At 36.8% G+C, this 72,089-nt stretch overlaps 2 protein-coding genes and 2 long non-coding RNA genes across 5 annotated transcripts; 2 read left to right on the top strand and 2 right to left on the bottom strand.

The window, feature by feature from the left end:
• Window positions 1-19,444: 19,444 nt before the first annotated feature.
• LOC140138411 (uncharacterized) lies at window positions 19,445-46,463 on the bottom strand. The gene is made up of 4 exons (XM_072160307.1): window positions 46,337-46,463; window positions 43,644-43,829; window positions 22,932-23,085; window positions 19,445-19,718 (listed from the first exon to the last, which is right to left on the bottom strand). The coding sequence occupies exons 1-4, from the start codon at window positions 46,419-46,421 to the stop codon at window positions 19,643-19,645; spliced, it is 501 nt and encodes a 166-aa protein (XP_072016408.1). The 5' UTR covers window positions 46,422-46,463; the 3' UTR covers window positions 19,445-19,642.
• Window positions 29,165-34,238, top strand: LOC140137673 (uncharacterized). 2 transcript variants are annotated; one of them, XR_011856881.1, is made up of 3 exons: window positions 29,165-29,314; window positions 32,102-32,170; window positions 33,061-34,238. It is a non-coding gene; the product is annotated as an uncharacterized lncRNA (long non-coding RNA). The 2 variants fall into 2 exon arrangements; XR_011856882.1 differs by lacking the exon at window positions 29,165-29,314 and adding an exon at window positions 29,884-30,087.
• Window positions 37,641-41,574, bottom strand: LOC140138410 (uncharacterized). Its single transcript, XR_011856994.1, has 3 exons — window positions 41,272-41,574; window positions 39,538-39,716; window positions 37,641-38,034 (listed from the first exon to the last, which is right to left on the bottom strand). It is a non-coding gene; the product is annotated as an uncharacterized lncRNA (long non-coding RNA).
• Window positions 46,464-48,360: 1,897 nt separating the features above from the next.
• LOC140138409 (uncharacterized) lies at window positions 48,361-55,819 on the top strand. The gene is made up of 4 exons (XM_072160306.1): window positions 48,361-48,468; window positions 53,840-54,025; window positions 54,574-54,727; window positions 55,382-55,819. The coding sequence occupies exons 1-4, from the start codon at window positions 48,384-48,386 to the stop codon at window positions 55,455-55,457; spliced, it is 501 nt and encodes a 166-aa protein (XP_072016407.1). The 5' UTR covers window positions 48,361-48,383; the 3' UTR covers window positions 55,458-55,819.
• The last annotated feature ends 16,270 nt before the right edge of the window (window positions 55,820-72,089 follow it).

Below are 72,089 nucleotides of genomic sequence, written 5' to 3'. Positions count from 1 at the left end.
CCATACACTCTTTGGCGGAATATATTAGGAATAAAGAGAGGTCTACCTCTGGTGCACCCTGGTACTTGTACATGCTAAGGCAAGGAAAACCGCGAAACTATTAAGGTGCTCCAACAACCCAACTAATGCACACAATTACGGAAATAGCAAGAATCAACTCATTTATGCAAGATTCTCCTTAATGAATGATTGAAACTCTTAAGTGGGCACAACCACAAATGAAACAAGTGACAAAGATGCAGGTGTTTTTTTATGATCAGCTACCAGTATTGTAAATACAAGCATGACATACTTATAGGGATATCTGAATGCTATAGGCTGGAGATGATAATAAAAGCCCTTTAATCATCATTGCTGGATAGAAGTACGTCTGAATGATAATGGAGAGAGAGACTAGTCGATTCAGTACAGTCTCAATAAACTTGGGATTACTGGAACCGGTACTGGAACCAGTTTCCACATCGACAGATACACAATAAAATGTGGGTTTCTCTGGCGGAAGAGCTATGAACCAAATTGATCATGTTCTTGAAAGCAGGCAGCACACGATATCTGTTCGGGATAAGGGTCATGACGGGGGCTGATATAGTTAGCGACCATAAGATTACCAACCTTATTAAGATTAAATAAAAAGAAAGCAACAGCTGCTAAAATTGACAACTCCATCAGCCTACTATAGTCTTACCATCAGATCAAATTTCACACTTTAGCTTAACAATACATGTACTTCAAGACTATGAAAATATTGAAGCGAGTTTAGAGGTAAAGGGGACAACATGTTGAGGAATGAGGATGCTTACAGCAAACTGAAACAATGTGTTTAAAAAGAAAGGGCCAAAAACTGAAGACTGATATTCAGAAACAGAATCAGGCAGAATACAAAGGAAAGTCAAGAAAGGTATGAGACGGGACAACTGGAAATGGACAGATGAACATGTATTTCGATGCTATAAGGACAAAGATTGTGGAATAAAAACAAGATGGCGAAAGATGGTGAGTTAATAAATTCAAAGACGAACAAGCTGGAAAGTTTTAAAAGAGAAAACGGTGCAGTAAATATGATATTGTTTTTGCAGAATATACCCAAGAGATCTCAGATCATTGTATATTGCATGAAGTGAATTTGTCCCTACAAAGTCACATTCACAGAGCGACCAGGAGTGCTTATCTTAAAACTGATAAAAATAGGCTCCAAATGGTGACAGCGCTGGAGCTCTACCAATGAAATATACCTCGATGGCATTTTCCATAGCTTTACACTAGTCCAGCCTGTTGTCCTATCACCACGGGTCGACCGTTGCAACGACTGTGACACTCGCTAGTGTAGCTTAAGCCTTGGGATTCATAGGCTTAAGTATAAGCTCTAATTTTTGTAACTAAATAATGAAAGGTGTGAGGTCTTCATTCGGTTTTTCGATTGTGTAATGCCAACGAAATACTGTAGGAGGACCACCTTCAAAAACTAAATGGAGATTAACCCACCAAAGTCTAGTCCCAAGTCCAGAGACCTCAGAGCGAACTTATCTAGACAGAGATATACTGCATAAGGTATATTGTCCCTACTAAGTCACCTTCACTGAGTGATATACCAGAAGTGATTATCTTAAAACGAATATGAATAAGCTCCGAAGGTGACCATTGAACTATTTACATTTTCATTCCCTGGCCTGACCAATGGCAACTGCCAGCGACTGGTAAACCTGTGTGAACAAAGCAACGTGACACCGCCGCAGTTCAGATTTCCATCAATAATCTGGCAGGCAATGGACATGACACCATTCAAATGGAAGCCGAGTCCAGCTCGGTCACATCCTGATTTGTGGCAAAAGCTTAACTCAGTAAGACTTTGCCGAAGTTGATTCAGATCACAGAACTGCGACTGCCAAGTTCAAGCTGAGTCTAAGGACTTCTGGAGGCAAGAAATGTTGGTGTGCTAGATATGGAGCTTGCTAGAAGACCAAGCAATACAACCTCAATTCAACATCACCCTGAAAAACTTTAATGCACTGTCAGGCTGCGTCGAAGATGACACAATCCAGACAAAATATGACAACCTTCTTAATGCTGTTAATAAACCTGCCCAGCAAGCATTAAAAAAAGACGAAACCCTCTAGTTTTCCATTTTGGGTCAGTGAGAAAACTGAAAATCTGCGGTTAGGTACCAACTCTGTTGATACCAAACCTCAAAGCAAATGTGGTGTGACCTTGCTAACAAAGTGACAGCCTTTTATCAAGACGAGGTAGATAGTTGTAGAAACCAAAACGGTATGGAACATCATCAACACTATTGCTGGCAAGAAATCTACTGTAGTCAAACGGAGAGTTGGTGGACAGAGCAACAGAACAGATGAGGATTTATCAGAATGGAGAAACTACTTCTCGACCTGCTACTCGTATTAATGCTGGAGCAAGTTCGACTGCATCACCAACAGTACCAGCACTTAATTCAAATATATACCATTAATGAAATAATGTCAGCAAGTATTTGCCAAATATGACACCACTAGACCCAATCCTGAAACAAAAACCAGTCTGGTTTTCGAAAAGGAACAGGCTGTACGGATCAAATCCACATCTTGAGGCGAATAAGGAAGGAGCCAGGTACCAGCACCAGCATTTATCCCGATTTATAATATTCATCGACTTTCGAAAAACCTTCGACTCCATCGACAGGACATAACCAGGGAGGACATGATGTTCGCATGATTTTAAGACCATTGCAATGCAGATAAGATCGTGAATGAAATCAGTATTTCTTAGAAGGCCTTCTGACTGGGGAATTCAATATTACCACAGGAGTACCTCAAGGAAATGTGCTAAACCTCATTTCCCTTTGTTATCATCGATTGACCTTCTGCTGAAGCAAACTGAAGAAGGACACGCATTTATCACTCACTCAAGTTAAGTAGAGAGCCTACCAAAGTTATGAATGATCTCAACTTTACAGATAACATTGCTCTGTTATCTGGCGGCAAGGAAGAAGCCCAAATACAGGTCAAATTTCACAACGAAGCAGCACAGGAAGTCGACTTACTCATAAACATTGGAAAAACTGAGGATATTACAACTGCCTCCTGCAAAGTTTGTCTGAGTTTGGTCGGTGAAGAAATTAAACGAGTTATGAAGATTTCCGCTACCTTGGATCCATGATGGTTTCTAGCTCAAGCGATTTTTAGAAGACGCAGAGCTCTTGCATGGGCCACCTTCTGGGAACGTAACAGAATCTGGAAATCAAGCCACATCCCCAACTCAAGATCAGCATCTTTCGAACATCTTACCTCTAACCCGCATCCACTTTCATACTTGAATCAATAACGGCAGATGAAATGGCTCGGATGAGCTTATCAACATTATTTATGTTTTCTAAAAATTATGATCCTCGACGTGGCAATAGGAAGACAGAGAGTCCTGTACCACCAGTAAAAGCTACACCGCACACTTACACAAAACGACTACAACGTTTTTATCAGCTGAGATCACAAATGCAGCTCAGGACAGATCTCATTGGCGGTAGCTTGTGACCGACTACTTCACATCCGGTTGATGAGTTAACCTAATATATGGACTTTGAGAAAGCGTTTGATTCCGTACATGGAGAAAACATGCGGAAGCCATAGCTAGCTATGGATTCCACCAAGGATAATACAAAAACTGGTCTTGTATGAAGATAGCGACTATGCAGTGTTAAACGAAGGAGCAGAATCAGATTGCTTTAAGGTTAAAACTGGTGAAGAAACGTCATGTCTGGTTTTACCTTGTTGCTTGCGTTACGATTCGCTATCTCTAAGGACCGCTATCTCTTAAGGTTCGCTATCCCTAAGGTTCGTTATCACTAATTATGAAAACGGTCCACTATACCTAAGGTTCGATATCACTAATTTTGAAAAAGGTTCGGTATTCCTAGGGTTCGATATCACTAATTTTAAATAAGATTCGCTATCTCTAATTTTAAATAAGGTCCGCTATTACTAATTTATTGAAGGTTCACTATCTCTAAGGTTCGCTATCACTAATTTAAAATAAGGTCCGCTATCTTTAATTTTAACAATCCCGGTATCCCTAAGGTTCGCTATCTCTAATTTCAAATAAGGTCCGCTATCTCTAAGGTTCGCTATCTCTAAGGTTCGCCATCACTAATTTCAAATAAGGTTCGCTATCTCTAATTTCAAACAAGGTTCGCTATCTCTAATTTATAATAAGGTTCGCTATCTCTAATTTTAAATAAGGTTCGCTATCTCTAATTTTAAATAAGGTTCGCTATCTCTAATTTTAAATAAGGTTCGCTATCTCTAATTTTAAATAAGGCTCGCTATCTCTAATTTTAAATAAGGTATTGATAGCGGACCTTATTTGAAATTAGAGATATCGGACCTTATTTAAAATTAGAGATAGTGGACCTTATTTAAGATATAACGAACCTTAGGTATAGCGCACCTAATCAAAATTAGTGATAGCGAACCTTAGAGATAGCGAACCTTAATTAATTAGGGATAGCGAACCCTAAACAAAATTAAACGAACCTTAGAAGTAGCGGACCTTTTTTTAGGTATAGCGAACTCTTTTCTCTATTAGAGATAGCGGGATTCTGATCTTCATAGACTTTACACGTTAGTGATAGCGAACCTTAGAGATAGCGAACCTTAGAGATAGCGGTCCTTAGAGATAGCGGGATGTCACCCTTGATTGTGGTGGACTAGAAAATGAAGAATGTAACAGACGGAACAGAATCCGATGGACATCAACATTAGAACAATTGGACTCAAATATTTAGACAAATAAGTCTGACACAAAAGAGGAATGTAATGGGTTCTATAAAGGAGATATAATTGGTATAAGGCACACTCCGTTTTGGTCTTATAGCGCTATTGGTGCCCGAAGAGATGCCGATGGCACTTTTTATCATACCCTGAACATTTGTACAGTGCATTTGGGTTTTTTTAAATTTAAATGAAAAACAACAATACTATGCAACTGTTAATTATTATGCTTGTTAAAATGTATTACATCACCGTTGAGTGATGTTAAGAGTCAACGGTACCTAATCGGGCACCGATAGTTCTATAGGACCAAATTAAATGTGGTGCCTAAGGGGTGTCATTTACGCCCCATGTGCATAATTTCTCGGGAGGAGAAAACGCCAAAAACATTCGTTTTGGTATTAACTTTAGCTCAAGAACCGCAAGGTCTATGGAACTATAAGTGGGATTATTGCCTTCTTTTACCTATAAGTTCGATTTATGGTTATTAAGTATGCTCAAAATGGCGATATCACGGACAATGCAATTTATACACGATTTAGGCAAAATTTGATATGCTTGAAAATCCTTTTTTGCATATCCTATGCGCTAAATGGCTAAAACTGGTAACATTGGGTTATCATCCAACTCGCCTGAAACTTTACGATACCCCTCTTCAGTAACTAATAGGACTAAATACTCCATTAGTTTTCGAGATAGGGCGGACACAATAAGGATGTCGTTGCATAAAGTGGGTAAAGTCTTTTTACGCCATACTTCGAAAAGGCTAATGGAAAAAGTGGGATATCCCATTTTTGGATTGCGCAAAGTAAAGTACAAAGGATCTATTAATAATGTTAATGCATCTTTGTTTAGTTATTTTAATTCAATACACAAATTAAGGCTCATTTATTCCATTCAATGTCTTTCGGAATACACCACACGGCGTTTAAGGGTAGCTATAGACTCCATATGTTACGTATAGTATCAGACATTTAAAAAATATTATACGTAACATACGGAGTCGGTAGCTACCCTAACTTCCACCTTATGTACAACCTTGGTTATTGATTATTATACGGTTTCTCTTTAAGCTTTTGATATATGTGACTGGACACCGAATCAGCCGTAAAGTCGGCCCCGGTCATTGATTGGTTTAATCAGTGTTTGAATACGACCTTCACGTACATTTTACACTGTAACTCAGAATGCAATTTGCCGAATTTACGGCTCATTCGTATAGTGTCCACTCACATATTTGAGCTGACAACGCATTTTGTATCGCAATATGTGCAATATATGCAGTGTATACCCGAAAGGAGCTATTTTGACGTGGCTCCTGGCACGTTCGTGCAGTGAGAATAAAAAATCCGTGCAGTGAGAATAAAACATCCGTGCTTAAAATATTTCTATGCTATTCAAGTTTTAACCACACTAATGACCAGGAAATTAATGCAGTTCCCAGCAAACACAAAACGTTTTACAGAAAATGTTAAAATGTCGGGTTATATGTAGGATATAAAACGTATAAATGTTTTCAGGACCTTTATATATTCCGACATTTAAATGTTTTTAAAACATTTTGACAAAAACCAAAACGCGTTTATAACTTATAACGTTTTAAAAACGTTTGTGTTTTTGCTGGTTCCTCCTAAAAGCAAGACTGATCGAGTCAAAATTCTATGCAGTTAGGGCTACTTGTTCTAGAAAAGCCCAGTTCCAAAATGTAAGGCCTATGTCCATGCAGCTTGGACACTAGTAGAGAGATAATAGGTAAGATGTGTTTTAGGTCAATGGTCAAAGGTCATTTGTCAAAATTGCTCAAAATGTTGCTTCCATATAATGCAATGGATAGTGATGGCAATAGATTGCTGCCAAAATAGGGAGAACGAAAGCAGGAAAAAGAACTGGATGGGTAGGTAAATATTTCCTCTCTTTTTGAATTTTTTAAATCGTCGAAATTTGTGTGACGTTATGCAACTAAATGCATATTTAGGGTGGTTAGAAAAAGGGACGATTCGTCATATATTTTAATACGGCACGGTTTAGACGACGGCAAAATGTTAGTTTGCAAACTGTGCACATATTCATGAATCAAATAATTATTCTCATTTCAGATTCGGATTTAGGATTAGGATCGAGGATTAATTACCCATTTGTAATAAGTGTGTCTAGTGGTATATTATTCAGAGATCCTATAGAAAAATGAAAATGATTCCCGATTCGAATGCTCCAATGTCATTTTATTTGAGTAGGTGAATTTTGCCACCAAATTTCAGATGCCCAGTGTTCTCATGGTTCTGCCGAAGTCCAAAATCGGTCGTCGCCCAATTCAGCAGAACATAGACACTATCAGCATGCGAAGTTATTGAACTTTGTTCAAGCTCACGAAGCGTTGAGGATCCTTTGCACCCTTGTAATGAGTGTATCTGAAGACATTTCATCAGAGTTCTTAGAAAATGATATGAATTCCGAATCGAACATGTCTTCTGGTCTCTCGGCATTATCTATCGCTACCGCTATCACTTGAACCTGTCGCTGGCGCGCTACCTCCCTTTCATACGTCAATCTTCCTGTAGGATCTGACCTATAGTTTCTGCTACATACCACCAGAAATACTCGACATATGTCAATCTCCTTCATGTTTATCACGTGGTTGGGACGTGACGGTGTGTCGTAAAGATTTGTCCAAACTTGTAGATTGTGAGGAGGTGCAGTCAGATATCGCACAAGATTTTCTTGTAGCCAGCCTTCGTCACGAGGACTTGAAGAAATGTACACGTCAATCTCGCCCGAGTCGGGAATAATTTCATAGACGTTTCCTGATTAGTGAAAATGAAAAAATGGGACACAAAAGTTGAATCGTCATTAGGACTCGTATCTTGTAATTAATTTTGGTTTGGACAATCGTGCTGAAGTTTCGGTTTTGTATTTTTTACTCGGAAGGCGAGAGAGGAAAAAGGGCCAAAGCTTTTTATATCAAACGTTCCCTAATTCTTCCTCTTCCTTCCTCCGCACCTGATTCATTTTTGTCGTCATCTTCACTGTTCGGCCTACCTTCATTCTCTACTTCCTCCTCCTCTGCTAGTCCTATTTACCCAAGCTCTCCAACGTTTCGTAACTTTGCATCAAATTCTTCTAACATATCATGACATTACGTTTCACTACCTGGAGAGAATTGATCAAAAATTGAATTCCCACCTGAGCTTAGTACATGTCAATGAGTTGACCAGATCACAAGGATATCATATAGCTATTGGCAGTATATATGGTCAATGAGTTACATAAATATGACCTTGTGTGGTATTTAGTTCCCAGGAAGTGAGTTTTGCCTGAGACAATTTGTGGTTAAATGTTGATCCCTCACTACAAGAGTTATTACCGTCGATTTTGTTGAAAAAGGAGGTGAGACATGATCAAACCTCTCCAGGTAACAAAACGTAATGATCAGTATCTTACCTCCGTTGTGGTCGGAGCTTTCTTGATGTTGTTTATTCTTGTCATTTTCTCGATGGATCGAAACCCTGGCGTTCCTTCCTGCTATAACCACGTAATTGTTGTTTCCTTGTATATTGACGACCATTGGCTTTTCCTCTATATGTATCAGATTTGCTGGTATCTGTAAAATAATAGTCATTTGGATTTGTTATACTCGTCCTTTTATCCTACACCCTTGGTTCAATATTTCCTTAGCAGGGCGTAGTACAAATTTAGGAATAAAAAATATGAATAGTTAAACAATCGTATGCAGTGAGGTCAGACCTCGTCCTTGTCCTTAGCAGCGCCAAAATGTATTGTGAATTTCAATAACACGTGTGTTACCTTTGCACCCAAATATGTAAGTAGATACGTAAAAAGTTATGTATTTGTAAGGAGAGAAATGCTAAATAGGATCGATGCATTGAGCGAAACACCCATGCAGATGGTTATCACAAGTTTCATTAAGAGGTGCAAATGAATCCACTTAATGCATCTCTTAACTAAAGTACACAATTTAATAATTATTGCATGAAGAAAGGCCAGCACTACGGCGAGGTTGCACGAGGCTGCTGCGTTTTTCAAAACGGCAGCGTCGAACTGTTTATAAATCGGCTTGCCGACGTCCGATATGTAGGGTATGAGGGTGGGATAAATAGTGAGATTTATAAAGTGTCGTTCACTTACTGATATATCAATAGGGACATCTATCTGCCTTCCATGGCACAATCGATGCACCTGCGATACTTCAGGAAATGATGTGTCACCATTACCACAGAGATCGATGATATGCCGCATGTCTGGTGTTCTACAACTTTGATGAGGCTTTTTGTGTCGGCACTCGAACCCTACACGGTACTGAAGACGCGGAAAATCTCGACAACGTAATGTTTCCATGATGTTATGGAGATACCGTAGAACATCTATGGGGTTGCTTTCAGGGACTGCTTTCACGGAGACCTCTACTAATTCCTGAGTTGGACATGGCTTCTGTTTTCTCAACATGAAGAAAAACTGAGTCCCTAAGGTAAATAATCCTCCTTCCCTGAAAAGGACACATTGGTTTTCACTCTGACAGACTAATTCTGAATGCGATGAACATCTTGCCATAAGGCGAAATATGACGGCATCTGGTAATAATGTATCAAAGTCTAAGTAGTATTTGACATGCCATTCTATGGCTACTGAAGGAAAGGGCCGACCCTCGGGCAACATAGAAGGAACAACATACACTTCTTCTTTGCTGCCCTCTTCATTTCTCTTCAAAGTATTGCTGCCATCGTCTTGCCGACGAGTCACTTTGCAAATCAAATCCTTTGCTTCTAACATTGCTAAAATTATAGATAAATTAAATTCATCGTCGACTGACGGAACCCTTCGTGTTATCAGTAGCTTAGCCAATCTATAATCCAGTATCCCCGTTCTCTTCAGCAATGAAGCAGACCAAGATAATGTTCCAAGTGTACTTGGCTCCGGAAGTGCAACTATTGCCTCCATTATATCTACAAGAAATTGTGGCTGAAGAATGATGAACTGGCGTAAAATACTATCTACAGAATCATAAAGAATCTCACCAGAAGCGTTGAAAAATTGCAGCATGTCGTTGATTTCTTTAGCATCAGAAAACCCAAATTCATCGGTATTCTTCTTCAGATTAGATAGCGAAATAAATGGTTGCTCTCTAGTTGAAGATGACGATGTGTGTTTTGCTTTAACAAAGTCCAGAAAACGCCTCCATCGAATGGGATATTCCTGATTCATAGGCTTTGCATGTTCACTTTCTCTGCGAATAGCATCGCGTAAATTTTCCGTATCATCCGTTAACTGTGATAACCTGGCCAATGTGCCCGTATTATCGATACAAAAGAATGGTGACGCTTTGTTGACGACCAAGTTTTTTAAGAATGGATACCTCTGTGAAAATAGCTGGGTGTCGAGGTCGGTCCTTATCTGTTCTAGATCCTCACTGTCGATACAGTCTAGATGTGTACCAACCAAGAACAGTGGGGAATTAGCATGTTGATAGACAGACGTCATCCAGAACTTAATGCGATTTAACTCCGAAGTTCTTAAACTTGGTTGCTTGCATTTAAACAAATCAAATACAATGATGTACACAGCATCAGAGGCCATGAATGTATGGTGAGTGTTGTAATAAAACTCTTGCCCAGCAAAATCCCATAGACTAAGTTTGACTGGCAAATTGATGACGTTCGTTGCGAGTTTTTTGGACACCAATCTGACTGGAGCAGGGTTATTCCGTGTTACAAATCGCCGGTAGATTTCAGTTGATACAAGAGGCAACACTCTTAATATGGCCCCGAATATGCCAAGACCATCCGTATGTATTAGTGGTAACCTATAACCACGCATATATGTAGCTATAATACCCATGAAAACCCCTGGTACTATGCAATGCATCTCAAAACTACGAACATAGTTGTTTGCAAACCATCGTCCTATCGAAATTCCGTACATTAGACCAACACCAAGCAATGAGCCGTGTGCCACTAGTGGTATTTCGGTGGCGTATTTTGCACATACTGGTAATAAGACTAACAGAATAATAGGAATGTGTGCAAAGTTTGATACACCTTTTGGCACTTTCGTATGATTCGATATAAGTTTCTTTAAAATGGATGGAATTAGTGCAGAAGTACCGACACCAAAAGTCATACCACACCCTATACCAACCCATAGTTGAGTTGCATCAAGAAAAGATACGTGATCCTGCCAACGTGTGTCTACTCCGGTATCTGCCTTGTCCGAAGCTGTCGGAGTCAGCATCAATAACACACCTGCAGCTACTCCAGTTCTCAATCCAAATCCGCAAGCGAAACCGAACAATGTACCGGAGACAAGCCATAATGCTAATACCGAAATTGTTATACTCTCGTCGTTCTTTGTTCCATAGTCGAATAATGTTCCAAACAGAACATCTACCAGATGTACTAAAATGGCCATGCCGACACCAACCCTATACATGTCTGATTTTTTCGTTACGAACATGGAGCTTGCGGATAATAATACTAAGAGATAAGAGAAAGAAGAGGCTGACATGAATGATGAAACCACTACACTCAGTAGAACGATGCCAAGCATTCCATACAAAGATAGAGTTACCATTACAGCTGTCATTGTCCATCGAAAAAGCTGAGTAGCTGTTGATTTCGGTGCTTCATCCGTCTCGTACGATTTACGCCATTTTCTCAAATCATTGGCAAGAACCCAACTTAAAACCCGTTCATATTCGCTACCAGTTTCATCAACTCGTTCTCGCCAACTTTCATCAATCTCACTCACTTTACAAAACCGTGTATCAATACCAAAAGTAGGTGGTTCATTTGGATCAAATCGTTCCCCAATGAGTTTCTTCCGAAGACTAGTTTTGCCAGCTCTTTCATCTCCAAGGATCTGTATTTTGCAAGTCTTTCCAGGGGCTGTTCCATTGCTGGAAGCTTCTGCGAACAGTTCATGCGTCTTCTGTTCAGAAGCAACATTTTCGAAGTCACTAAACGAAATTAAATGAAGATTCTCTAATATTTTTCGAAACTCCATTCTGCTAGCAGCTGTAATCTGGTTAATAGAGGAATATCATCTATATAAATGTTGACCTGTGAAAAGAAAAGGAAACGATATACATTAGGTTTCACTGCCTGAAGAGAATTGATCATGTGTCACATCCTTTTTCATCCAAATCTACGGTAATAACTCTTATAGTGAGGGATCAACATTTAACCACAAATTACCTCAGGCAAAATTCACTCCATGTGAACTAAATATAAGGTCATTTTGATGTAACGCATTTGACCCATGTGTGTCATATACTCCCTATACCTATAAAATGCATAATGGCAGCCTGGTGATCTGGTCAAATCATTGACAGATACTAACCTCAGGTGGGAATTAAATTTTTGATCAATTCTCTTCAGGTAGTGAAACGTAATTAGGCGTTTGATTTCTACAAAGCTAATAATCATCATGTAGAGTCTAATGCGGCCCATACACGTTCAATTTTTGATCACTATCAAAGACCCTTGATACAAGAGTGGATTCAAAATCTGCCATTGTACACGCACAATGGTAGATTTTGTATCCACTCCTGCATTTAGGGTCCGCAATATTGATCAATAACCTTGATCGTGTATGGGCCGCATAATGCGGCCCATACAGGATCAATTTGATTGATCAATATCAAATACCCTAGATACAAGAGTGCATACAAAATCTACCATTGTGCACTGTTCACACGAACATAATAGTGATTTTATTATCTTATCTCCATAAAATCAAATTAGGTTAGATCTATTCAATAAAATTGAAGAGAAATATTATTTTGTATCCAGTCCAGCATCTAGGGTCCCCAATATTGATCAATCAAACTGATCGTGTATAGCCCGCATAACGAGGATGTCTTATGTAATTATAATAATTTTCTAACAAATACCTGTCCACGGCCACGTGGTCTTTAAAGACACATCCATTTCTTGTAAAGGACCTTAGGATGTCTTCTACAGACATGACAGAATAATATGATGGAGGTCTATTTGGCTATTCCAGTTGAAATACACCACCCTATGGAAAGCATGACTTTAATCTAGGGGGTGTAGATTTAAGACGGAGTCACCCATTCAGGCAGCCCTTTTAAATTCACACTCCCTGTGTGGAAGATTAAGGTCATGGCTTTTATAGGGGTATAAGGTTTTTACCTGGAATAGCCCATTATATTGTATGCCCTGGTGTGATAAATGTCTCTTTTATTTGTCTTCTTATCGCGTAATCTTTTTATCAACATATTTCGAGTCTTATCACTTGCATCTATTCCAAATGTAAATACGCTAGAGATAATTTTGTAGACCCAGGGCTTTGCCCATGTATAGCTTTGACTACTACTATACTATACTACTGACGCAATCACAACAATTATTATATTCAAAACTATAAAAGTCTTATAAAAATTAACACTCACCGCCTGTTATTAACCGAGACGTCTCTTTGCAGCCCCACTCAGCATGACACAAATTGTAATGAAAGTTGATACTTTGGAAGTTGTGACCATTTCAGAAGTCACAACTCACAGTTCAATACAGTCGGGTAATACCACAAAATCAAGGCCTTTAAGCATCGTTAAGCCTAAGTCGGCGGATTTTCACTTCACTTTCCAGTTTTCCTCACAGGATATATATTGGTGTAAGATGACAATAATGATAACTGCAAATAACAACTCATCATGTTCATCATCTGGTAGATTTTTAAGGTACAGAACTGGTACAAAACATTAATAAATAATATTGTCTTCGTAAGTGTCCACTTCTGCCAGAATGCAAACCAAATGTTCAGTTGATTGTGCGGAGATTACAAGTTGAGCTCAGTTGCCATGGTTACCATTGTGCGAAGAACTGGCAAGTAACATTGATGATCCGTCCCCTATATACATGTATCTCCGTTTTACATATGATATGTTCGAATAAAGATTTTAATTGTTGAATTTCGGTCAACAAAATGGGAATTCATGCAGCAACACTGAACCGTCGTCTTTGTGATAACAACATTCTTGGTTGTCTCGATCCCAGCGGGTTTGTGTTCCTCCGCACTAAGCATTTTTCAGTGACGGAGGAGCACAAACCAACTGGGACCGAGACTACATTCTTGATAGCTGTGTCAGTGCCACGTTGTTAAGGGGGCGCAACACTAATTCAAGGTCCCATAGGAACACGTGCGAATTCGGCCTTCTTTAAGCATAGACCCCTTCCAGTGTCTGTGCTTTAAGCATGACTACCTTCATGCTTTAAGCGCCATTTCTGGCGTCCCTGCAATACTTGACAAAATGATTAATTGCATCAAATTAAAGCTCTGTTTCTGTAGATTACAAAACTGCATATATCGATGGTCATTGCCTTTTTTTTCGCTATTTCACAATGCACTAAAGTAAGGGCAACAAGAAGTGTCTTTAAAAAAGACCAGGCGGCGGATGACATGATCGAGCCGGCAACTTGTGAAACCGCCCGGCCGTATGGTATTTTCCAATATAGTCGGTTAGTTTTGTGGGGTTCCGATCGAACCCCAACGGTTTTAGCTTGTATTTATATTATTTATCAACATAGGCCTATTTGTTTGTGATATTTCAAGCGTTTTAAAATTTCAAAATAATCCCATTCAATTACACGGTTAACAATGAAAATTTATTGAATATAGAGAATGCAATGCGGCCACCACCTGAAAAAGACAACGCCATGGATGAATATCATGTTTCATAATTTTGCATTGACAAGTACTATATATGTATGCGAGTAATTATAATTTTGTGTGTGTGGCACCGGGTGGGAAATATTGGTATTTATTGGTAAATACCACCAATGACATACTAGGAAATACTCAAGAATTACCATGTTGAAAGCTGAATTGAAATGTGTCATGGACTACTCAAATGCATTCAACAAAAGCATGATTGCAATCTACCGCAACAGCTCTTCTCACACACATAACAAATTCACTACCATCAAATAGGTTGATGACAAAACTTGATTGAATGGACTGCACTGTGCTATTGATTACGGTTAATGACACCGGTTCAAATCCTTTGTTGGGAGCCAATCAATATTCATGCAGGGCCTCTATTGACGGTGTCGTAACAGCCACACACAAGATGGCTCAAGGATAATTATAATAGAAATCAGGATGTGATAATTAGTAAATTGCATGTGTCCAATTCTTATGTTAATAGCATAATTGTTATTAAAATGATGGCCTGACCTTGCTAGAGGGCGCTCATAATATCCACAGACAGAGCTTGACTCGAATTCTATATTGGGTTAAACGCGCAATTAAATAGCTGTCAAATGATCGGCTTTCCATAGTATACATACATACATACATACATACATAAAGGTGATTTAAGGCGCTTATGCAAAAAATTGATCTAAACGCACAAAACTACATTACCAACAACAAACAATAACCAGCCAGTGGAAAACAAGAAAAGTCAATGTAAAGACAAAATGAAAAATACTAAAAATTGTACAAGTGAGTTTTTAGCAGCTTTTTGAATTGTGTGAGAGAAGAAGCTTCCCGTACATTCCGTGGCAGGCTGTTCCAGATGGACGGTCCAGCAGCTGTAAATGACTTATCACCACAGGTTAACTTGCACATGGGAATGTTTAGGAGAGTTCTGTCCAGGGCAGATCTTGTAACAGGGCCACTGGACGGTGTTGGCTTAAGACTAATTGAATCGATGAGGTATCGCGGAGCAGAGTCAGTCAGGCACTTATAAATCAGAAGACAGAGTTTGAATTGGATGCGGTTGCTAATCGGAAGCCAATGAAGATTGTTCATGAGAGGCTTTGGATCAGTACGTCTAGGGACGGAGAAAATTAGCTTGGATGCTTTGTGTTGAAGGGATTGAAGGCGGCGAAGATCTTGAGACTTGAGTCCATAGAGAAGGCTGTTACCATAGTCCAAACGCGAAAGTATAAGGGCCCGGACAACATGATGTTTAGTGTCCGTATCCAAATGATGCTGTATTCTTCTGATGTTGCGAAGCTGGAGGTTGACAGAGGAAACGATGGAGTTCACCTGTTTTGTCATAGACATATGACTGTCAAAAATCACCCCGAGGTTACGCACATTTGGAGATGGTTTTATAATGCTTTGGCAAACTTTGAGTTCAAGATTCGGAAGCTTTTGAAGGCGATAATGGGAACCAGCAATGAAAAATTCTGTTTTGTCACTGTTCAGTTTGAGTTTATTTATATTCATCCAGTTTTGCAGTTCGTAAATACAGGCTTCAAGAGTTTGTAACGCTTTCTCAGCAGCGCCCGGGATGTTAGGACAAAAGGAAACATACAATTGAGTATCGTCTGCATATATATGAAATGAGACATTATGTTTACGAATTATGTCCCCCACTGGCAAGGTATAAATAACAAACATCATTGGCCCAATCACAGAACCCTGTGGAACACCAAATACAAGAGGGCTTGAATTGGAAACACAACCATCAATAAATACACGACTACTTCTACAATTAAGATATGTACGAACCCATTGCAATACATTACCAGACAAACCAATTCTATCCTGTAAACGTTTGAGCATGATACCATGGTCGATGGTATCGAATGCCGCAGACATATCTAAAAGTGCAAGAAGGACAACTTCCCTCTGTCTACGGCATTCAACACATCACTTTTCACCTTTAAGAGAGCGGTTTCAGTACTTGTGTTGGCTTTGTAAGCCGATTGATAGATTTCACCTAAATTACAGTCATTGATATGATTTGTTATTTGCTGAGTTACAACCTTTTCAATGAGTTTGGATATAAAAGACACATTTGATACCGGCCTGTAATTTTTAAGTTCATCATGATCAAGAGAAGATTTCTTAATGATAGGAGATATAACAGCTTTGCCAAGAGGTTCCGGGAAAATACCAGATGAGAGAGACACATTAATGATATGAGTAATTGATGGAATAAAACGCTCAATGTGGTCTTTCATCAACCAAGTAGGGATTGGATCAAGGATACAAGTACTGGTGGAGGAAGCATTGACAAGTTTGCAAACATCTTCCTCAGAGACCAACATGAAATCACTGAACACATGTTCAGTGCGGTAGTCAACAAATTGAGATTGGGTACCAGGATGCAAATCAAGACATTCTCTGATCGTGGTGACCTTATCATTGAAGAAAGTGGCAAACTGGTTGCACAAACTCACAGTGGAGTCTGAGGAAGGAGGATACGCGTATTTTGGTTCAGAAGGGTTTTACATTCTGAAACATACCCTTGACATCGCTATTGGCAAATTTGTTTTGATAGAATTTAGCTTTCTCAGAATCAATAAGATTATTAACAGCATTCTTTTGATCAAGATAAGCTCGCTTATCCTCATCAGATCCGGTCTTGCGCCATTTACGTTCTAACTTTCTACGCACTTGCCTTTCTTCTTTGATAGTACTATTATACCATGGAAAGCGGATTCTTACCGTGCGCATTTTAACAACCTCTGGGGCGTGGTGATCAAGAATATCCCGGACCTTGCTATCAAATAAGATAACCAAGTTGTCAATAGGATCATTAAGTTCAGTAAAGTATTCCAGTTCAGTAATAAGATCACTTCTAAATTGCTCGTTATCAATGAGTTTATAATTCCTTACTCTACTGGGTTTCTTGGTTTGAGATGGCCTTTTCCGATTCAGGTAACAATGAACCATGCTATGGTCCGGCAGGAAAATGCCTTGAGAAAGACAATTGTGAACAAGATTATCTTCAGGTCTTGAAATAATCAAATCTAAAATGTTACCAGACCTGTGAGTGGGTTGGTTAACGTGTTGGTGAAACCCAGAGACCTCAAGGCATGTCAAAATCGTCTGACATCAGATTTCCATGGTTTATTAACATGCACATTGAAATCCCTGAGTAACACAACCTTATTAGGGAACAAGGCTATCTCACCCATGAAATCCTCAAACTCATTAAGAAAGGTAGATGTTAATAATCCATTCTTTTTGGAATGAGGGGGTCTGTATAAGATGACAATATATTGAATGCCATAAGCCGGGTCAATTACAGAAGCAGATTCAAAGGTGGTAACACTATGTTGAAGCTGAACAGTGTGCAGTTTTAAAGAACTTTTTGAGATAATTGCAATGCCACCATGATCACTTGTACCTCTGGGTACATTAACAAACGAATACCCTGGAGGGCTACATTCACCAATTACAACATTATCATTCTGATTACCATTTTTGTAATAAAATAAATGTAACTTTTTAATTTATTGTGTGTCAACTTTGTACATGAATTTTTAGCATCTAAAGTGTCGAGCTCGGGTGAAAACTAGCTAAATCTAGTAATGTCAAATTCCGCTGCATCGCCCCATCTGGATGATAGAATTCTATTAAAAAAATATTGAATTCTAACAGATAAACTCAGTAAACCACGATTTATCAGCAGTAACAATCAAGTATACGCATGACAATTACTGGCCGCCCACGTGCTTTTCAATCCCAGACACGTCACTGTAAATAACTCAATGTGACCTCTGTCAAACATTTTTTGTTCATTTGTGCTTTACTGTGTATACTATTCTCTATCTCTAGACTACCTACTTATAAAATCAATAATTTATGCAGGGAGCCAAATACCATTATATCTGATTAGTATTCAACCATATTTTAAAATGATCATACTACATCCATGGTCAAAACTACTTCATGTTCAAACCATCTGTGAAAAAGGTAAGATGGGAATAAGATCCGTAAAACCAAAATCGCACCTTGGTATCTATGCCTCTACTCGGGCATCTACTCTGTATCCAGTGCGTGGCAATTTTTTGTAATTGTCCAAATTGCAGGCAAACGTAAGTTAACCTGCATTTTCCACCTCTGATTTATTTTCTATTCCCTTTTTGGGTTTGGTGGGCGGTCTTATTCGCTCCAGCCATTCACTGGCCTTTTAAAAAGAATTATGTTCCTTTTATGATATTGTGTAATTTTTGATGTAACTTATGTGCAATATTTATCTTCTGTGCCAGTGATAAAGTGTAATAAATGAAAATAAATAAATAAATAAATAAATAAATAAATAAATAAATAAATAAATAAATAAATAAATAAATAAATAAATAAATAAATAAATAAATACATAAATAAATAAATAAATAAATAAATAAATAAATAAATAAATAAATAAATAAATAAATAAATAAATAAATAAATAAATAAATTATTAAAATTAAGTTTTTATTAAAATTAAACCCCAATATGTAACCTGTTTAAAACGTTTTGTGTTTACTGGAAAGCTATATGCCCAACTACGAGCTTATGATGCCAAAAGTTGTGAGTTTTTCTGGATTTACCGGGTAATTACCAAATATTGTTATGTCTTTTAATAATATTATTTCAAGTTCTTTATATGTTTTTATATTGTATTTGTCCGCTTTAGATCATCTTTCATACGATCTGTCCTGGGCTTATTGTATTCCTTTATTGGTCAATGGTTTTATATCATACGTATTTTGATAATAAAGTAAATAGAAAGGGCGGCCCATCTGCTGTGTCCTAGCAGGACATCGGTCAATATGAGACATTAAATATTAAATGCGAGGATCCAGAGGATACATGCCTGAGAAATATATAATAATTAAAGAAATGAAGCTCAGACAAACTGGCATTATAATAAAGGAGAGAAAAATAAAGGAGAGAAAAATCCGAACGGTTCTGATTTTTCTCTCCTTTATTATAATGCCAGTTTGTCTGAGCTTCATTTCTTTAATAATAATTGATAATAAAGTGATATGATCGCCGTAGAAAGAAACATCTAACTAGCAAATTGACTACTTTTTAAAACTAGTTTTATAAGATGTTTAATCTGATATATTTTATTACTGAAAAGCCTGAACATTAAACGTTGTCGACTTTGTCGCAGTATTTCAGTTATATTCAGTGATGTCAGCAATCCGGTGTGCTTCATATCCACCTTCCACGAGCTTCAGAATAATGAGTTGTCTGAAAAATACAATCAAAGAAAAACTTTATATTAGTTCCACGGTAACTCCAATACCACTTACAAAGCAAATCTTATTTTATGATTTGAATTTTGGCACTGCCCAAGAAGATTTAAATAGTTTACCCTCATTGACTGATATAATTTAATCTAGACAAATATCACCAAAGCATCCTACACCAATAAATATATATTTTAAATATGGCTATATCGGCTACGTTCTTACAATAAATTGCATGCATGAAAGCAGTATAACATGTAGGCTACACCAAATGTCCCACGTGCGGCTACTCAGTGTTGGGCTTTTGAACGCTTATTAGTTGGTTTCATCAATTGCATTTAAACATATCTTTTGGAAGTCGTGCCCGTCAGGAAGCTTAAAGCTTATTATTCAGTATTAAAATGTGATGCGATCAAGCAAAATCAGTCGGAACTCGGAAATATTGATTTTAAGATATAGCCAAACAAAGGAAATATTTGGGGTTTTCTGCAAAATGCAGCTTTGTAAATGCTTTTACTATCTTATAAGAAACTTAAAATTGAATATTTCCGAGTTCTGACTGATTTTGCTTGATCGCATTTCAAATGACAACAACAACAAATCTTTAAAACAGCTGTTTCAATTTTCTTAGAATGTTCACAGTAGGCACAATGCACATGTAAAAAAGCAACAATGTGACGCGTGCGTTCTCTTGCAAAAAGTCGTATACCTGCATGATAATGAAACCTAGTTGAAATGTCAAAAATGTAAACTGGTCAATTCCAGCGAAAGCGGGACAAAATTCTCTCTATGTTAACTTTCCACTTTAAAATGTCATTAATAAAGGAGATGGAGCATATCATGTCACGTCCAATGTGCTCTCTTTGTGCATATAGGCCTTTACTAGCAAGTCATACCAGGGGACAAGTTATGATAGCTTAAATGAATTGGCGTTACCCACGAATTCAAAGATAAAGCACCATATATGTCATTGAATGTCCTTCAATCAAAATGAAATTATTACCGTTAGAAAGACGTTTGCATGATCTCTCATCATATGTAAAACGATTGAATTCCACCAAAGTTTGTGGACTCTAGAGGCCATTAAGTCAATTTGGCTAATAATTTTGTTACCCGCGTGTCAAAAATAAAATGATCGTTCTGAAAAATATTAAATGAATATGCCATAAATGACTATATCATGAAACGAAGTTTCGTTCTATAATTCTGAGGTCCAAGTGATTATTTTATGCAAATACGTTTTACCCATAAAATTCCATAAAATCAAATTTGATGTTACCCACGTATCAACTGTTACCCACGAGTCCAGCAAATATAATTGCCATAACTTAAATTAACATTTAATGACTTTGGACACTGAATTTAGTTTGAAAAGCGCTTAAAATTGTAAATCGTAAAAATATGTTCACCGCTTTAAAAAAGAATCTACGACGGTTTAAACTTTTGTTACCCACGAATCCCGAATAGATGCTAACCTTGAAAAATAAGGAGATTGTTTATTTTAAGTTTAAATCAGCACATATTCAAGCCATGGGTATGCTATAATTTTGACAGTACTTACAGTTTATACACCTAAGAAACGCAAATTCCAAACGGTACTATAGTACTTATAGCTTTACCCACGAATTCGGCGTTACCCACGAATCCAAGGATTTACTGGTAAATTATATGTTTCTTATGCATCTTAACATTTTGAAAACATGCGAAATAGGTTCCAAAACAGTCCTATTTAATAGCGTCCTCTTGAAGGTATACTGAAGCTGCATCATGAAGTTTTGATTGATTATCCTAAATTACCATTTTTGGGGTAAATGCAATTGGTTAGAGAAACGGGAATCATTGAAACACAATGGAGGAATAACTGCATGGTGGTTTCCAACCTTCTGTAATATTTTCTATTTTGCCGCTTACTAATACATACCTTCAAATATGTGTTACCCACGAACATTTTGGTTACCCACGAATCCCTACTTAAATTATAGTTAACAATGTATTGATAGTGTTTTAGTTCATAGGAACTGTCAAACACGAGTTAATAGAATATTGCAGCATGAAAATATGGAATGATTTTACTAAAATAATAATATAAAACTGTTTGCTCTGTCTATTTGAATTTGGCAACTTCATTTTTCTCAAAATTTTTATACCCAAAATGCCATAATGATCCATTCTAAATATTCCATGTAGTCTGTATTTTGATTAAAATTCATTTTAGTGCCATTGCAGCCTGAATTATTGACATACGGAAAAGTATTTTATATTTTTATTTTAAAAAATTAATAGGAATTGCTATTTTCCAGACGCTGTTACCCACGAATCCATCAGAGATCCTCATCCTGCGACGAGATACAAAATCTAACTTTATATTTATATGAAGCATTTATTCTAATCTTTCGAAATAATACAGTAATGTTAAATGACAGCCACTTTGGAAAGAGTTCGAAGAATTGACACAATCTTAACTGTACACCTGGTTCTTTCTTAAAATTTGTAATAACCAAAATATTTCTTTGTAGATATATGTAATAAAATTCTATTTTACGTTCAAAGTCTTCACCGATTTCTAGTGTATATGAGTCACATATAAAATATTGAAAGATATTAAAGAAAGTGAAATTTTATGGCGTACAACAGGTGAAAAATGCTTGAATTCGTGGGTAACATGCATATGTGCATTTAACACTTTATTTGGTCTAGCAAGAAAAGTTATTTTTCAATCCGATGGCACTTCCACCTGATGATTCACTAGACATGATCGTCTCATTTGATAAGTCTAGAATTGAAAAGGAAAACATTTTCAAAATGGCCCCCAGAGAGAATTTTGGCCCGCTTTGGCTGGAATTGACCAACTGGGCTGTTTGGAGAGGGTCGGTGTACGGATGTGTGGGAGTGGACTTGTAAATTAGACGAACACCCGAAAATAGCAGAGTAACCGAGGACACCCAGCAGCCGGGCGTATGGCAAACAACGTAATATAAGAACACCGAAATTATTGTTAGCAGGTTAGTGAGTCCTCGGTTTGGCACCTAGCTTCTGATGTGCAAGCTTATAGCAATTGAAGGGGTGTTGGGCAGACCGCAAATGTATAATGAGCCATCAAATTAAAATGCGAGATTCTTCTCCCATTCAATGTCTGGATTGTAAAACAAGGGATGTCGTCTGCGCTCTTCTAATTTGATTTATAAAATGTCCGGCCCAAACCAAGCTGACTTACCTAGACACACCCATGCTGTTGTTATCTTTGTCAAAATATTGCGCGACAACAATGACTTGAATGTAATCATTTTCCAGCAGTTCAAAATCACCCTTTATGTTCTTCACGCTATCCTTCCCGGAAGCAAACATATCGTTATATGCGTCACGAACAGCTAATACATAACAAAAAAATAGGCAGTAATATTATAAGGGCTGTGCAATAATGATGGGGTTAAAATTTCCAAACGGCTCGCTCCCAGCCCGGTAAAAATCTCTTGCCCCTCCCCCTCTCGATTTGAGCTCCCTCCCCTTGCACATGCCAAATTTTGGGGATCCCAATTTGCAAACATTAATGGTCTAGCGCAGCGAGCAGGAAAATTTGCACATTTAAGCGTTTCCGTACTGTTTTCCTAAGCGTTTTCAGAGCGTCTTATTTAAAAGGCGCGCCATATATAAATGTGTGCCAACAATCGCTTGCCCCCCCCCGGCTTGTTAAAATTGCCCCCCCACATTTTACCCACCCACCAGGGCTCATAATTATTACACAGACCCTAATCATGATGAAGAAAAGAAGAAGAAGAGGAGGAGGAGGAGGAGGAGGAGGAAGAAGAAGAAGACAGACAGATAGAGACATTTATTTATTTATTTATTTATTTATTTATTTATTTATTTATTTATTTATTTATTTATTTATTTATTTATTTATTTATTTATTAAATTATTTATTTATTTATTTAATTATTTATTTTATTTATTTATTATATGCTTCATCACTTTGTGATATACAATTACAAAGACAAATATATTATATATAAATATTGCACCTACCAATCAAGACAAAGTAAATAGAATACAATGCCAGCGAAAAGAATGGGACAAACAGGTGCAAAATCACCTCTAGGACCATCCCACCGTTCGATTTGTTTTTCGGGGAAAAAAACAAGACAGCCCCAATAAGCCTGCAATTCGAGCATCTGCAGTAAGAGCTCCAAGAGCATGTATTCAAAGAACAAAAATTTTGAGTCAAATGAGAATTCAAAAATCCAACCACCCCGGATTTGAAGGAAGAAAATGAACCGGCTGTCCTTGTAGACAAAGGGAGTTGATTCCAAACCTGCACAATGCGATTAAAATAAAAAGTCATGTGCGCTTCGGTTTTGCAACGTTGAATTTTAAGTTTAAATGGATCGGAAGATAATCTAGTGGTGTGATGGTCCTGCCCATTCCCTTGGCAAAATTTAACATAATTATTGATATTATTATCATAGTGACCCTCCCTACATGTGTAAAAAAACAAGAGATCCCCTTTGTCTCGCCTGAGAGTAAGGGGAAGTAAGTCCAAATTGGTAAACCTCTCCTTATAATCCTGATCAGGATAATGTAAGATGAATTTGGTAGCTCGTCTTTGAACACCTTCCAACATCTGGATGTTGTGTTTGGATGTACCGCTCCAAAGACAGCTACCATACACAAGATCACTTCTGATCAAGGAACTATAAAGAGTTAACTTTTTCTGGGGCTTTGAACCCTACTCTACGCATGATCATGCCCATCTTATAATTGCATTTATTGGCAACTCTATTAATATGGGTATCCCAGACAAGTTTAGCTGATATGTCGACACCCCAATCTTTGATGGTATCAATTTTACTGAGAGTTGTGCCATTCAAGGAAGTGACCTGGCATATATACATGATAGAAGGGTAAAAATTAAGCTCCCAGGTATTATTCCAATTGACTAGAGCATTTATGTCTGACTGATGCTGCTCACAATCTGAAGGGTTTTTTTGCATTAATAAACACTTAGCATCGTCGGCAAATAAAGCAATCTTAGAATGTTGGGCAACACTGGGCAGGTCGTTTATGTATAAAACCAGACCAGAATGAAAACCAAAAGACCGGAGTTTGTAAAATTATCTATTTAATTTTATAGTTGATTTCATATTTTGTATATTGATAAGTTTGTAGTTTTTATAAATGCTGTATTGTGCGTTAGGCGCCTAGAGGCCGCTTGGTATGTAATAGTGCGCTCTTAATAAATGTCTTATTATTATTATTATTATTATTATTATTATTATTATTATTATTATAAGAGTAATTTATGACAAACACTGTCGAAAGCTTTGGAAAAATCAAGATAAACAATATTGACCTGCCCAGCGTTGTCCAAGGCTGCACTGACTTCATGAAAAAATTCAAGAAGCTGAGTGGCAGTGGAACGCCCTTGTATAAAAAGCCTTGTTGAAGATGATAGAGCCTCTCTTTTATATGAGGAAAACCCAAATTGACAATTGCTCTCTCCATGATCTTCCCACATAAAACAAAGTAAAGATTCTGGCCTGTAATTTCTAACAAGTTGTTTGCCGGCCTTTTTATAAACCGGTATTACATTGACTGCAAGCCATTCCTGAGGTGATTTACCTTCACTCAGAGACAAGTTAAAAATATGGCATAAGGGTGAAACAATTTGATATGCACATTCCTTTAGGATACGTGGTGATATACCGTCCGGGCCTGATGCTTTGGAAACATTCAAATTTTTCAGAATATCACGTACATCATCATGTTCAAAGATGGGAATAATTATTTGGAAAGTTTAGATCAATTCTTTGGTTTTTGGAAATACAGAAAAGAAATAACTGTTAAAGAGAGTAGCCTTTTCTTTAGCAGAGGAAGCGGTTACACCATTGGTATCATTGATGACCTGGGCAAGGATTTTGATCTGGTTTTAGATCTAAAAAATGACCAAAAACGTTTTGGATTTTCCAGAAGCGTAGACCCAAAATCATCAATGTACAGGTCAAATTTAACAGCAATCACATTTTTCAGGCGATTACGAAGTTTCCGAAACTTTAACAAGTGATGCTCAGAATTCCAGAATATTTTACATGCATTACGGGATGGGATGAAATTAATTAAGTTGCGTCAGTAAAAATAGAATTTATTACATCACAGAAAGACAGTTCAACAAGGGGTACATTATTCATATTTCTGCAGCCTTCGATCTTGGTCAAGTTGAAGTCACCAATAACATGAAACTGATAAAATCATAATTCAGGGGCAACTTAAGACAAAACAAGCTGCAAATTTTGAACAAATGCATCCACGCAACCATCTGGCTCTCTGTAATACAATGACCATTTTTTTACTCTTGGTATATCTTATTTCCAACACCATGATTTCATCATTATCAGGTTCGAGGTCTGGTCTATGTAGCGACATAATATTATTTTTTATTGCACATAAGAGGCCACCACCTTTGGTCTTCCAGTGATAATATCTGTCTTTACGGTACAAAATATAGTCCGAATCAGAGAGTTCCGCATCATTAACATTGCTGTTATGCAATGTTTCCGTGGTACATATAATCATAGACTTTTTTTGATTGAGTTGCACAGTAATCCCTGATTTTAATTAAATGTTTCTTTTTTCTTATGGTTTTAATACGACGTTTCAATCCCAGAATAAATCCCACGTTGAGATCCATCGTCAGGAAAATTCATCGGAGGAAAGTCCGTCATCACTGACTGACTATCAAAGCTCAAGTTCAAATCTGAGAAATGGGTAGGTCCTGGGTTCAAATTGATGTCACCAGCCAATAGGTTGACTATAATGAATTGGGGGATGACCCCTCGGGTAGCCAAAAAACGGTGTAGAAATATAACCTTCAGTCCTCTACCCTCATGAGGATTCAATACACAACTGAATGAAATGGTATAAGCTTCAGATAATGTTGGTATGTGTGCATCAAACGTAGAAAAATGTCGGTTATTGACCCGTTCCCCGCACTCCGTGCATCCGCGGGTATCATGCTTGTCGCTGAAAGTTAAAAACACCCCCTTTTTCATCTCCTTTCCCGAAGTTTTTATAGCACATTTGACACCCCTTTTTTAGCGATTTCGCGAATTATTTGCCCTTCGACAATACCCCTATTTTCGCTCAAACGCGAACGATATTTCTAATATACCCTTTTCTGGCAGAAACGCGTAGACTGCTCGATGAAAATACCTTTTTTTCAATTTCGCGAACATGTGGCTTGAAAAAACACCCCTTTTTGTGTGTTTTACGAATCATGTTTCTTCATCTGAAAACACCCCTTATTTCGCGAAATTTGCGACGAGCATGAATACCCGCGGATGCACGGATGCGGGGACCGGGGTTATTATGTTACACATATTTGTATATGATGGCAGAGTGTAAATAAACCAAGAAAAAAAAAAAAGTGCAAACTTGGAGGAGTAGCTTTAGAAGTCATTTTAATAAGCTAATGTTAAGTTGGCAGACCAGCTGCAGCTTTAAAAAGTTTGGTGGTAATCTTAGTTCAATGAGGAACAGAATTCAGCAGTCATGTAAGCTTACAAGTTGACAAGGTAACAGAATTTTGAGAGACAGACAGACAGACACACGGACGGACGGAGGGACGGAGGGACACCCAGACAGACTGACAGACAGACAGACAACAATTAGGGTCTCTGCGGTCGAGACTACCCCAGGACATTTCTCGTGGTAATAGTCCATCATTATACCAAGTATGAGCCCTGAGGCAACTTTGCTTCTGAGACGAAAATACCAACAGGGATCGGAAGCACGACCCAATCCATCCGTGTGCAATGAGCCAGGTCTGTTACGGCTTAATGTCCATGCTCAGATCGAAACAAACTTGACAGGGACCCAATACACACATACCGTAAAATTCCGTCTACAAGCATATATATGCCTCTAAACGAAGTTTTTTGGACACAAGAGACAAGAGGCAGACACTCTCAACAAAAACGTTATTTGGAGTTTGAACAACTATATTACTGATAAAGGCGGCTGTATAAACATGTATATTTGTAAGACCAATATATTGCGATGTTTTTGAGAAGGGTATTGGCCTTTCATATCTTTCGTTAAAAAAACCCTCGTTTCGAGGCATATATGCTTCTAGACGGAATTCTACGGTATTGTACATGGAAAACACTGTGACAATACGAAGTGTATTGTCACGGTGAAGACCGTGCTTGGAAGAGTATGCTGTATGCTAGCATACGTATGGTCACGGTGTATCACGTTGCCAAAATACCACGTACTTTAGTACCGTAATAGCGCCCTCTGTTGGTCATAATTCACTTTAAAACGTATTTTCAACGTAGTGAAGACTATTTTAGGTAATATAACACTATAGAATATAAGAACTAGTATTTTTAGAAGTTACATTTCAAGGTCGTTACATTAAGGTTACTCAAGGTTTTAAATTAAGGTTTTGTTTTTTGTTTTGTTTTTAATTAGAGACAGCCCGTCACCCTTAAGGTAACTCATTGTTGTTTGTAGATGCTGGGGCCCAATATCAACCAAAAACATCAAGGCCGCAGGGCCGGTAGGCCCGAGGCCGGAGACTCCATATACGACGACTAAACACTCAAAGTGGGAACCAAATATAAGGGCCCCGCAGGGCAAGAAAGCAAGAGTAACCTTAAGGATGACGAACTGATAACGAAAATTCTGTTATATTTACGGACAGCTCGTCACCTATTTCATAGGCCTACTTTTTCATTTTTTTACTCTTTACCCCATAATTTCCATCATTCTTCAGGCTTTGCCCTCTATCGGGTGCTAATTTATAGTTTAAGTTTGTTTGCTATTGTTTTTGGAGCCGGCAACCTTGAACAATATTGTCTTAGCAATATTGTCTTTTGCGATAACGCCCCGTAGCCACCATTTTTAACATACCAATATTCTGCTTTTTATATTCTATGGGTCGCATATTACCTCAAATATTTTTTCACTACGTTGAAAATACGTAATTATGACCAACATAGGGCGTTATTACTGTACTAAAGTACGTGGTATTTTGACAACGGTATACACCGTGACCATACGTATGCTAGCATACGGTCTTCACCGTGACAATACACTCAGGCCCTTGCAACTCCTATACCAGCGCAATACAGAAGAATTTGTTGCGCAAACAGCCCTGTGCCAAAAAAGTGCCATTTTTACACAGGGGTCCCCGCGCATTTGAAGCAGAAAAATTTTGCTGCCACCTAGAGAAGCCTACGTACGCATTGTTAGTGGTTACGCGTACTATTATAAAGACTTTACACGCCTGCGACACTCAAATGTGACTCTCGTGCATAGTCTCCTACACAACCAGTTAATTACGTGGACCTGACACTCGTCCTGATACAGTCTGGCCCGCGCTCGAGACTAGGTATATGTGCCTCTTGCACTGTCCTCACATCGGTATAGGCCGTTTGCACGTTAATTGTTACAGGCAAGTGATTGTACGAGGTGTCTTATCTCATAATTATAATATCCAGTCTGGACTTACTTGAAAATGACTAAATTCGGGCGAGATTCAGGTTTCTGCAAAACAAGATGGCCGGTTTTTCACAGAAGAGCCGGAAGTGAGTGAAATTGGTGAGTAAATTGCCTCAAATCATGCTTCAAATGTATGGTTTGTGTATTTTGTTTATTTTTCTAAAAGTAAATGACATTATTTTGCCTACTTGCTTTTGTCTGCCCATGAAAATGTCAGAAAACATGAAATTTTAAGGCAGTAAATCGGCGTCTGTGGAGGCACCGTACAATACATACCGGTGTATGCAATGTAGGCCTATAATGGCAATAATACTAGGGTTTCTGTGCATGCACAAGAATCCCTTGTAAAGCTTATGAATATCATGTCTTTTTTAGTGTCTTCACAGCCGAGTATTAAATGAATAAGCCTATATTTTGGCCTACAGTTTACCGAACGTTTTTGTTTTATTTGTTCAGGTAATGACAACCCAGCACCAGGGCCTGACCTGGGCCTAGCTCGTTCACGTAGCGGTTTCGTTGTCCCACTGGCCTACTTACAAACGTAGATTGCCTGGCGATCGGAGTGTTATCGTCAGAGAGCACCTCGGACTAGCCTGGGCCTGGCTGAATAACCGTCCTGGCCAAGAAAGCCTATATTACTACATGTACTACTATACTGGGTTTCAAAGAAGAACGCATGAATAGCACTCCCGGGTCTTGCTCAGATTGACACGAGCGCCCTGTTAATGAGTGACATACGCGGAGCTTTGCGTGTCCTTCCAAGCCAAGGACGCTGGTCTGCGCCTACCAGCGTGACACGTCTTCTTCTTTTTTGATGTTACTCCGCGACCGCAATGATGCACCAGATTTGGAATCACGCGCAGAGGAAATAGGTAGTGCGCAATTAGATTATCTTAGTCGCTTGAGTTCCTTTCGTTGCTAAGCAGTGTCGGCTTCACTACGTGAACCAAAGTCACAGGTCTAGGTACCGTACTTGTTTGTCTGGGCGAATACCCCCAATTTTTCTCCCCATAGCTGACGACGCGATTATATGTGGCGGTATAATAGGGGTCCTGGTTCTCCTTCTCTAATTCTGTGATGGCCAATTCCATGCCAAAAGTGCCTTTTGTAACGTCCGTAACAAATTTTGGAACATTATTGCTCAAAACAGGAGCATTTATTTCAAACTTGCTAATCATGCCTCCATAGATTGATGTCAGACCTTGTTCAGCAGAGATGCCAGAAATCAATAATCAGTTGATCGAGCAGGGTGATTTCGATGGTGTTTACACAGCCGTCATTGACTGTCATTCATTTTCGGTTTAATCGGTTATTTCGGTGTTTTATTTTCGGTGGCGGTGGTGGGTGTTTTACTGACACCGCTACACGTTACGTAACACTCTATCAACAGTGTAGGACGGTACAGGAGTATTAATTTCAAACTTGCTTTTCATGTTTATACATAGAATGGAGTAAAAAAAAATAAAACACAGAACTGAATGGAGATTTAAGGATATGTACCATCTGTCAAAAAGGCAGGCACTTTCGCGTAACGTCCGTAACGCTCGTTTCTAATTTCTGTAGCTAATTAACTAAGAAAGCCAAAACAAAATTGCTTCATTATATTGAACATTAGAGTGTGTACTAGTAGCATACTAAGAATTAAAGTGTTATCCTAACAGCAAACATGTGTGCTATTTACTTAAAAGTTGCCAGTTGCATGTATCTGTAACGTCCGTAACGGTGGAATTGGCCTGATGTGAACTTAGTTTGCTTGAGACGACTAGCTTCGGCCTTCGCATCATTTGAGTTTGAATTTGCTCATCAAAATATTAAACACCGACCGATATATGCATGGCGAGTTTAGAGTCCAAGCTGTCAAAATGCAGAATAAATAGCATGTGGCCAATTCCATGCCAAAAGTGCCTTTTGTAACGTCCGTAACAAAATTTTGGAACATTATTAATATTAGTTTCAAACTTGCTAATCATGCCTCCATAGATTGATGTCAGACCTACTGTACTTCAAGATATTAAAGAAAAAAATCTGAGGAAGCACCTTGACAGTGTTTTTTTTTCATTATGTTAAACATTACGGACGTTACATTTGAGATAAAATGTAACGTCCGTAACACTAAATCAACAGTGTAGGACGATACAGGATTATTAATTTCAAACTTGCTTTTCATGTTTACATAGAATGGAGTCAGGGCTTGCTCAATATAGTAATCAGAAAAAAATAAAACACAGAACTGAATGGAGATTTAAGGATATGTACCATCTGTCAAAAAAGCAGGCACTTTCACGTAACGTCCGTAACGCTCGTTTCTAATTCATGTAGCTAATTAACTAAGAAAGTCAAAACAAAACTGCTTCATTGTATTGAACATTAGAGTGTAGCATATTAAGAAATAAAGTGTTACCCTAACAGCAAACATGTGTGCTATTTACTAAAAGTTGCATGTATCTGTAACGTCCGTAACGGAGGAATTGGCCTTAAGGCCGTATAAAATTGGTTCTCGTCCCCTACCCCAATTTCTGGGATTTGTCCGATTTTTTAAATAGATTTTTCAAATTATTTTAGACTTCGGAATGATTTATGAAATCTTCTTACATATAAATAAGTTTATTAGCGAACAAGGATTTTTGTGGTACTCTAGGGGTTTATCCTCAGAATTTCACATAAATTGAAAAAAAAGGCCTCATCGTTTCCTCGAGACTGAAAACTACTGACAATGCTAATTTTACATTGAAGAAAACCCTCCCTCCCTCCTGTGCGATTGCATCAAAATTCAAATTTATAGATGAACTGATGTCATTGACATGTCAGGGTGAAATGGTGCAGTACTTTCAGTTCGCTAAATGATTTCGTAATTATTAACTGATCATATGCTTGTATTGTTTGCAGATGATGGAATATCAATGTGTTTTGGATTGATTTGATTTCTATGAAGAATCTGTGAAGACACAGTGGATGGTAAGTAGATCCATGAATGCCAACAGCAACTTACCCATGGAGACAACAATCGAGAATTCAGAACATTATTATTATTATTATTATTATTATTATTATATGTGTACAAATGGTGAAATCAAGAATATGAATAAAGTTAGAAAATTGGGATTAAAATCTCTTGTAAAATTATAATTTCTTTTCAGTATCAGATTCATTTAATAAATCCTAGAACAAACTTTCTTCTTGTAAGTGGTGTAGCTAGTTTTGTAGTGTGAGGGGGGCAAAACCAAATATTCCCCCATTTGTCTATTTTGTGTCCCATTGTGCGGGGGGAGGGCAAGACAAATTTCATCCCCATTTGTCAATTTGTGTCACATTTTACACTTTACTCTTCGCTGTCCCCATTTTATACCTGAAAAGGTTTGGGAGGGGGCACTCTGTCTCTCTTGGCTATGCCAATACTTAATTAAAATAAATTGGGATCTTTTAAAGGTAAGAGACTTCAGTGAACTGATCGGTTATATTTTAAAGTTTTAGGGGCCTGAGCTTTTGATCCTAGCAGGATCTTTATCTCTGCCTTTGATAAAGATCCTGCTAGGATCGAAAGCTCAGCCCCCTAAAATTTTGAAATTTTACTTAACAGGCTATTTTTGTGGATAAGCAGTTTACAACAGCTCACTTTTTAACGGTTATATTTTAAGAAGTCTCACAGCAAAGTTAAGTGAAGGGTGAGAAAAACTTCACATGGTAATTTCATGAAGATAATTCATCGCATGAAATTTGTGTTGTTACATTTCATCCATGCAAATTGCATGCAATAGCTTAGCTGAGACCTATTTTTAAAAATATCAAAATGTTTTCTGTTTAATTCACTTTTTAATATATTCTTATTATTTCTTTCTGTTTTACAGGGAAATGTACAGCCACCATGGTTTCAGGAAAAGCAACACAATTTGTGACTCAAGAGACTGAGCATATTCTTTCTTGTTGATAAATGCAATCTACTAGTACTACATTTTTGCTACAAAATTCTTTAATGACACTATAAATTGGTTTTGGTTAAAGCACAATCTTTCATGAATCTCTAAATTAGGAAGTAAATGGCATTTTATCTGACTTAAGATGGACTAATAACCTACAAATGTTATAAATTTTACAATATTGTAATGTATCATATGAATACACCAGGTAAGTGCAATTATAACAATAGTCCATGGTTACATTCAAAAAGCTGGGTGGAATATTTTATAATAATTATAATATTCTTGCAGATGTTTAAACCTGGTCATGGTACCTCCTCAACCATCCTGCCTGGCTTCATCTGTTTTCCTTTAAAATTTTTTGTTTGTATATGAATATAAAATTGGAAAAGCAGATCACCCATAGAGGCTACATCAAGATGATGTGAAGGTCAGGAGGTGTCATAAAATAGACTGGTCACTACTCACTAACATATTTGAGACCCTTGTAAAATAGAGGATAGGCAGGTCCAATATACATCTGCAGTATCCACCAAGCAGTGGCGGCACCAGGAATGTTTTTTCATTTTCATGGGGTGGGGGAAAAGTAAATTTCAGGAGGGGCAAAATCAACAGATTTTGCACAAAATTGCCACAGAAAGTTGAAATGTGTGTGATTTGAGGTTTTTGTCTCAAAAGTGGTGGGGAGAAACTGGGGGGGGGGGCAAATGACCCCCTTGCCCCCCTGCAGTGCCGCCACTGCCACCAAGACAAAATATTGGACATGCCTATCCTCATATTACACCAGACTTTAGATGGTAGCTTTAGCTAAATTCCTCAAGTACAGCTGCTAAGCTCCCAAACAGGGAGCCATTGAAACATGGCAAATCCACAATCATGAAGTACAAGGTCCAATGTTGATTTTAAGATGTGGAACCATTTTGGATTTGACCCCTGGTGACCACAAAAAGGTAATACAGGGGTTAAAAATTGACAATGCTCCAAAAAGAGACATACCAAATTACTCCTGATTACAAGGATTGAAACAAGATAAAGTTTGTGATATCTATGACCTATCGTTATGGAGTTATCGTACAAAAAACACATATACAGGTAAAATGTCACTTTTTTTTTATTTTTTTGTGCAGGGGTAAAATTTCAACTTGCTCCAATTTTGAAAAACATGGTGGCAAATTGTTTGTGTAGATGACCCAAATCAGAAAAAGAATAGTTTTGCCTATAAATGTGTTCACATACTGAAATAGAGGTCAAATGCCATTGGATGGCCTTAAGGAGGCTGTGTACTCTCAGATACGCATGTAGTAAAAGTGCCATAACTTTGTAATTATTCATAAGACATATAAAAGTATACATTTTTATGAAGGCAAGACATCAATAAATCTTAATATAAATACAGATTTGGGGTAAAAACAACAATTATGAAGAAAATAACAAAAAGTGAGTTTTTGGCAATATTTGTTAGGTACATCATAACAAAAAAACACTCTTTCCAAAATATTTTATGTTGTTTTTAGCTCAATCTTGAGGCTCCATTCCAAAAACGTTTTTTTATTTTTTTGATATTGGCCTTATTTTGTGAGATATTGACCATATAAGGCATCAAATTGAACTTTTAAAATTCACAAACGCCTATTTGCACAAAATGATGCCTAAAATTGGAAATAAACCAAAATATAAAAAAATGAGAAAACCGTTTCTTAAGTCGATCATGCTTTTTATGAGGAGCATAATTGCTTACCTGTAGATGCTGTATTTATTGAGTTATCGTGTACCTAAATCGTCATTTTACCGAGAAAATGAACATCGAAATAAAGGCTGTTGAAGTTTAAAGTGGTCACATTTTGCACTTGGATCAAGCTTACAGAAGAATGCGGCAGTTCTCGTTTTTCTACCTTACATTACGTTAACATCGGGTAAATCCACAGCCCTTGAGAAGTTTGGCGAAATCTATTCATATCTTGATGTTTAAATCACGGAAAGAACTTGAAAAAATTCACATTTTATCAGCTAAAAGCGGAGCCATTTGACCGCTAGGGTTTTGTGAAATCAGTGCTTCCGTGGTGTTTCCATAAGATGCGCCGCGCATGCAGATAAGCGTCGGCGTATGCGTAGCGTATTTGTGCGTTACCAAATTGCGCGATACGCGTTAACGCGATGCGTTGTTGCGCAGCGTGTATCCTGCTGGTACAACAAAGATTTTCTTTCCTTTTAAATTTCAAACACGAGTGGAATAGTGAAATAAAATCCTTAAATATTGCAGTTGGAGTTTACAAATCTGGATTTTCATTCCTTGTATTTATAAAAAACATACCAAAGTACAAACATATCAAAAAAACTCAATTTCGCGAAAGAAACAATGTCCAGAGTACACAGCCGCGTTAAGCCATTGTTGATCTTTGACTTCCATTGCACATAACAAGTAAACAGTTAAGAAGGCAAGTTCTATATCATTTTTTGATATTTATGTCAAGATGAGCAATTTTACACCATTTTTGCTAAAATCAGAGTCAGTTGAAATTTTTACAAAAAAAAAAAAAAATGTGATATTTTGCCTATAAAATGTTGTTTTTGTAGGATATGCTATGTTACGATAGGTAATTTTTAATCCTTGTGATCAGATGAGTAATTTGGAATATCTGTCAATAAAATCAGCAATTTTTATTAATTACCACTGTATGACCTTTTGTGACCTCGGGAGGACACCAAGGGTCAAATCAAAATAGTTCCACGTCTTACATGTAAAATCAACATTGGACCTTGTACTTCGGGGTGCACCACTCAGTCCGACACAACACTAGCCCGACTACACAAATTCCCTGTACTTACGGGTGCATATGTCTGAAAATAAAAACCGCTGCAACAGTCCGACACCATGCTAGTCCAAAACTGAAAACCATAGCACTAGTCCGCAACTGTGAACCACAGCACAAGTCTGAATCCGAAAAACACTGCGCTAGACATAATCTTCAGATTCGGACTAGCGCAGTGTTTTTCAGTTTCACACTAGCCCAATGGTTTCAGTTTCGGACCTATAGGGAATTTGTGTAGTCGGACTAGCGCAGTGTCGGAATGAAGGAGTGTTTTCCCGACTCGGACTAGCGGTAGCGGCATGTCGGACTGAAAAAGTGTTTCAGATTCGGACTAGCAGCATGATGGACGGGTACAGTGTATTTCAGATTCGGACTAGCGGCGTGTCGTGCTAGCGCTCTGTACTCTATATTTAATGTGGAAAATTTTTCAGTGCTTTAGCTAAGCAGCTGTACTATACTGTATGTACTCCCAGATCCACACGCCAAGGCTACTAATCACTACAAGTACGACTAAGTTTATTAACATCCAAAACTCAAAATGTTGCTAGTGAAGGTTTATAGTGAAAGTTTACGCAATAAATAAAATGATTACCAAAATGTACTTATGATTTGAAACTTTGCATTACATTTAGTGTACTCTAGATTTTTTTGATAACATAGCAGTATGGGCTGTGCAATAATTATGATCCCCCTCCGGACAATTTGATGTACCTTTCAACAAGATCGAATGATTTTTAAAGTTTGATAGTTTATGATTTTATGTGCATTCTGACTATAGCAAGATAGTACTTAGAATTTTTAAAGAAAAATACCCAATTTAAAAGTTGCACTTTACAGCGATCAATGGTTATTATGCAAGCATATTGTGGCATGTAAAACCCTGTCGTTGTCTTCACAGTGATTTCAAATTGAAACAATCGACTGTAACTTGTGGGCATTTTCTTTAAAAAAACACTTCTTGGCTGTTGCCAATACTGATTGACATGATTGGATGTATGTGTATCAAAATACACGTAAACAAACCATCATTCTTTATGTCAAATCATTGTGAACACGATTATTAGTTCTGAAGCTACAGGCGTTATAACAGTTGCATAGGCTTTGTACAAGTTCACTTTCTACATAAAATAACTACAAGAAACCTGTTTACTAATGCATTGACTTGCAACATTTATTCAGTTATATTGATATAGTTTAGATTAGAACATCACTTCTAAGTTGAGTGTTCCCCAGGTGCATGTGTCATTTTAACCAATCATATCCATTTTAACCAAGATTTTAAAAATCTTCCACAGTGGGAGCATGTTCTTGAAGTGGAATTGACTATATTTGAAGACCGATTTAAAAAGACTAGTTTGACATCCTGTCAACAAGACCGAGTTTGTACTGTGCAGGTCCGCAACCAATCATACCTCGCCTTTGCCCTGAAGTGGGATGCAAACCAGTCTTTTTAATTCGGTCTTCAATTATAGTGTTAATTATTTTGAAATCCATACTCTCCCTGTATATGACTTATAAATCTGTAATGTTCCACAACTGGAGTGGGTATTAAAAGTAATTCATACACTCCTATATCAAAGCAGCCAATCAGAAAAGCTGTTAGAAAAGTACGAAACATGCATTGATTGTGTATATTGTGCACTCCGCGTACTACAGCGCAGTGTTTCGCTTCAGCGTTCGCGTCGCGTAGAGATTGATTCATTTTTCGGGCGGGTTGATGCATTTATATTTGGTTCTTTTTCCAACATTTCTAGTGATAATTTGTTATATAAAAAAAGGAAAAATCATGTGGTTTTTTTCTTCTCGTGTATTAAATAGATTAATAAACTTGTATATACTGCCAAAGGTCCATGGTTCAGCTATGGTGCAGTAACCACTCTAGTTTAGTTTGTTGCTGGTATACATGCATCAAAAGTCTCCTGCACATAGTAAAAGTCCATCTGATGTTGAAAACGATGCCGCACAGTGCAACAATAATACCTCTAGGGCATATGATGGTGCTTTCACTTAAGGGGCTGGTACCACCGGGGTACCACATACAAATAGAAGAACTTGCGCTGACCATTCAATCAGAATCTGGGTGGATCTGTGAGCTCTGAAAAACAAAGAGAGAGAGAGAGAAAATTTTAAATGTTTTACATAACACATACAAAGAATTTAGGGGCATTTTAAGGGGGTACTACACCCCTGTAGTACATTTGTGACTAGTTTTGCATTTTTCTCAAAAAATAATAACACACCTTTACAAGGAATCCAATTACTACACTGAAATTTCAGTGACCCAAGACAAGCGGTTCAGTATATATGATAGGAAATGAGGTACATCCTAGCGGTACCTTACTTCTTATCATAAATAACAAACCGCTTGTCTTGGGTCACTGAAATTCCAGTGTATTAATTGGATTCCTTGCCCCTATAATAAATTTTTTTTATTAGTTTTTGAGAAAAATGCAAAATTGACACAAATTTACCACCTAGTACCCCTTTAAGTGTTTTCAATATTTAATAATTGGCACACACACCCTCATTAAGGTCATTGGTCATGTACAAACATATCATGTAGACAATATGGACTATAAACAAAAAAAAAACTGCTTAAAATCACAACTAGCTTACAAAACTTTATACTCTATATAATGTACACCAATATTTTACTTTTTATGCATAATTGACATCCGGAGGATGGGTTGGTACCAGTTGTGGTTGCAGTGTGGTAAATAAGCAAATGGCCCGGGCAAATCAGGCGGGCCCCAAGGCAAATTTTCATCGGGCCGCATTGATTTTAATGGGCTGCGGGCTTTACCACGATGTGTGGTTGTAGCACTAACCTCTCGATCACCACCATGGCCTGGGTTTATTCCTGCACTGAGTGCTGAAAGTGAGCATGGTAAATTGGTAATCGATCCATGACCATTCCTCCAAGGTTCTTCCCAAGGTACTCCAGTATTCTTTGTAGTTTGTACATTCTAAAAACTTCCTCAGTGGTGGTACAAAATTTGCATGGGCTTCCCCAGTCACACCCAAAAATCACAGAAAATTACACTATTTTTGAGAAAAAATTGGCAATTTTGCAAATCCCCCAATTTTGGAAATGATTTTAGGCTAATGAAATGAAATGATTAATTTCCCATCACATTTTTTTCCGTAAAATATGAGGTCATGATTTCATTATTCATTATTTTGGAAAATTTCATTATTGTCAAAACTTTCATTTCAAAACAGTTAACGCTGAGATCATCATTACAAACATTTTGCAACAGATTGAGAAAAGATTTGAATTTGTTTTTATTAAAATGAAAAGAAATTTCCAATCACTAGAAACATGATGAGGTAATCCTTAAATTTCCATTTTCTAAAAAAAATGCTGATTATGATCAGCAGGGGATGTCAAACATTTTGTTTTTTTTTTGAGAGTATCAATTTTGATTATTTCCATCTCAATTTTCAGATAATTGACTTTTTTATGAAAATAATGAAAGTTTTGGTCAAATTGAAAAGGTGACGAGGCGAGTGACGGAAAACTAATAATTTCACTACATAAGCCTTGTGATCATGCACTCCAAAGACCAAGACCTGGGAAAAATTAAGTTTCTGATACCTTTCATTCTTGCTCTGCTTCTGTGAGTGGGTTTTGAAAAGGAGTCATCAGCCATGGTTTCAAAGCATAGCCAGAATCTTTGTATACATCCATTCTCAAATGCTAAGAGAGTGTGCTGCTTGTCCATTGTGCCATGCCACATTGAGGATTGCAGACAAGTTGAACATTGAGACATTTTCCTGTATTTGTAAAAAATAGCGAAGATTGAAAATTAATTTATCTTTGAAATGTAATGAACATGTATTTTATAAGGCTGGGAGTAATACCGGAAAGGGAAATTGAGTTCTGCTCGAGATATGTAATGCCCAGGTACAAAAATGAGCTGCTTGACCCACTGCTCAATACCTGAAGGCCATTAGGCCCTTCGCACTTGATTATTAGTTTCCTGTTTAAGATTTTGAAAAAGGGACGAGGTGACTTTTAATTATTAATTATCTTTTATTTTCTTTATTTGGTTTGAACTATTACAAGCAATTATCGACTCGTTTTGACTAGGGTGGGCATTTAATTATTTCACAACAATATTTGATTTTATAAATAAGTGAAGGTGGAGTTGTACTCTTTGTTCATTCATCATTATTGTTGATATTATTAAAGTCAGAAAATGGCAAGTAGAAGTAGTTGAAAGTTATTTTGAAGGAGAAAATTGGAAATAAAAATAAAATAATTAATTATTTTGAGATTTTCAATTTTGGACGCGGGCGGTAAACAGGAAACTAATAATCAAGTGCGAAGGGCCTTATTTAACAATTCATAACCTCATGAATAAACGCGACACATGTGATCCAATCATTTTTGTTTATTAAGTAAAAAAGCAGAACACGGTTACTAATATTCAACAGTGGACCTCCACACCATCAGCGTAAATACTGTAAATACCTCTGCACGTGACGTCAAATATTCTCTCTGCTTGCGGCGTGCTGGCCACTATATTTGTATTTGGCGCTACCATATTTGCACAGATTGTGATTCACAAAATCTGTTATTGGTCGACGGTCGTCCTGTTTTAGCCTGTTCAATTTTTGTAAAGGCAAAATGTAACAGAATCTTGGAAGGTGCGGATTGAACATGTTGAAGGGCCCATATTGTATTCAAATTTGACATTTTTAAATGTACTTCTTGGCCAAGATTGCACACTATATGACGCTAGTGGCTCTGTGATACAAAATGTATACACACGCACATATAAATGTAGTAGAAGAAAGCATATCAAGGCATTTTAATAGCCAGATGAGTGTCTTTAAGGCGTCCAAAATGGTCAAAAATACCTCGGTTAAAAAAAAGGCAAAATGTTTGGATTTTTCACAATGGCAATGTCCTCCAAATAACCGATGCAGTTTATTATTAAAGTAAGTGTGCAGAGCATGTTAAAATTTTGATCATAAGTGTAAAGAAGGTCTTGTGAAGTGCTCAAAAATTTAGAATCAGATAACTAATGATTGTGCGTACATTTTGATCGAAAGTTATCAAGAATGCGTGCACAGCGCTTCGAAAATTTTGGGTCACCAGCCCTTAATAATTTTATAACCCCCTAATTTCGGTGTAAAAAAATTATAACCCCTCCCCGCCCCCTATTTTTGGTCTATGGCCTCACCAAGTATATTCATGACCCACCCTCTTCTGAAGAAAATGACAGTCCCTGCGTAATAACAGATTTAAGCTTACTTGGGCTTGGCAATGGCCAATGGCAATGCCACTTAAATATTACTAAAATCTACTGGTTAAATTTAGTACCTTTCATGTTGGTGACGGATGTAGATTTGCATGAGCGACACCAACTCCAAGCCAAGTCTGCTGTATACTGTTAGCATCTGCAGTCAATGTGATGAGCATTGATTCCTCCGGACCCAGTCATGCCAGTTAATGATGGATTACATTTAGATCAATGCATTGTTGCACCGTTGACGTTGTCATATATCGGACGTGTCGAACATGATAATTGATAATCTCTTTTTGCAACTAATTTTATCACCTTTTTGGCCTTATCTCATCCGCAGATGTACCTCAGTTTATGCAGTAGTTAATTCAGGATAATACATATTACAAAAACTTAGTCAAGATCATTTTTTTTTTTTTTTTTCGGATGAAATAACCGTATTTACTCCTCACAATTCAGCAAACATGCATGACATGACAACCTTTCGCGGGAAATTCCTTGTTTACATTGGTTCAAATGAATATTAATTAGATTGGCTGGATACGTCACACGAATTCATGGCCAATCTCATGAATAAGTAATAGCAGAAAAATGACGCTGCCATCAACGGCGACAATAACTACTATGACGTCACTGTCCTCAAATTGTACATGAGAGTTGCCATTCCACGCACTTCGTGCGTAACCGTCGATCTTCCTTGATACACTACGTATTGTCACAGTTTTACATACGTGAGGATCAGGTGTGACAGGATGGACAAACTTGTGCTTCAAACTACATATTAATGCAAAAACGTAGGTAAATTTAAAGTTGCCCATGACATGGTGTATTATTTCCTTAATGCATTGCAATGGTTAAAAATCATGATGTAAGTCTCAATAATATCGTTATGAACACGGAAAGTGCCGAATACGCAATATTGCTGTTCTGAGTAAACGGCGTTTGAAAATCTTGGTACCATTCCATTGGTCCTTCTAAAAATTTAGAACATTCGTGAGTACTCATTTAAAATGTATATTATAGAAGTGAATGTACACGAATTATTGGCAATAATAAATATGCATGTTCTGAAATAATCGATATATCCATCAAAAAGCGTTTTAAAGGCTATTCGGCTTTATGCTGTATCCTAAATGTATCTACCACTGCGCAGAGAGAGGTCGAATACGCATTCAACTACGTGTACACTATAGCACCACGCATTCTTGATTTGGGGTTTTTGTGTAGAAATTACTGGTTGTCCTAATGCTATCTTGTTATATAAGTTATAAATAGTCACCCTGTAATAATTAGCAAAAACTCGAGGATTTTAAAGTAAAATAACAATATTGGCCTATATTTTACGCATGATTTTCCGGGATTTTCCAATTTCACGGGCGCGCACACACATTATTAAACCACAGCAAATTCATGTGGGGAATGTATGTACTTATTTTGGTGTCAATGGATAGAAGATACCTACAGCTATACGGTGGTATCAAATATATTAGTATAGGACATGTACGGTAATATAGAAAATTCGGGGTTTCCAGCTATATAATACTATAGATCAACATGATTTGTACAACTAAAGTATACGATTCGTCTCCCTGCCGAATTCAATTATCGCACTCAATGCGATTCGTCGAAATCAAAATTCCAATAACTACGTCGATGAGTTAGATTTACCATTAATTTTGGTGGAAATAAAAAGTTAACTTTACGGTGATTTTCAGTAATCAACACTATTTTACTCCTGCATGACCTTGAACTCAAAATCCGTGTTTACTCTATCATGTCTATATAGACACCAGCTAATGTCAGTGTATATGTGTCAACCTTATCTCTGTACTATGTAATCTGTAGGAAAAGAAACATTTTGAAAGTATTTGTGTTTACCCCATAGACCCCAACTTTTTTTTTTCGCCGGGAAAGTATTTTTTTTTCAATTGTAATGTAAATTTTTATACAAAGTTGGGTGGGGAATTTTTTTTTTACTCATCAGTGAGGCAAAAATTTTTTTTTTCGTCTCACTAGTGGGCAAAGTTTTTTTTTTTCGTCTCACTAGTGGGCGAAGTTTTTTTTTGCAAAAAACTCCCATGCCCCCCCCCCTCCTGGAAATCTAATGGTGCGCCCCTAAGCATAATATCTACACATCGTTACACATCGTAGATAAAGAAGGTGTGTAATGATGTTAGTCGCCTATTATTTCTTATTTAGTTGGTTGATTTCTTGGTTTCTTGCTTGCTTGCTTCTGCCTATTTCGTTGAGTTGAATTGATTAACATCACAACTCAAACAGTAATGTTGATTTTCAATTGACTTTAAACCTTTCGCCCGTTATAATTTTAGAGTGCAAAAGGAAACTGATTTCAGATTCATTTTTAAATTGGATGTCTTTGTGTTTTATTTATACTTTGATTTCGCCAATTTCGTACTGGGCAACATAAACCACACCATGTGAAACTTACCCTCTCTACCTCGTAGGATCCCTAAGTCTTGATGCATAAACACACAATCTCCTGTGTATTTCTTTGCTATCGCTGCAGCATCGTGAAGATTAAAGAGCTCTTCGAATTCCCTCAACCCTTCATCACCATTTGGCTTTTTATCGTCCTTGCCTTTAGGCAGCGTTTCGTCTTCAAACCAGTGATTACCTATAATATTAATAATAATAATATTCATACCAATGAGTTAGAATCAAAGACTATGCCTACCGACTCCGCCATGTTGGCGTATCGCTCATGGAGGCCAATTAGTGTACGAGGCACAGTGTCATCGACCCTATATCTTCATGGCAGAAATCGCCATGGTAGGTTGAATCCACAGCCACGATTGGCCATTTCGTCGTCCGTATTCCATAGTGGCGTATAGTGGGGCGCCGCGAATAAACAACTTTTCGAGAAAATCGGGTTTGAAGAAATGCCAATTTAAAATCGAGTTGTGTAAATCAGACATTCATTATATTTTGTAAATGATGTGAAATTTCTGTAGTAAACTAAATAGATTTTATTGTTATATATTTTCAAAAGAAATAAATACATACTATTGCTGGCAAACTGAAAATAAAACTATACGTCACTATGGAAAACGAACAAAACGCAACACCCTAACCTAACGTTAACCGTACGCCACCTCGGTCGCCGTGTAATCCCTATGGCGTTACTTTTCGTCGTTCGTATTCCATAGTGGCGTATAGGCCCGATACGCGTACGCCACTATGACATACGATGTTTTTCATTTTTGCCGATATTTCATAATTATAAAATGTGTATAAAAAGTGGCGTATGGTCGATACGCCACTATGGAATACAAAAAATGTCACTTTGTAACTATACGCCACATTTAATTAATTAATTACTAATTAATTAGCTAATTATGACTGATGAGACTTAGAAAAAATGAAAGAGAACATCATTAAAAACATATGTGCCAATTTTCAAAAAATTGACCAAAAATCACTATACGCCACTATGGAATACAGCCGACGATTTGGTTCAGACCTTTGAAGCTCTTTGAGACGAATAATTAGTCGAGGGACATGACTAAGGCTACTCACAATAGCCGGGTAATTGTTCTTGGTTGTGCGTGAATAAGCTTGTATACCCCATTGAGGTCAATGGTCATTGACTTTTATACTGCCTAGTAGTGAGTGCAGCTGTACTACACGATGTAGTCCATACAGGACCAACGCAATATAAAATTAGAGTTTTGGTCCGATTTTGAGTTCAAAGCGCACGGCCAATTTTCAAAGCGCATTCTAGCGACCATCATATTTGTTCAACACGTATTTTCAAGTGTATGAGACCACATCTGGTTTCTTGAGAAAAATTCATTTACGGGAGATATTCATCATTTTCTAACCCGGTATCCGAAGATTTTCGTCTGATATCAAAACCGTGCATAGCAATTCACGTGTATCCATCCCGTGTATTCATTTTAGTGTCTTTGCTGCACCAAATAATTATTAGCCAGGCGGTGTCGGTGTGCGAGGCGGCTTCTAAACTTGACCGCCGACATTCTATTGTTTAGCTATACATATTATCCAGATTTTCATATAATGAATTGGACACGAAATGGATCTATATTAATTAATTAAACAAGGTTGTGATGTGAAGAATATGTTTGCAAGTCGACTGCAAAATATGCTTGGCTATTTAATTTCTGGATGTTGTTTTGACAGTGTTCATTCAGTTTTTATTCTTATACGGTACATATAATACATTTAAAAATACGAAGCTTTAAAAGACCTATATATTCTTGTAAGAAGAAGCAGCATTAACATAAGAAAGAGTTTCATATATTTTTAAATGCTTAACTACACTGAGCTTGATTGAAGTATGGGACATACATAACTTTATGGTTTCAGAACTGAACTGGGAAAATGCTTTTAAATATATAATTAGTAATAATTCATTTCATTTTTACAAGGCCTATGCATTAGGCAATTTTTAACATAATACTTAAAACTATGTTTTCCCTTCACATTTAATATAGCAACGTGCTTGTTTGAACAATGTTGACGATACATGTATCTATGCTTAAAATAAACACGATAAATAGCATTTTCATATTTGAACCATTGTAAAATATTTGAGAACTTCAGGATTCTGCACTTCGCAAATTCGATGAAAATTTTTCGATTTTATTTTTGCATATATGAATTTGTATTTTCAAATAGGTTCTAAATTCAAGGCTACGTAAATTTGGCTGTACAATTTGCGAAATTTGTTGCACAATGTGCGAAATTGGATGCACTATTTAGAAATTTGAATGCGTATTAATGAAATAGATTGCACAATCGCTAAATTGAAATCGAGAATGTAAGCGTTCTTGTAATTTCGTTCGAAAAGGAATGACCCTTATACTAAACTGAACGACCAAACATTGTACAAGACCTCGTTACATCGTTACAGTCTGTTACGATCAGGGTAATTAGCCCGATTGTTGGATACACCTGCCCGTCTTGTAAACAATGCCCCGACCAGCTATCTATGGCGACAACCCCCCCCCCTCCCTCTTCACCAGATCACTTGCGCCTGGCCGAAGTTTCGTCAACGTCATCTTCTAGATTTCACATGCTAATGCCAAGAAATGCTGAACAAAAAGATTTTTTTTTTAAAGCATCGATTAAAAATTGAAAAGAAAGCAGACATATTCTTACCTTGTTTCCTGTACTTTGCATTGACATTGCAAGATGTCAAGATTCCAGCCGAAATTATTAGGGCAAATAGTGTGATCTTCATCATAAACAAGTATTGTTCTTGACTGATTGGGAAGAGTATACAATATGGTGACAACACCAGGTCAACAATTATATTTGTACAGACGGAAACGAACCGATAGAAAATAATACGTCCTGTAGCGAATCACGTGGAAATATACACGCACTTGTTTATAATATCAGGCGTCAGATTACAAATAAACTGAATAAATATTCCATTCAACAGAGTCATAAACATTTTTATGCATGGTTGGTGGACATTATGATGTGATCTATGACCAAAGTATCTTATCAATAATAATGTCTGAGGGGGGAAGTGAGAAACTTTTGCAAAATGAAGGCCCAATTGAAACCATTTGATGGACTATTTTGGTACTATTATTGTGTACAATTGAGTTTGAAAAAGTCGAAAATTGGTGAAATGAATCTATTAAAGCCATTTGTGGACAAGTTCTCACTATTATTAACTGTATAAATTATCGGGTGTCGAAAGCAGAAAAAAGGGCAAAAGCAGGAGAATGTTTGAGGGGTGATATGCCCCCTTCAGAAGTGAGAAACTTTTGCAAACTGAAGGCCCAATTGAAGCCATTTGTTGGACCATTCTGGCACTATTATTGTGTACAATTTTAGTTCGAAAAATCTGAAAATGGGTTTAATGAAGGCCCAAATTGAAGCCATTCGTGAGTAAGTTTTCACTATTATTGTATACATTATTGCTTTTAGTGTTGGGTGCCCAAATCAGAAGCCAAAAGGGGAATTTGTTTATCCATAGGGCTATACACACTGTGTTTTAACACAGGGGAGTTTGAAAATTTTGTAAAATGAAGGACCAATTGATACCATTTCGTGCATCATTTTACACTTTTTTGAAGCATGTTAAGGGTCTAGAATAGAGATTTGATTACTTGTGTTCACCCAAACATGTTACACACAGCACATTATGGGTTAAAAACAAGCGGAGGTACCCCCCATTATTATTATTATTATTATTATTATTATTATTATTATTATTATTATTATTATTATTATTATTATTATTATTATTATTATTATTATTATTTACTACTACTACTACTACTACTACTACTACTACTACTACTCTACTACTACTACTACTGCTGCTGCTGCTGCTGCTGCTGCTGCTGCTGCTGCTGCTGCTGCTGCTGCTGCTACTACTACTACTACTACTACTACTACTGCTACTACTACTGCTACTACTACTGCTACTACTACTACTACTACTACTACTACTACTACTACTACTACTACTACTAGTAATAATAATAATGATAATAATTAAGTCCTAATTACCCTAAACCCTAACCCTAACCCTAGCCCAACTTTGTTATACTTTTTACCCCATAATTTCCCTCATTGTTTAAGCCCTGTCCTCTATCGGGGCTAATTTAAAGTTTTGAAGCTTGTTGGATATCCATATTTCGCGGTAAGTTCTTCTTTGTAGCCATGCGGGGCAAACTAGTTGGATAGCCTATCCACATTTCGCGGTTAGTGATAGTGATTCATTTTAAAAAAAAAAAAAAGTTACTAGTTTAGCCTGTTTTGTCATACGGTAGTAAATTCAATGAACAATGACTTTGCTTAAAGAGCGCTTACAAATTTACATTTATTATTATTATCATTATTATTATTATTATTATTATTATTATTATTATTATTATTATTATTATTATTATTATTATTATTATGGATTTATAGATAAGAGGCTTTGGTCCTAAATCATATCATAATGCCCACCAACCATGCATGAAAATGTTTATGACTCTGTTGAATGGAATATTTTATTAATTAAGTTCATTTATGATATTATAAACAAAACAAGAGCTTGATGGTGCGTTTATATTTCCACGTGATTCGCTACAGGACACATTTCTATTGGTTCCTTTCCGTCTGTACAAATACAATTATTGACCTGGTGTTTTCATCATATTGTATACTCTTCTCAACCAGTCAAGAACAATACTTGTTTATGATGAAGATCACACTATTTGCCGTAATAATTTCGGCTGGAATCTTGACATCTTGCAATGTCAATGCAAAGTACAGGAAACAAGGTAAGAATATGCCTTCTTTCTTTTCATTTTTTAATCCATGTTTTTAATATTTTTTTCATGTCAAGCATATCTTGGCATTAACAGCTGAAAACTAGGAGATGACGTTGACGAAACTTTGGCCTGGCGCAAGTGACCTGGTGAAGGGCGGGTTCGCCATAGATAGCTGGCCGGGGCATTGTTTACAGGAGAGGCAGGTGTATCCAACAATCGGGCTAATTACCCTGATCGTAACAGACTGTAACGATGTAACGAGGTCTTTTATCACGGGTCATCTGTCCCGCCTTTACTAGATGAGCCACGGAGAGAGCGGAATTAAATTTCTTTGAAATGAAATGAATCGGCCTTTGTCGCTAAAATATAAACCCGGGACCTCACGCACCAAAGGCAGTGTACCACACTGCTTCCTACATGATGCAGTCATGTCTACAGTAGAATTCATCTCGACCTTTGCAGGACTTAACCCCATTAAAAGCTATTAAACCAAGATAACACTCATTGAAACAGCTCAACTGATTAAATCGGATTTTCTCTGGTTGTGCACAAGTGACTGTTTTCATGTGCGATATCGCAATAAAGCTGGTATTCATAGCTTCAGTTGGGTAACCGATTATAAAGGAAACGAAAGGAAACAATGTTATGTGTGGCTTTGTTCACGAAATCAGACAATGTCGTGCTTTTTGTAAACCAGCATTCTTGAAAATGAGCAACATAATGATTTTTGACTTAACACGGTTTAGAAATAATTTCTTCATATTTTTGGTGTTATCTGTCGTTTACATGTCCTTCCTAAAACACAAAAGTACGACCCTCTCCAAACACCTAAATTAGCTAAAAATTTAGGACATGTTACAAAACTTTATTTTCTAGAACCTATTTAGAATAATTTAAATGTAGCTTTTACCGGTTTTTTGTGGCATCCTTCAGAAGTGAGCGGTCCGATACCAATATTTTCGGTCAAATCTCCATTCAAATAACACGGGGAGTTGGCTAGCTATGCCTTGCCCTCACTCATATTTTACAAAAGTACGACCATTTCTGAACATCTAACCTAGCTGTAATTTTAGGTCATGTTAGAGAAATATATTTGCTAGAAGTTTTGGAGAATAAATAAAATATTGGCTGGTTATTTTTCACACAGTGATGTTAACTAGGCAAGTGTCCATTCTCCCAACATACATCATTTGTAGGGGTCACGCGTCAATGGTGAGAGCACTGTGTATTGTGTATAGGAAAACGGACAGTAACTGCAGTATGATACTATAAAATTTTAACCGACTATTGAGTCCGTATGTTTTAACATGGTCATAGCCAAGCGATAGTTTATTCTTAAAGGAGCATTTCTTTATCCTAGCATCCTCTTTTGTCAGTAGATATCCACGAAAAGAACATATTGCTAAACTTTCAGTTGAGTCCGCATTGCATTTGAGAGTTATGCATGATTATGTGTACTACACTACTCCATAGGCCACCGTGTTAAAGAAGAGTGTGGAAGAAGTGCCATAAAACAACAGAACTCCTCCACGAAGTAATCTGCAACATTTGGAGAACGGGTGATATTCCGATGAGTTGGCGGGTGGGAGAAACCATTGTTATTTCCAAAGATGAAAATACATCTGAACCTGCCAACTTCAGACCAATCACAATCAAGAATACAAGTGGTAATCTTGGAATGGGACTTTACTTTTTGTTTATATATTACGCTTATACGCACCAGTATTTTAAGGTTAAATACCACTAATTATGTATTACACGTGTTTCAATGGGAAAATGCCTAATTTCGGGTGGAATTTTCTCATATTCAGAACTCTCACAGTTCAATGCCACCAATATCAGGTGAAACTATATGATTTAGATGCCAAATGATCAAAAATTCAACATAGGTTGACCTGAGACTTTTCTTGTTTTAACGCACTGAACCGTAAACACCTTAAAATGACAGTGCGCCCTCGAAGCTGAAAGTTACAATATGATAGGGCGACTATTTACTAAAACCGAAGCCGTGCGTATGAATTTTGGTACTATTACATCAAAAATGTCATATAATGAGAGAAAATGTACCATTTTGAAGCATCAAACTTTAAAAAGTACTTTTTTGGCTGTATAACTTGATCAATTTCAGCGATTTTAATGCAGTCTTTTCGAATGCCATGAAAACAAATAGTTCCTCATCGTATTTCAATGTATCGCCCAGGCCTATTAGTCCAATCTCGGGTAAAATGCCATGAATGTAAACATTGACATTTACAATACATGTTTTAACAAGAAAATTTCTGGAAAACAGCATGACGAGTAAAATATCAATGATTTTCGGACACCCTGTATGATGACTGTTTCGCTGTTTTTCTTCAACCTAGGACTATATCTGGAGATATCTGTAGCCTGTCCTAGCACGATCAGATCAGATTAAGATTGATTTAGGGTTAGTGTTCCGATTTAGGCTTGCTGTTTAGTGTTAGAATTGTTGATTAGGGTCAGGTTCGCATTAGGAATAGGGTTTTGATAGGGGTGGGCTCATGGATAGGGATAGAGATACGGCTAGGTCCGAGGATTAGATATGGGTTTAAAATAGAGTTATAGATCAAGTTAGGGTTCCGGCTTGAGTTAGGATAGAGTGAGGCCACACAGGATGCTGTAGAGGCCCATAGACAACGTGTACACAAAGACTAGGTTTTATTTTACACGTGACTATAGGCCTTACATGCGCCTTTAAGCTTAAGCAAAATGCCTAGCCTAGGCCTATACTGTATTTACACGTATAGGCCTATGTACGTTATATAGGGCAAGGAAATCACCAACAAAATGTGCATGTGGGTCTAATTAACAAAGTGGCATGTCTATATGATCATCAACATTGATTTTTCATCATCATTAAGCTTTCTATATGTATACGCAGGCAAGCAAAGGTTGTTGAATTTAGAAACCCTGAAATCACATAAACCACCCGTAAACCCAATACTAATGCCACAAGCCCCCCCCCCCCCTCAACCCGTTACTACCTCAACGGGTTCTAAAAACATACCTTAGTAGTCGAAGAAGATGCACGTTTTCTTGCCAGGGCAAATACAGTTAAATATTGAGAAATGTAAGCAAAAAATAGCTCGAAAAGTCTCCATGACGAATATCAGATCCATAGAATTCAGTGTTTCTATAGGTTAAATACCACTAATTATGTATTACACGTGTTTCAATGGGAAAATGCCTAATTTCGGGTGGAATTTTCTCATATTCAGAACTCTCACAGTTCAATGCCACCAATATCAGGTGAAACTATATGATTTAGATGCCAAATGATCAAAAATTCAACATAGGTTGACCTGAGACTTTTCTTGTTTTAACGCACTGAACCGTAAACACCTTAAAATGACAGTGCGCCCTCGAAGCTGAAAGTTACAATATGATAGGGCGACTATTTACTAAAAACCGAAGCCGTGCGTATGAATTTTGGTACTATTACATCAAAATGTCATATAATGAGAGAAAATGTACCATTTTGAAGCATCAAACTCTAAAAAGTACTTTTTGGCTGTATAACTTGATCAATTTCAGCGATTTTAATGCAGTCTTTTCGAATGCCATGAAAACAAATAGTTCCTCATCGTATTTCAATGTATCGCCCAGGCCTATTAGTGGTCTTTAACCTTAAACATTTTAACAATAAATGAATATTGTTCTGATCATACAATAATTTGATTGAGCTAAAATGAAATCGATTGCTCATAATGCGAAAACGAAACTGTGATTTGTTACGACCATGCAATTTCGAGCGCATAAGTTGCGAAATTGATCGGGAAAACGTATATTCATTTATTTATTATTCATTACCATCCTCTGGCATGAACCACAGATTAGTTATACACTTTCTTGAATTGAATTGCACTTCTGGAATTAAAATACTACAAAAGCAAATTTCGACAAATTGACAGAAAAGAAGAAAAAACATGTAAGCAAAAAGTAACAGCCGTGACTATGTCACTGCTTTGTAACTGCCCTGCTTTTTACCCACACCTCATTATCATTATCATGTCTAGTGAATTTTAGACTTTTTCCGTGAAAGATGAGAATATTTTTGTAAATTAATCAAGTAAATGTATTTTTGTCATCATTATTATCATATTTCCATTAAAAAAATGAGATTTGATGAAAAGAATTGTGGGGGAGTAATTCATTGGTAGAGCACCAGCGCATTCACCTTCGGAGCCTTATTTCACCCTACAGATGAGCACTCCATTATATGCCTCTTTGAAGGTGTCTTGGGAAGTATTTCTTGAACTGCATATCTCCTTGTCTTGGGTAGGCATCAATCAATTCTTTGAGGTCTCTAGACTTAGGACCAGATTCTGGTGGATTAAACCGGTTTTAAGGGCCCAACCGTCCCGCTTCCCTCAGAGATATCTATATTGCTCTTGTATTTTATTGTTTTAGTAAAAATTAAATCATTTTCGGGAACCATATGCCCAGTAGCGTAGCCAGCGGGGGGCAGGGGGGGCAGACAAAAAAATGAAAGAAAAAGTGCCCCTCTGACAAAAAATGAAAGAGAAAATCAAGAGGGCAAAGGAGCCCCTTTTCTAGCAAAATTCAGGCCGAAAATAGTGTAAAATACAAATTTTTTCCGCGCTACGCGCGCACATTGTAACAATAAAGCCCTTTTTTAGCCGGATAATGGGCGAAAATAGTGTAAAATACCATTTATTTTTCGCGCTACGCGCACATCATCCCAATAAGGCCCTTTTCAGGAAGCTCGAAGACATACAGTCTCTATGTATTGTATGATGCAACTGCAATTTTTTCGTCTGTGCCCCCAAATTGTATTTTGCCCCCCCTGACCAAGAAAGCTGGCTACGCCCCTGCATATGCCCAAATTTCAGCATAGTCATGAACACAGTATTATAGTATAACCATAATAACTGGTAAATTTGCTTGATAATATCACACATAATTACAGCTTACGAGTACATGTTAAAATTCTTAAAATATTTTCGATATTTTGAGATACCTAGTAGTACTCAATGTGTTATTTTAAGCAGGTGCTTTAAGTTTGAGCGTTTCAAAGGTTTGGGCGTTTTGGCACAACGCGTTACATACAGAACGCATAAAAACACGCGTTTTGAATCAACTTTTCTGGGCGAATACCGAAATAATTCGGAGGTACATAGTGGCGGCTTCAAAACTCAAACCGCTGGTTGCCCGCCGGGTTCCGTCCGGTTGGAATGTAGTTCAATGGAAACAATGGAATGTAGTTCAACTGCCATCCCTGCGGTCGAGTTTTGAAGCCGCTTCTTACATTAATTGGCCTCCATGAGCGACACGCAAACATGGCGGAGTCAGTAGGCCTACTCTGTTTGATTCTAACTCATTGGTATGAATATTATAGGTAATCACTGGTTTGAAGACGGAACGCTGCCTAATGACAAGGAAGGTAAAAAGCTGTATGTTGATGAAGGAAGAAGTGAATATGAAGAGCTCTTTAAGCTTCACGATGCTGCAGCGATGGCAGAGAAATACACAGAAGATTGTGTGTATATGCATCAAGACTTAGGGATCCTACGAGGTAGAGAGGGTAAGTTTCAAATGCATGGTGTTGTTTATGTTGCCCAGTACGTACACATCAAAGTCTGATTAAAGAAAGGAGTAAAAATAAGATACCAAAACATGAAAAGTTCATCAGTTTCCTTTTGTACTCTAAAATAACGGGCGAAAGGTTTAAAGTCAATTGAAAATCAACATTACTGTTTGAGTTATGACTTCACTATGCGCTTGAACTGATGTAAATCAACTCAACGAACTATGCAGAAGTTAGCTAGCTAGCAAGCAAGCAAGCAACCAACCAACCAACCAACCAACCAACCAACCAACCAACCAACCAATCAACCAAATAAAACAAGTAAGAAATAATAAACGACCAACATCATACCTCGTACACACCTTCTTTATATATGACCGTGTAACGGGATGTAGATATTCTGCTTATGCTCTTTATTCTCCTCCTCTTCCTCCTCCTCCTCCTCCTCCTCCTCCTCCTCCTCCTCCTCCTCCTCCTCCTCCTCCTCCTCCTCCTCCTCCCCATTATTATAATATTATTACTGGCTATTTTTTGTTACGTATTAGCTGTTCGAGATGCATATGCCGATATCTTTGATTCCGGGAAGCATAGCGTGGAGGTAGAAACGCAAGATGTTGAACTGTTGGAAACTGGTTACATGCAAGCCATTGCTGTCATGCATTATTTTGACGAAGACCACAACAGCATGGGTGCGTCTAGGTAAGTGGTCTGAGCCGGAAATTTTACAAATCAAATTAGAAGAGCGCAGACAACATCACGTGTTTTACAATCCGGACGGCAGAAGGATCTCGCATTTTGATTTGATGACTCATTATATATTTGTGGTGCTAACACAAATCTTCACCCACCCCTACAAATGTTCCTATAACCTTACATATCAGAAGCTAGGCGCCAAACCGCGGACCCACATTATGTTGTTTGCAATACGACCGGCTGCTGGGTGTCCTCGGTTACTCTGCTATTTTGAGTTGGGTGTGCGTTCTCATTTGAAGGTTTGTACAAGTCCCTTCCCACTAATAAGCTTTAAGCTTCCTGACGGGCACGACTTCCATAAGACATGTTTGTATTTAATTGATGAAACCAACAAGCCCTGAGTAGCATAGCATATACCCTACATGTCATACTGCTTTCCTGCATGCAATTATTGTAAGAGCATAGCCCTCTCTATAATGTTTATCGGTGTAGGATGCTTTGGGGATTTTTGTCTAGATTAAATTATACCAGTCAATGCGGGTAAAATAAGTATTCTTGGACAGGACCAAAATTCATATCATAAAATAAGATATTCTTTGGAAGTGGTATTGGAGTTACCGTGGAACTAATATTAAGGTTTTCTTTGATTTTATTTTTCAGAATCTTCGCTATTCTCAAGCCCGTGGAAGATGGATTTGAAACACACCGGAAGGCTGAAATCACTGAATATAACTGAAATACTGCGACAAAGTCGACAACGTTTAATGTTCAGGCTTTTGAGTAATATAATATATCATATTAAACATCTTATAAAACCAGTTATAAAAAGTAGTCAATTTGCTATTTAGATGTTTCTTTCTACGGAGATCACATCATTTTATTATCAAAATACATATGATATAAAACCATTGACCAATAGAGGAATACAATAAGCCCAGGACAGACCGTACAAAAGATCATGCAAGGCGGACAATATAAAAGCATATAAAGCACTGGAAATAATAATATTAAAAGACAACAAAATATTTGGTAATTACCCGGTAAATCAAGAAATTAAACTCACCACTTTCGCTTTAGCCAACTTTTGACATCATAAACTCGTCGTAGTTAGGCATATATAATTTAATTATAATAATATTAAATGTCGGGTTATTTAAAGGTCATGAAAACGTTTTGTATGAAAAACACAAAAACAAGAGTTTTAAAATGTTGTCAAAATGTTATTGTAGAATGTATTTTGCAAACATATTTAGCAAATATTTTGTCAACACTTAAATAACATTTTGTTAGAATATTTGCAGTGAATTGCCAATTTATATACATATATAAAGGTTTTCTGGCAACGTTTTTTGTTGGGTTAGTAAAGTGGATATCTTGCGCAGGTGCAGGTACCAGTAGGAAGGAATCTCCCACTACAGGGCTAAGACAGCTACAGGGTTCATCAAAATGATTGGTACTCACCCGTGTTGTTGTCTAATGAAACGACTGCTTCTTCCAAACTCAATATTAGATCCTCTTGAAAATGACAACCGTTTATAGTTTTATGACCTTTCCTTGCATAAATTTACATATTAGGTAGATGATATGCTGCATTTTAATCTTGTCCATGTTCACTGGATATTGATGGGTATCAATCATTTTGATATACCCTGTATGGTACTGACAGAAACATTGCCTCTTTCAAATGATTGATATTGTAGTTGAGGAGTTTAGCTTATAAGACATGCTCCATGGGCAGTCCCTCATTTCAAATATTGAGTTTTAGTTTAGGTTTTGGTCACGTGGTTTCCTATTATCCTACCTGACATGATTATCGATATCTTTGTTTCTATCATTTGTTAAAAACTTAAAGGAGATTATTATATTGTTATATTATTATTATTATAGTGTGAAGGAGATACCTTGATTCGAAGCTATCTGATCTAAGTATACAAAAGAAATGTTTAAATTTCGCAGTGCAATATTCACGAGCAGATAAGTCGAACAAGTCAATCTACATTTGAAAGCGTGGGTCCGATTTCCAAATCAGCCCTAGCTTATTTCTCTGTGAACAAATATAGGAATACTTCAACCCAGATTATAAAAGAATAGGCACATCTATTTGACCCAGCAAGAAAACCTCATTTGAACCCATCTCGCTCAGTCAGTATTGCCGATACCTTACAAGCAACGAAAGAAGCAAAAAGGCATGGCGAATCAACAATTGACATTCCAATCCAAACCAATACGTCAGCTACGTTTAGTTTGGCGGATGATTGGGGTCATTTTTGGTTAGATGTGGGCTCCTTTCCCTTGTTCTTTTCCTTTGTCCCCCTGATTTTCTCTTCCATTTGTTGTCAGAGGGAGCACTTTAAAAAAAATTTGCCAGGGGAAATATGCCCCAAGGATAAACGATGTATTGTTGGTCGAAGCAGCCTAAAAATTGATTTTCATTCTCTAAATCAATATATTATTGAACAACAACACCTTGATGCTTTGCAAAAGCTCATTCTACTAATCATATACTTTGAATACTTGATTTGTTATTGTTAATGAGCTATTATATGTACGTTTTACAAAAGTGTTGTTGTTTTAGCCCTCTTTACAACATTACTCAAGAATCACAGGACCTACCAAAGTATATCTGTGATATTTGAATTCTTCTACACACTTGCTGAGAGATGATCACTGCAATTTTGTTATCAAAGATCACTACAACTCGCAAGATGCTGTTAACTACCAAATCGCAACAGTTTAAAATAGTTGCTAAACTTAAGGGCTGGGGTATGAACGTTTGGACAGTATTTATTGTGGGACATTAGAGCACATCAGACATATCAATTGCATTCTGAATACGAAGAATGTCATTCTGATATCAAATAATTTTGATTTTTGAAATTCGCAATTTAATACGCATTTTATGGCAAATCATTAAAAATTGATATTTTTGATATTTAACAGTACTTGAAGTAAACTTTATAAATCTGATGATTTATTCTTAAAGTGTATGTAGGTGGGATGAAAAGCCGACGATCAATTGAAAATTTTGACCTTCCGTATTGAAGATATGGATTTTTTTCCCAAAACACCAAAAAAAGTTAGGTCTTTTTGGGAAAAAAATCCATATATTCAATATGAAAGGTCAAAATTTTCAATTGACTGTCGGCTTTTCCCTGCTACATACACTTTAAGAATATGTCATTAGATTTATATAATTTACTTCGAGGACTGTTATATATCAAAAATTTGAAAAATATCAAATTTTTACAATTTGTCATAAAATTTGTATTATATTGTGATTTTCAAAAATGAAAATTATTTGATATCAGAAAGACATGCTTCGTATTCAGAATGCAATTCGATACGTCTGAGGTGCTCTCATGTCCCACAAAAATACTGTCGAAACGCAATAAACGCTCATTCTAGATCCCTTAAGAGACTATTTCTTCGCAGTTTAGCTGCTAAGCCCCCAAATTTAGTACAATCGTGCACTTTGTGATAAAAGCATGGGAGTTTCCACACATGAAATACATGGTCTATAGTTTGTTTTAAGATGTGGAAGCATTTTGGATTTGACCGTTAGTGACCGTTAGAAGTCGCGAAAGGTCACACATGGGTTAAAATTTGAAAATGCTCTAATATTGTCCAACCTCATCTTTTGGGTAAATTTTTGTTGTACAGGTGTAAAAATTTCAACTTGTTCCGATTTTGCCAAAATTGGTGGCATTGTTTATTGCTGCACTAGTTATTGCTATGAACAAACAAAATAGCTATAGTGATGTTATTTGCAGCTGATCATTTGCTAAACGGAATCAAATTGGCTCATTGCCTACTGAAGTGGCTCACGTACACTGAGATAAACAAATTCAGTCTGTACCCCTGACCAGGTTCTAGAGATGCGCCCAGTTTGGGCTGATGCTTTGGCCAAAATGCTTATGGTGTGAACTATTTCTTAGTCCTTTCTTTCTCTTTCTGTTTATGGTTTACACCAAAGCACGAGATGCTTTTATTTTCTGCTTGCAGCAATTATTTGATACGCTAGCCACACTGTGTAACATGAATGGTACCTTGATATAATTTGGTTCACCTCAAGTTTGGTAGTGACGTCAATGCTTTTTCGCGGTTGCACCGCAAGCGTGACCATAAACCGCTCTCGTACGAGTGCGTGTACACTCCGCGCGTTTAACTTTACGCGCGCGATTCGATACTGTGGCGAGAGAAATACGCACGTACGTCACTACCGAACTTGAGGTGAACCAAATCATAGAAACAGTATGGATTGTGCTAATGTCATTAAACTGTTCTAATCCACCTTGCTCAAATTTGAAGCCGGTTAAAGTATTTTATTGTAATTTTAGTGACTTATTTATATATACTAGAGAAAAAGTAAATAAAAAAGGGAGAAAATATCAATGTTAGATGGGTTGTTATATTAATCTCACTGTATGTCTTTGATTCTACACTGTAAATTACCCGTATCAGCGTCGTTGTTCTTACACAAAATGTTAACACTCAGCTAGCGCATCATAAAACTAAGCCACAGAAGAAAACAGATTTTAAGGCACTGATGCAAGTTAGTGGAAGTCTTGCCGTCCCGGGTGTCGACTATGCAGAGACTTGTTTTTGTGACTGCATGAAGACGATGTCTACTTGGTAATTTGCTGACAGGGTCTTTTACACGTAAGCGGGAAAATCAATTCAGTGCCTTATGTAAATGGTCTTAATAACATTACCAGTAAGGCTAATTTCCACTTTAGTCTAATAATCATATTATAGTCTAATGTCGATTTAGTCTAATACCGTTTGGTCTAACTATTCAAAATGGGGAAAATTAGAATCCACAACCTATATTTTAGCCCAGTTTAAGTTCGTTAAGGTCACTAACTTATATATGTAGTAGGTACTACCGCCTAGACGGGAGTGACTCGTAAGAATAGTCACTGGAAAGTCGGTCATACGAATCTTAGACTATGCCATAGTTGATATTTGGTCCTTTTTTTTAAATTTATTTTTCACTAAATTATCAGCCTGTTGAAGAGAAGGATTAATAACTGACGAGTTTCTTTTTGTGCCATATTGTGTATATGCGCTTTTATATTCCGTAAACAATAATTGTGATAAATAGCCGGCTTTCTGGCAGGACAGCTCATATCGTACCATAGTGGTATAGCGTCTCGATTATGAATCCATATCGTCAGCTTGCTACGCTAATTGCCTTAGTCATTGTTTGTAATTTTGAGAACAAAGAACAAATTGTTGCTGGTTTGAACCCCGATCGATGCTTGGTATAATTTTAAATCTAACATATTTCGTTTGTCTTTGTTAAGTAAGAGGAAATAATAGTAAGCAAAGAGATTGCGAAATTTACGTGAAACGTGATACGGGAAAGCCAACCGCTTGCTACATTAGTCGAAAATCAGTTAGTATGCCCTCTAGAGGGTGAAATTCATTGTGGTCAATCGGATCAAAGTATCCAAATAGAAGTCCAACATGCAATAAAATCCATTTTTGATCGTTCGTGCAACGTCATTTTTCGCCATTTCTATTTCGTAGCGTTAAACAGCTGTCAAAGTGTTTTGCTTATGGATACTATTCAGCAATGTTTTTAAAACATGATAATGCATGTGGTTTTGGTTTTAGTTCAAAACATTTTGATAACATATCAATGTCAGATTATATAAAAATCATGAAAAAAAATAATACAACATTTAAACCAAAATTCGAAATGCTATAGTAAAATATCAAACATTTTGTGTATATTATGTTAGAATGTTTTGCAGCAAGTTTTGAATAAAATGTTTTTTTAATGTTATTAAAACTTATATACTGCCATTAACCCTCACATACCCTTTAACCCGACATTTAACGCTTTCTGTAGTATATTTGTGTTAGCTGGGCATATTAAATTATCTATTTTCATTTTGCTTTAAAAAGTAAACAGGGTACTATTTATATGATAATGGGGTTTGTTTCTTGTTGTTCGAATAATATACACCATGGCGACTTCCAAGGCATCCAACACCAAACTCTGTTTAGGTTATTTAGACAAATAGCATACACGTGTGAACAATAGGCATACTCATTTTCCAATAGCCCACAAAAAAAACAAATATCGCTAATTTGGACTGAATGCTTAGAGCAATAGATACAGCCAGTCAGGGGCGTAGCTAGCTTTCTTGGTCAGAGGGGGCAAAATTAAATTTCAGGTGCACAGCTGAAAAAAATTGCAGTTGCAACATGTTTTTGAGCTTGCAAAAAGGCTTTATTGGGATGATGTTTGAATTTGACACTATTTTTGCCCATGATCGAGATGAAAATGGCTAAAATTTTGTAATTGCACTATTTTGGCCCATGAACGGGGTTAATTTTGATGGAAAAGGGTCCTTGCCCTTTTTCTTTTCCTTTGCCCTTTTGTCAGAAACCCAGCAAACACAAAAACCTTTTAAAAACGTTTTAAATAAGTTATATTTTGGCTTTTGGTTTAGGTAAAAACGTTTTAATAACATTAAAATGTCGGGTTATATAAAGGTCATGATAACGTTTTGTATGAAAACACACTACAACAATATTTTGAAATGTTAAAAAAAATGTTATTGTAAACTATTTTTGCAAAAATGTTTGCCAAATATTGTGTCAATACTTAAATAACATTATGTTGAAATATTTGAACCCAACAAACAAAGAAATGTTCTTAAAATGTTTTTTCAAAACCTTTTAATAACATTTAAATGTCGGGTTATAGAAAGGTCATGAAAGGTCATTAAAACGTTATTGAAAATATTTTGGGCAAACATTTTTCTCAAAATATTTTTTCAACCCCAAAATAACATTCTGTTCAGAAAGTTTTGTGTCAAGTTTACAAGAATGTTTTTGGAATGTTATTAAAACGTTTTTATATCATTTATATAACCCGACATTTAAACGTTTTCTGTAAAACTTTTTTTTTTGCTGAGCAGTAGATTATCGAAAAAATGTTTTTAAGGTTATGAAAACGTTTTATACTCTTAATATACCCTTTATATAACCCGACATTTAAACGTTTTCTGACAACCTTTTATAACCTTTTGCGAATGATGTCGAAAACGTTTTGTGTTTGCTGGGAAGGCACTTTTTTCTTTCATTTTTGTCAGGGGGCAGTCTGCCCCCTCACTGCCCCCCCCTCCCCCCGCTGGCTACGCTACTGCAGCCAGTCGTATTTACACATCAATACCGAGAAAAGTGGGTTCGATGAGAGAAGATGAGAATAGATTCTCTGATTCAATACATCCAAGGTGAAGCAATGGGTGCTTCCTATATCTTTCGATAGTTTATCTAACAAAACATTATTATAATACTCAATTCTAGACCTGAATAATACCAACAGCTATCACACAAATAAACTGTATACACATATATTTTGTAGCATTTTTTAACATAGATTTTCCTTTCTATAACAAATTATTCATCTTTTTCTGCTTTTTTGTGGTAATTTTAATTCTATTAACTGTACATTTGTGTGCAAACTGAGGGCGCTATTTTGAATTTAAATTAGCAAAATAATATGAGTTATACCTTAAATTTTATGATAAAAAGTTTGTCGAAAATTCCCTTGCCATTTGTTAGTCTGTTTATACTGATGTTCTAATATCATTTTACAAATGTCTACCCCTTGTAAAGATGCAGACAAGATTTTAGATAAATAGCGCCATCATTGTTAAACTTTTCTTTAAAATCACTGAGTTTTACATGCCATCAAACAACCGTGGGTCAGACTGTATTCGGCTATCACGAACATACTAGGAACGATGAGCGTTAGGATCGACAGACACTGGCTGTGTAGGAGACTAGTTTGGATGTGAACGGCACTATGACATTCTACCGCACAATGTCGTAATACGTAACCCGTATGGCGTTCAGTGAACGCCTCTTCGCAATATCTCTAGTATCTCCAACGCAACGCTAGTAAGCATTTCGTTAGGTGTGAAGAGGTGCGCTTCGTAGCCCTTGTTATTAGGTACCTAATCGCCTAGGTGTGACAAGAGGCTGGAAAACTATGAGATTTCCCCTGATGACAAAATCTGCATTCTGTAAGTATTGCCAAAAAGTAAAAATAGTAAATAACCTCTATCGACCTTATTCAAATTTAACTTGACACTCTTTATCATCAAATTGTACAACACGTTATCAAATGTTAAATTTAGTTTTCTTTAAACAAAAGAAAGGATATTTGTTTTGGTTTATTCCAACTGAAACTGTCACCATTTTGATGCGAACTATTAATAAAGGTTGAATTTTAAACGCTCACTTGGTTTTATATATTGACATTAAAAAGATTTCATTTTTATTATCCGGTGAATAGCAGATTCAGGATATATTAAATTCAAATATTTATTTAATCACTCTATAAATGCCCTGCTCTATTAGCTACTTGAATTATTATACTTAATTAATTGAATATCAAAAATGAAAGTCATTTAAAATTGCAGTAAATATGCATTTTATAGCTTAAAGCAACAATGTGTGATTTGCATAAAGTGTTCGTTCCATTTGAAAGTTATACTCCCCCGTGAAAGATATTTCCAAAATCTTCCACTGGGGTAGTGTGGATTTTAAATGGAATAGCCCAATGCGTGTATCATCTGGCCGATCGTATTATTATCATGATTATTGTTACAGTTACACGCAGCTGATGGGATGTACAACAAGACAGTAATTTTATACGGTACGTCACTGATTCAATGATACACACGATGTGTTTATCCAGCACTCGATCGGTGAACTCCAAATAAAACTGGAGATCTCCAGTTTGATTATAAATGTTAAATTTTACTGTAATTAAAGCACTTCAGGCTTAGTCTTTCACATGACTTTTATGCACACCAATGGCCATTACAATGGTGCAAAAAGTAGAAATTCGAAAAAAAAAAAATGAGGACGTTGCTGTGGAGCAAATCACATATTATTGCATTAAGCCTTTGAATGACTGTACACCGGGGTGGAGGGTAGACTTGACCAAGTCTTTTTGACATTCTTAAGATAGTAAAATTTAATCAATGAAAATTCATGAAGGCCTATATGGTTAACATACTTAATTTATGTAGGCCTTATAAGATACCAAAATTAAGTCAAATTAATTTTGTTACCCGCGTATCAAAAATAAAATGATCGTTCTGAAAAATGTTAAGTGAATATGCTATAAATCACTGAATCATGAAATGAAGTTTAATGACATTGGATACTGAATTTCGGTTGACAAGCGCTTTAGAATTGTAAATCGTACAAATACGTTCACCGCTGTTGCAGCTGCTGCCAATATGTTGTATCCTGTCTCTGTTTTTGTCCAAATATTTTGTCTTTTGGTCATCATCAACTTTATATCTACATACCATGGAGTCAGTGAGTATCATAATAATGTTGCTATCCAGTCAGAAAATGTTGCCTCTGAACCAACAACTGGAATTTCTGAAGCTTATCATGGACAAGAAATCCACCATATTAACTGCAGAATTTGGAACCCTGGTGATTGTTCACCTTGCATACCAGACTGCAGAATTTTGAACCAGAGTACCACAAACTGTTGGACTTCAGCATCTTCTATTGGCCCAACAACCCAACACTATAGCCCTCATAATGACAATAAACAGCCCCTCATTAGCTATACTCGCAATGAACTTTGGCGACTTAAAGATAATCATGATGCAGTCATGTCTACAGTAGAATTCATCTCGACCTTTGCAGGACTTAACCCCATTAAAAGCTATTAAACCAAGATAACACTCATTGAAACAGCTCAACTGATTAAATCGCATCTTCTCTGGTTGTGCACAAGTGACTGTTTTCATGTGCGATATCGCAATAAAGCTGGTATTCATAGCTTCAGTTGGGTAACCGATTATAAAGGAAACGAAAGGAAACAATGTTATGTGTGGCTTTGTTCACGAAATCAGACAATGGCGTGCTTTTTGTAAACCAGCATTCTTCAAAATGAGCAACATAATGATTTTTGACTTAACACGGTTTGGAAATAATTTCTTCATATTTTTGGTGTTATCTGTCGTTTACATGTCCTTCCTAAAACACAAAAGTACGACCCTCTCCAAACACCTAAATTAGCTAAAAATTTAGGACATGTTACAAAACTATATTGTCTAGAATTTTAGAAGAGTACTTTTGATATTGGCCGGTTATTTTTCACACAGCGACGTTAACTAGGCAATGTACTATTACCTATAACATTAACTAAAACACCAAAGTACGAATATTTCCAAACATCTAAATTAGCTAAAATTTAGGACATGTTAAAAACTATATTTTCTAGAACTTTAGAAGAGTACTTTTAATATTGGCCGGTTATTTTTCACACAGCGACGTTAACTAGTCATATCCCCATACTGTTAACGTAGGGCTATTTGTAAAGGTCACGCGTCAATGGGAAAGAGCACTGTGTATTGTGTATAGGAAAACGGAGAGTAACTGCAGTATGTTCTGTAGCAGTAACATCTAGTGTGAAATGTACACTTCAAGAACTTGGCATACAGAAACGCAGTAGAGGTCGCAGAGCAGGTTCCCATATTCATCGTAAGATTCCTGTGCAGGTTTCACACCACAGACCTATAACTGCATACCAGTTTGAAGATTACGTTTCTGACAGTAACATTGTCTTAGACCCCAGTCCCTGATGAACTTGAGTGTGTTTGGGTATTGCTTGAACCTCAAATGTTACCGAGGGATGTCTCTGTTATAGCACTTTGTGCAGTGTACATTACCACCGACTCCCCCAATCAACATCTTCTTCGGCAACACCTACTTGAATCAATGGACTTGTTACATGTTAAATATCCGGACATTAGTTTTGCCATCTTAGGTGATTTCAATAGAATGAACATTAATCTGATAACAAGATCGTACAATCTAAAACAAATTATAAATTTTCCTACTCGTGAACAAGCTATACTGGACTTGATTATGACTGACTTTAGTAAATTTTATTCAGATCCATTACCTATGTCACCTGTGGGTAAGAGTGACCACATATGCATTGTTTGGAAACCCAATCCTTCCATCACTCGCAAGCATAAAAATGCTGTCAGAGTTGTTTGCACCTTTAAAGATTCCCAAATCAGGGAGTTTGGCACCTGGATTCAAGATCAAAACTGGTCTAATGTGTTTGAAGCCAATAATACGCAGGAAAAGGTGGATGCTTTTTATGAACATCTTAACAGTGCAATGGAGTCATTCTTCCCACATGTCACAGTAAAGAACCATGATAATGATAAAAAGTGGACTACCCCCCCAATTAAAAAATTGATTCGGGAACGCCAAGCAGCCTTTCTGGCTGAAGACAAAACTCAATGGCGTCAACTTCGCAATAAAGTTCAACGTGAAATTGCTAAAGCTAAAATTTATTATCATGCTAACTCTGTCAGGAATTTACAACATAAGGACCCACGTAAATGGCACCAACAAATTGAAGTCATGACTAATGATACAAAGTCTGAGCACAACATACATGTCCCCGGTATTCAGAATTCTGATCATGTCAGTATTGCTAACAGCATCAATGAATTGTTTGTGAATGTGTCTTCCAACATCAATCCTCTGGATAACACAAAGCTTCCTTCTTATTTACCTGCTTACAACTCACCACCTCAATTATATCCTTGGGACGTGTATGCTGAGCTCAGCAAGGTAAATCGGTGTAAAGCATGTGGGCCGGATGGCTTCCCTCCAAGGTTGGTTAAGGAATTTGCCTATGAGCTAAGTGTTCCCTTAACAGAGGTTTTAAACACCTCCCTCATTGAGGGAGTAGTCCCTTCTCAATGGAAGAAAGCCTTTGTAGTACCAATACCAAAAACAAACCCACCAAGCATTGAGAAGCTTCGTCCTGTCTCACTTACTGACTGCTTTGCAAAAATTGGGGAGGGTTTTATATCCAAGTGGGTCTTAGAAGATGTAAGTCATAAAATTGACCACCAACAATTTGGTAATGTCAAAGGTGTGTCAACCTCACATTATCTAATTAGCATGCTTCACTTTCTTCATCAAGGTGCTGACAAGGCCAGCAACGTTGGCACAGTGGTACTCACGGATTTCTCAAAAGTATTTGACTTGATCGACCATACTCTGCTTATGGAGAAATTTATCCATATGGGGGTCCGTGAGTCTATTGTGCCATGGTTGTCTGACTTTGTCAGCAACAGACAACAGTGTGTTCGTTATAAACATGTTCTTTCTGATTACAAAACTGTAAATGGAGGTCTCCCACAAGGTACAAAACTAGGCCCAATATGCTTTCAGATTATAATCAATGATGCTGTATCAAGTAGTGTGCCCAAAACAAAATGTTGGAAATATGTTGATGATTTAACAATTGTTGAGAACTGTATCCATCCCCAATCCAGCCAAATTCAAGATGTTTTGGATAAATTCAGTGAATGGTCTGCCAATAACAATCTGAAACTTAACCCTTTGAAATTTCAAGCCCTGCAGGTCTGCTTTAAGAGGAATCCACCCAATAATGTTATCAAAATCAATGACATTCCTCTCAACTTTGTTTCTGAGGCAAAAATGTTGGGTATTTGGATGCAGGACATCCTCAAATGGGATAGAAACATTGCTGAAATTGTGTCCAAAACCAATCGTCGGTTGTATATGCTTAGGATTTTAAAAAGGTTTGGTTTTAATACCCAGGAATTATGTTCAGTTTATAAAGGATATGTACGACCATTACTGGAATACGCGGATGTAGTATGGCATTCCTCACTCACCACAACTCAAGATCATACTTTGGAGCAGCTGCAAAAAAGAGCTTGCAAAATAGTTCTGGGCAAATTGTATGATGGTTATGATAACGCTCTTAATCTGTGCCAGCTAGACTCTCTAGCTGATAGGAGGGAGGACCATTGTCGTAAGTTGGCCGAAGGGCTTTCTTCTTCTATTCGAACAAAAGATCTCATCCCTCCTACCAGACTGGAGAGTCATGGCAGGGTCCTTCGCAATGCCAATCAAATCTCTCAACTTTATGCAAGGACCGATCGTTTCAAAAACAGCGCTATTCCACACTTTATCAATTTATTGAATAACTAAATGCCCTGAACTGTTTTGCATATTCTGACTTTTTAAATATGGAAATATTGAGGCAATTTTAGCCTTTTAATGGTGTGTATTTATAATGTTTTTGAATAATGTCTTGAATAAGTGCAATATTTTATTTTCTATCAACAGCAGTTGTATTTTTCCTTGTTAATATTGATACTGTATTTTTTAATGTTTAATTGTTTTTAATATTGTAAACCACTTGTAATTTGGCCTGAGGGCCACGATTTGTGTGTGAATAAAATATACTATACTATTTATTTTATATAAATCTACGAGGGTTTCAAATGTTGCCTATCCTGAAAAACCAAATAGAATATTTATTTGAAATCTAAATCAGCTAATATCAATATTACAGTACTTACAGTTTATGCACCTAAGAAAGGGAAACCCCCAAACTGTACTATAGTACAGCTTTACCCACGAATTCGGCTTTACCCACGAATTCGGCTTAGGATTTACTCTTGAAGTCATACTAAAGCTGTATCAGGAGGTTAAATTTGATTATCCTAAATTGCCATTTTGGGGAGAATACAATTGGTTAGAGAAACGGGAATCATTAAAACACAAAGAGGAATAACAACATGATAATTACTAACATAGTGTATTATCTCTATGTCAAGTGGAGCAGAAAACTTGCTCAAGAGACCTCCGAGAGAGGATTATTATTATTATTATTATTATTATTATTATTATTATTATTATTATTATTATTATTATTATTATTATTATTATTATTATTATTATTATTATAGATTTATAAATAAGAGACTTTGGTCATAAATCACATCATAATGTCCACCAACCACGCATGAAAATGTGTATGACTCTGTTGAATGGAATAATTATTCAGTTAATTTGTATTCTGACGTCTGATATTATAAACAAGTGCGTTTATATTTCCACGTGATTCGCTACATGACACATTTCTATTGGTTCGTTTCCGTCTGTACAAATACAATTATTGACCTGGTGTTGTCATCATATTGTATACTCTTCCCAATCAGTCAAGAACAATACTTGTTTATTATGAAGATCACACTATTTGCCCTAATAATTTCGGCTGGAATCTTGACATCTTGCAATGTCAATGCAAAGTACAGGAAACAAGGTATTAGAATATGTCTTCTTTCTTTTCAATTTTTAATCGATGTTTTTGTTTTAATCTTTTTGTTTTCATGTGAAGCATTTCTTGGCATTAACTTTTTACTTAAAAATTAACATTATAACTTGATACAATTTAATAAAACATAACGCTATGAACCTATTTCGTGTTCAAGTGATTGTGTAAAAATATGGATAAAAAAATAACATTTGTAGATTGGTGTTTGTCTGCAAAAATACAGAGAAGCCTGAGCCTTATAATTGAGTACGTAATGGCTTAGCATTCAGTGAAAGTGAAGGTAGTGTTCATTTATGAACACATTAACAACTGAAAATATGAAGATTAACATGTTAAAGTGTTAATATTATTAACACATGTGAAACGATGTTTTAAATACATTTTGAGACACTCGTGTGTTAACAATATTGCGACGTATGTTGCATTCATATTCATATTTGCCAGCGTTAATGTGTAAATCAATGAACTTTAACACTACCTAATGTATACTTCATTGTGCAAGCATTAGCCATCAACACGTTAAAGTGTTTCAGTTTTAGCTAGGCGTACTTTGTATTTTATGCCATATCACATGATATCAGTGGACTTGAATATGTCCATAGTTTCAAATTGAATGCGTTATAGCTAATTAGATTGACAATGCATGAGATTATCACCGTTTCACAGTTCCTCGAAATTGTTTGCCGATTTCTTCAAATTAGTGGTGAAATTAGAAGCGTTAAAACGAAATTGAATTCGCAATAATGAATGGTTCTGATCATACATTAATTTGATGAGCTAAAATGAAATCGATTGCTCATAACGCGAAAAAGAAAGCGGGATTCGTTGTGATCATTCAATCTGGCGCGAAAAAGAACGACCCTTTTTATTAAACTGAATACACAAGTTGCGAAATTGACCAGGATAATTTACTACAATCCCGCACCTAACTACTTTGTGAGAAGTATATCACGAGTCTGCACTATACGCCGTAGAAGTGACGTAGTTAATCGGATTAACTACCATAGCAATAGATGAATACAATTTTGGCTATATCGCCCCGCACTACAACGTTCATGCGGTACCGATGAATTGAACCATAGATGTCAAAGAAATGCTAATCACTTGCACCTGTAAGATTAGTCTCTTTGAAAAGAGCGGTATTGTATTCAATATATTATGTGATTTAAGACATGTGTTGAGTGCAACCTGCTGCAGTGTAGCGCGGTATATTCAAAAATTGTATTCATCTATTGCTATGGTAGTTAATCCGATTATGACGTCACTTCTACGACGTATAGAATGGTAAACATCCATTAGCGAGCGCCTAGCGCGAGGCTCTGGATAGTATACTAAATGCTAAAACTAGTGATAGAACAATATAAGAATATTCTTGTAAATCAATCAAGTTAACATATTTTTGTCAGCACCAGTATCATATTTCCATAAAAAAATAACTATAAGATTTGATTAAAAGAATGGTACAATATTGATCTTGTATTTAATAATGTTTTTAGTAAAAATTAAAGCTATTATTTTCGGGAACCATATGCCCAAATTTCAGCATAGCCATGAATACAGTATTATAGTATAACCATAATAACTGGTAAACTTGTTTGATAATATCACACATAATCACAGGTTACGAGTACGTGCTAAAATCCTTCAAATATTTTTAATATTTTGAATTACCTAGTACTGTCTGCTCAATTAGCTTAGATTCTTGTATTTTTAAGATATTTGAAAAGAAAAAAAATGTGGTCAAAGTCATCAAAAAGAGTGTTAGCACAGCCTTAGACCCAACGTGATTTATCCTCTTCAAATTCCAAAGTTCAATTTGAAACCCCATTTCTTTTCAATTTTGGTCTTTACCCGCGATAATTTTATAACAAGCCGTAGAATGTCGGGTACCATGAACTTTTTTTAATCAATCCATTTCGTGCAATGGGGACGATTGTCATAACATGGAAGAAAGAGATGAGAAGGAACCACAACGACTTCGATCGGCCAAGTTTTAATCCGCTTATCTATTGACGCATGAAAAGAAAAGCTATCAATGGTACTTACTTTCATGTATGATCCATTTACCGCGATCGATGCTTGGCAAAAAAAAAAAAAAAAAAAATTTATAACAAACCCATCCACGAACAAACAAACGCTACCCAGAAGTAAGATTATGGAATTTCACTGATGCTCTGAACATGTATAGTAGCTTTGTTTTGGGATCTACAGTCAAACTGTTTTCTTGATCGTGTTGTGTAGAAAATGTCCTATAAAACATCGAAAAGGTAATCAAAATCGGCCGTTTTTTTGCCGAGTTTCATCTTTAGCAAATAAGGTAAGATTTTGGTGACTTTTTCGATGAAAAATAGATGTAAAATGTTCTTAAATAATGCACAATGTTCCGGTTGAGTCCGGTACATAAAACCTGTTTAATTTAATAGTTTATATGTGTATAATCGTAACTAGCTAACTCGTTTCAGTGCCAAAGACTGCCAACTCTGAGAAAAAAGTCATCAAAGTTCGGAAAAATTGGGCAAAATGGAAGAAAAGGATGTAGGCCATCAATGACCGATGATCATGTCACCAAAGAAAATCCTATAGGGTGCTTGCACGGAAGGTCATTAGTTCAAATCATCCTTCACACACGCTCCAGAAGACATGCAAATACATGGAATACAATACCAATCACCTATTTAACGCGGGGTATTGATCAAAGTAAATCCTCATGAATAACAATGTCAACTAAATGTCGGTAAAGGGAGTGGACAAAGTGAATGCGTTCGTTGTGGTTCCTTCTTATCTCTTTCTTCCATGGTCATAATAATTAGATGCGCTGAGAGAGTATTTATTCGACCATCCGCATCAGAAAGTAATTGTCCAGCAAAATAGCTATAGACGAATCAACGCAAAATAAAAGCCGCCTTCCACCTAGAGAAGGTCGAGGAGGGTTAATAGAATAATACAATAGAGATAATTCCGCAGGTAATCCCGTCGCATCTATTCATAGATGTACAAATGAATGAACAAAAGGACTAGGCCTATGTATGAATAGATGCGACAGGATTACCTCTATTGTATATTATTATTCTATTAACCCTCCTCGTCTTTGCATCTTCTCTAGGTGTTAGGCGGCTTTTATTTGCACAAGCGGGTGCTCAAAACCCCAGGTTGGTGCTAGCGGGAAACCAAAGATGGCCGACCAAATCCTGA

Source organism: Amphiura filiformis, chromosome 17 (assembly GCF_039555335.1).
Source record: "Amphiura filiformis chromosome 17, Afil_fr2py, whole genome shotgun sequence".
Taxonomy (NCBI): Eukaryota; Metazoa; Echinodermata; class Ophiuroidea; order Amphilepidida; family Amphiuridae; genus Amphiura; species Amphiura filiformis.
Note: the sequence above shows the minus strand (reverse complement) of the source record. Positions and strands in the feature narration are given on the sequence as shown.

Coding starts and splice junctions, on each gene's coding strand:
- LOC140138411 (XM_072160307.1), bottom strand. CDS start 46,421: ATGATGAAGATCACACTATTTGCCCTAATAATTTCGGCTGGAATCTTG. Junction 43,830..46,336: donor TGCAAAGTACAGGAAACAAG/GTAAGAATATGT, acceptor TTAATATTATAG/GTAATCACTGGTTTGAAGAC. Junction 19,719..22,931: donor AACAGCATGGGTGTGTCTAG/GTAAGTCAGCTT, acceptor TGTATTTTTCAG/ACAACTCATTATTCTGAAGC.
- LOC140138409 (XM_072160306.1), top strand. CDS start 48,384: ATGATGAAGATCACACTATTTGCCGTAATAATTTCGGCTGGAATCTTG. Junction 48,469..53,839: donor TGCAAAGTACAGGAAACAAG/GTAAGAATATGC, acceptor TGAATATTATAG/GTAATCACTGGTTTGAAGAC. Junction 54,026..54,573: donor GATCCTACGAGGTAGAGAGG/GTAAGTTTCAAA, acceptor GTTACGTATTAG/CTGTTCGAGATGCATATGCC.